The 72089-nt window shown below is 38.9% G+C and overlaps 1 protein-coding gene and 2 long non-coding RNA genes across 3 annotated transcripts in view; 2 read left to right on the top strand and 1 right to left on the bottom strand.

Moving 5' to 3' along the window:
* The window catches only part of LOC124163199, a 7382-nt gene extending 400 nt beyond the window's left edge, over window positions 1-6982 (top strand). The window contains exons 2-3 of the long non-coding RNA XR_006865730.1: window positions 4170-4434; window positions 6436-6982. This is a non-coding gene — a long non-coding RNA (uncharacterized LOC124163199). The remainder of the gene's footprint in view (window positions 1-4169; window positions 4435-6435) is intronic.
* Window positions 6983-34337: 27355 nt separating this feature from the next.
* Window positions 34338-34949, bottom strand: LOC124163762. Its single transcript, XM_046540846.1, has one exon. The coding sequence runs from the start codon at window positions 34947-34949 to the stop codon at window positions 34338-34340; it is 612 nt and encodes a 203-aa protein (XP_046396802.1).
* Window positions 34950-63514: 28565 nt separating this feature from the next.
* Window positions 63515-71347, top strand: LOC124164223. The gene is made up of 4 exons (XR_006865986.1): window positions 63515-63771; window positions 64507-64739; window positions 69369-69633; window positions 71209-71347. It is a non-coding gene; the product is annotated as an uncharacterized LOC124164223 (long non-coding RNA).
* The last annotated feature ends 742 nt before the right edge of the window (window positions 71348-72089 follow it).

Consider the following 72089-nt stretch of genomic DNA (forward strand, 5'->3'; position numbering starts at 1 on the left):
GCAAAAGCCAAGTTCATTAGTATTAGCATGGTCACCTCTACTAAAATGAAATATCAATTGATAAATACTTACTAATTGAGTTCGGCCATTTTAATAGACGCGTTTTTGAAAGGTAATATTTCTTTATGTGTAATTAAGACTTTGCAAGCGAGGTATGCTGATTATTATTGTGTAATTTAATAATTATGGTCGTAGTCATCACATAGTTGACTACGACCATAATTAGTGGAACACATAGTAATAAAACACATAGTAGTTTTTCTGGGGAGAGATCCTTCGTCTGCCTAATAACTTTGAGACATGAGATAAGCCGACAAAATATTCGGTCAATATACTTTAATTTTCTGGCGCAACTCACGAGTTATGGCAGTACAACAGGAAAGGTCTCGTGGTTTACTTCAGCTCTTAAAAGATTTCGATTTTTCGGTAAACTACATAACGAAGGAAAAATTTGGGGAGGAATTTATCTTTGATAAACAAGTAAAAGAAGCAAATGGGGAAAATATATAAAGTTAGCACTTATGGCTTCTGTTGTGTCTGAGGTTTAGACCCTCGGTATGCAAGGCTAAAATTGAAGGTATATACCCTGAAAAACGCGAAAGAATAGCGTTAGATTATTCCAAGTAAAATAGCTAGTTTAGTAAGTAATATGTCGATTAAAAAGATAGAGCCAAGAATATAACCATAATTTAGAAGATAAATTCGGGCAAGCGATAATGGTGCGTCTTTTTATGTCATGTTATATAGGTTAGAGATGGAAAAAAACAATCTTAAAACTGATAAAAGAATCCAGCCTTCACCATTAGGGGTGTCATTGGATAAGAATCGGTCAAATCCGCATTCCCTCCTTAAACGGTTTGTGCTTCACGCAGGTTTGAACGGTCACGCGTTAACAGTGCAGTGGGAAGTGGAAAAGTAGCTTATGTACTTCTCCCAAACAAACACCTATCTCCCTTTAACACACATTTCCAGAGAGGTGATTCAGTTACGTGAAATCTGACGCTTTCCCGGCGAAAATATTCGAAAAGGGATTTTCGAGCTTCCAGCCGGGTGGTCTCCGTCCATTCATGATGAGATGATTCAGTTGTTCTTTTTTATATTACCTTGATTTCAATGAACAAATACTGCTTGAGAACTTTGTCCTCACGACACTGCTAGAAATTTCAAACACTTTCATAGAGTGAAAACTGTTAGGAATGGCGTATCATTGTCTACGATTATCGGGTGCAAAATTAATGTATTAGAGTATTAAGAAGTTAATTATGCATTCCAAGGTATCGTACATTAACTTAGTCGAGCATGTGAAAATATGTGACCGGGTCACGCGATACCGTAAGAGCAATAATAGCATTTAATACCTATTGAACTAAGCTGAAAATCCTTTTTTATTTACCCCGCTGTACTAAAAAAACGATAGATCCAACATTCAAAGAGTATATTTCATTTACAAAGAGACCCCACGAATTGGGTCAAAGAATTTTCCTTCTCATCAGGAAAAAATGGAGCTAAATCAATTTTAAAAAATTATTTTCTGCAAAACTGTTTAACCTCCATGTTGAATCAAGCTGCAAGAGGAGAAGACTCCCTACCTTTTATTTGCTTCCGGGTCCATCGTCGACAGAGCTCAGCTTTACAACAGCGACTCTCCAAAATACTTATATTCACCTGCACTTCACAGTGAACACAACACTGACAATGAACCCTAGACACATTCACTTCACTCTTTCGCTGAATGAACACTCGCTCAATGGGATGAGTAACACATTCAGGTAACTTCACATAATTCCATTAGACATTCACACTGCGTCCATGATAATGAAGAACCAATGATAATAATCCAAGCGTTGAGGAAACGGCTTGAAGAGATAGTTGACACCTTGATTTGAGGATTGAAGTGTCATCTACTGGAATTATTGAATTGCGCACTCAACCTTTCGTAAACTGTAAATAAAAAAGATATATCTTTCAGCTATAGCACTAAAAATTCGGCACTGATGAAAGAAGAAGTTCTTAATTATTATATTAGGAAGGAACATGAAGTCTAAGCGAGCAATGTGGGCACAGAAACTCCTGTAATTGTACCCAATCATAATGCCAAAGAATGTATCATTCTTGAACAAAATTATCAACAAGTATGTTTAAATTTGTAGATTATCATGTATTGATAGGTCATATACGAGAATAGGACTTACCCGTTCACCTCAGCGAAGGAGGATTCACCTCCGACCGAACTGCTGCGAGACTAAAACTTAACTAGGCATGTTAGAATGAGGAGGAATACCAAAGTGATGCATTACTTCCTACAAACAGCCCTGAGAGGCAATGGAGGGCGGGGAATCACTAAGGATGTAAGGGGAGGTTGCCGTGCACATATAGTTCAAGGCAGAGTCAAAATTGTTGGCCCGATTTCGAGTCAAAGTGCATCGCGAAGGTGTTGGGGAGAGGGTCGGGTGGCCCGTCATAGGGTGGAGAGCTGGTTGTTAAGGGTAGGTATTGAAGGTGAAGGAGAGGGGATGGGGAAAGGGGAGTCAAGGCGCCACAAAAGAGACCCTCTGAATTACTCTCGTGACGTCACATACTTAGGTCACAAGGTCGCTTTACGGCGAATAGTCGCACAGTGAGCTCTTATTTTTATTTAATTGTGTCAAAGCAATGAATTTACGAGTAGGAGTTAAACGTGAATAAATGAACCAAAAAACATGAATATGGACGTATGTATATTATGCTGTTATGCGTAATATTACTATGGCCATGCGGTGGTCCTCTTATATACTGCAGGTTGGTGAATAATCACCCCCTGCCAAACACCCTAAAAGTGGCTCGCACAGAATTAGGTTGATGTAGAAGAATTAGAACATGCATTATTTTCTGTTCAATTGCCTTAACAATTAGGTCGGTTTGGCGGTGAATTCTTAAGTTAATACTTAACACATTTCCTTCCACGTTTAAATGCATCCTATTATCACAGACAAACAGCAAGGAGAAGTACTTAATCATTAGAGGTTATCGAAGGTCCACGAAAGAAATCACACGTAAGAAACATGTGATAAACATTTCCAATGATAAGTCCTAACTGGATTATTATAGTAAGTTTAAATGGCTCAACTCAACTATAAAATATCAAGTGATTAACTTCCATTCAAATTTCAATTAATTTTCGTAGTCACTGTCAACTGTGGTACCAAGAACTGGAATAAATTACTTATTATTATCACCGCTTAATATGTAATATTATAGCAAAATTTTTATACCTGGGTGGAGGTCGTGGGGATAGGTGACGATGTTTGTGGTATTCTGATCCCCCGGGAAACCAACCACCTCAAGTATAAATAGTTTTAAAAAATGGCTAATATTTTAAGCCTGAATATCCTTCATGCGTGTTCAGTATTTTATTTCTTTCTTTTTGATCTTCCTGACTTGAGTTAATATTCTGGGCCTGAGTATTTTTAATTATTTTTTGTATGTTCTTTTTCATTTCCTAGGGCCGTCTTTTTCAATCTCCAATGGATCATGAATAAAACACGAAGTCATTGATTAAAAATCATTACATTGCTTAATATAAGTATGCTTTTGCTTAACTTTCGGCGTTACCTCCCAGGCGATTGATGTTCTTCATAGATCGTTGCTGCGAATGCCGGCATCCTGAATCTAATCGTCCGCTTGACGGACGGGCGTTGTCATGTATCAGAACACTTACAGAATTCAGAAAGTCTCTCATTTTATTTCGAATGGATCTGCGCAATCAGCTTGTTTTTTTACACTTATCACTTGCATTTGTCGTTAAACCCGCCAGAATGAATTCAAAAAGTAACTCGCCATATAGGTTCCAAAACAGAGAAGAATAATATTTCGATTGTTTAAGGATCGCCTGAATTTCATTTGTTTGCTTGTTGACTTTTAATGCCTCCATTCCTTTGACTGTAACTTTGTTTCAGGTGCGTCTTATGGAATCCGTCTAATCAATAGACTCAGTTGATTTTTTTAAAAGTTCTCTTTTATCCGCATAAATGACAAGAAATTTCAATTCCTATTCAACAAGTTTCGTTGTTGTCACTCCATTGTTCTCACCAAGCGAGAGAATCAATGGCTGTAATCTTGGTAATGAGGCTTGCTACTCGCATTAAGCGGAGCAGAGCTACTTATCATTTTCTGCCTTCTCCCTTCCCCAGATCCTGCATCCGAGTCAGTGGTCGCCAAAGTGAACCTGCTATCTCCCCATGTCCAGCCGAGAGAATATCTGTGGCCCAAGTCCAGGACAGAACGGCTTATGATGGTGTTGGAGGAAGGAGATAAGTCGGTGTGTTCCTGGAATGAGCGGACGAATTGGGAAGGCGGACGAATGAGGAGAAATCTTTGTTTTCATCAAATTATAATCTCAAATAGTCTTCTATGATTCTCATACTACCTGAGCTCTACTTCATCCTAAAATTTAAGGTAACTTCCTTTCAGACGTTTGAATTAACATGTCATTAGTGATTCTTCAATGGACATCAGGCCATTATAGAATGTCATGTAAGGTATCTTGCTCGAGATAAAATTAATCCAACATTCACAATATCGTCGAAGTTAATATCTGCCCCGTTTCTGAAAGAAATTTCTTCCCGACCTAGGCAAATTACGATGGCATGAAATACTTAAAATTCCAATTTGAAATAGCGTAAAACCTACCTAATTAAATCATTCTAAATTTCATCTTACGCCCATTAGGCACCATGTATTTCCCTTCTACTTTTTTTCAGCTGCATATTGTCAATCTTTTATTCTGAAATTATCAAATCCTATAGTTGAGAGCATACATGATTCCATCGCCTAATAAATGTTCAATTACTTCATGAAAACGGACGTGTGACCATAAAACAATTTATTTGGCAATGATAACTTGTGGAAACTCTTCTCCACCATTGAATTCAAATATATATTGTAAATTATCTCAATGACCTGAGCCTTATTGGCTAGGCTATAACAAAAAGGACGAGTTTTTCAAACATGAAGAAGTGTTCATCTTTATCTACATTTTACCCCGCAAGCCACCTAAAAGGCATGTGGGTGGGGGTGTTAGGATTTAGTGTAGGGATTAGGATCCGTTTACAAATAAAAATGAAGTGCCCTAACGAAGATAGGACTAGCGTTTATTAAAGAGCTTTATGGTTCGGGGGAAAAATGAATTCCCATATCTATACGTTCGGAAAAAAATATCTCTTGATTTATCGCTTCTATTGGACCTGGAAATATAGTGTGGCTCTGATAATATATTCTCCGTGTCGCTCTTAAAGATTTTCAATTGTTCACGCAGTAGAAGCCTAGCGCGCAGCCTACGAGTCTCAAGCGGCTCCCAGCCTAATTCGCTTATCACCTGGGTAACGCTGTCTGTGCGCCCGTAGCAGTTTTTAACGAAACCGGCAGCCTTCCATTGTATTTTTTCAGTTCGCGGATTAAGTCTTTCTGCATCGGATCCCGAACGCATATTCAAGGTACCGTTAGACGAGTGCGAAATATCACCTTTCTTTTACTTTCTCATGCGAAAATCTTCCCACAGTAGGCTTAACGAATCCTAATTTCTTCATGGTGGTGCCGCAAATATTCCTTATATGTGTTCGCTACGAGAGGTTCGACGTAAATCCCAGGTACTTCACTTCGTCTAATGCCTTTATGTTGATACCATCCACAGCATAAACATGGTTATAGTTAGACGAATTCCGCCAGAAATGTACCGTCATGCATTTGCTCAGGTTACCTTCGAGAACCCACTCTTGGCTCCACAAATGACCGTTGTTTAGTCCGATGATAGAATTTCATAGTCAGAGTGATCACTAATTTCGCGATAGACGGAAGCGTCGTCAGCAGATAACCGTATTTATTATTAATGCGGGAGTAGAGATCATTAATGTATACAATGAAAAAAATGGGGCGGATTACGCTTCCTTGTGGAACAAATGTAACTTTTACTACGTCAGACCTAATTTCGTCATGAAATACCTTTTGAGTACGGTCACTGAGAAAGTCGTGAATCCAGTTCACCACTGTTTCGTTTAATCGGCATGACGGTAATTTTTATAAAAGTTTGTTGTGAGGTACCGTGTCGAAAGCTTTCATAAAATCTAGAAATAGTGCGTCAACTTGTCTTTTCGATTCACCAGATTTTAGAAGAACGTGAAGAAATAGCGCGAGCTGTGTTTCGCACAAACTTCCCTCTCGGAATCCGTGCTGACAGTCACGGAGGGAGTTACCTCTGTCCAAGAAAGTCATAATATTGCTCACGACGATATGCTCAAGTATCTAGCCTACATTTGAGGTTAATGACACTGGACGGTGGATGCCTGGGTCATGCCTGTTTCCCTTTTTGAATATCGTTGTAACGCATGCAATTTCACAGTCTAGCGGTAACTTTGTTATGTTATAATGTAGTGGACTAATTTCGATTAATTTAAATCACAGCACCTCACAAACAGCATCACCATGACATCCGCTGCACGAATAATGCGATGGACAACGAGAGCGCATCGCAAGACAACACAGCGAGCACTCTACGTCATCTATTCACCAGCCCTGATGAGGACACGGTGGTCTCTTTGGGGGTTTTATCGGCTTCCCTAAGTTTCGGACAAATACCAGATCACAAGGCATCACGGAAGAAAAGAGTTCCGGATGATTTTGATTTAACACTGTCTGCCACACGGTCATTTATAAATGTATCAATTAATAATAGCTTATTGGCAAGGCTTGACGACGAATGGACACTATAGCGAGGATCTTGTTGTAACTATCTATTATAACTTATTAAATGACGTTCATGGCTCAATTTTGGGGAAATGCCCAACTTTGATGTTAAATATTGTAATGCAATAATTTATGTCGATACCAAAATTTGTACCATTAGCATTTTGTAACCACCCATCCAAATTTCTTATTTGATTTAAACAGATTAAATGTATAACATTGATTTAGTAACAAATAAAGACAAAACATAAGCGTCGATGGAGCAGCAGCGGCAGAGATAATTAAGAGGTAAAGATCTGTTCTATCACGTTAGCGTTTATGGTAACTATTCATAGTAATGGAAGCTTGTAATGCCATCCGATGAACAGAGTGATGTGTTCCAAACGCCCTCCTTAAAAGTGCTACGGCAAGTAAGGTGCAATCTTTGAAAAATCTCCTCCTACCAGTACTTGTATCCGGTAGTATAACTGTTCATAACTAGTATTTATATTCGGTAACACAGAGTATGAAGCCACTATAGTTATCACTCAACCAGACCCCCAGAGTGTTACCTTAAAAACACATTATAAACATTCTCTTTGCACTTGTTAAAATTCATTGACTCAATTCATGTCGTACAATTGTTAAAGAACTCCGCCTTTAGTGTAGTAGGTTTCTAAATGTGATTATTAGTTTAAATAAGTAGCACTCGAAAAAGGAGTTTGTGTCTAGTTATAGATTTTATAACAATCGTTTGCTTCAATAGATTCACTTACCAACAACCGTTGAGTAGGGTAATCCCCGCAGCCAGCAGCCGAGGAAATTAGCTAGGAAATCCCGGGTTAGATCTTAGTAATAACAGGGTAAGAAATAAGTGCCACAAAGGGGCATCTAAGGCTGACAATATTTTTTTTCTGTCACTATAATTTTTATCAGCAACAAAGGCTTACGTGTTATGGATTTGACAACTAGGTGATACAATTTCATGATCGTCAATCATAATGACAAAGCATAAAAGCTGACACATTTTAAAATGTGATCGCATTTTAAATCAGAATTAAGGATGAAAACGACCTTCAAGAAGAAGCATGGATGAGATGATAAAACACGAGCAACATGTCTATCGTGAGTGCACATGAGAATAAACCATCGAATCAAAGGTATTTTCTTCAATTATGTTATTGAAATTACTTATCTTTTCCAGGAAAGCTATTATCGTATGAGAGTAAAATGCATTAACCGAGATAAGTAGGTTGCCAAGTTAAAGCTGTCTTTCGATGCAGTTTGAATTTGGATTTAAAAATGAAAATTGATCTTATTTAGTACCTATGACATTCTCCCCTTAGAATTAACAAAATCGGATAGGGTAAAAATTGAAAACTAAAGATTACTTTCATGCGTGACATAAACTTCCCTGAGTGGGCGAATGTCACAGCCCTGGGATGAACCTCGATTGGATTATTGATACCAAGGACAATGCGTAGAGGAGGCCCAATTCCATCACATAGGAGGCTGATTGCTGTTTCCACTTCGGTCGCATTTTAATCGGCTCCCAAAAATGTCCGCGGCAATGTGATGAGTGCAATGCGATCCAATTATATTCCAATGATTTTCAGTATAATGTTTTTAATTATGGGCAATAGCGTTGAAAAGTTATGAATTTGACACATCGTATCATCATTAACGTAAATATCCTAATTACACCTTATTTCCCCTGAAACTCGATTTGTTCGTTAGCGATGACTTTGGTAAACCCATTTAAATGCGAAATCTGTGACAACACATTGAGAGACCGAGTTGAGAAAATAACTCCTTATAGTATAAGTAATTGTGAATGAAAACGTATACATTATGCTGCACAAAACATATATAATATTAAAGATAATATTACAATTGACTATTTGCCATTAAATATCACTTGAGGTTTAAAAACTATATTGCGCCTCACGAATTTCTGCATGCTTTTACGGTGTCTTTGACACACAAGTGAACGTTTTTTTGTCGTCTAATTCAATTATTCTTACCTATCATCTACAAAATTCTTTTACTAAAACTGCGATTTCGGGGTTTAAGAGTGGACGACGACCCTACTCTTAAAATAAACTGAGGATTGACAGTTTTCGTTGCAAAGTTTCGCCTAAAAGTAAAGAACCAAAAATTTGGCTTCACATAAAGTGGTCACTGGATTGCTTGTTTGCTCCGAGATTAATTGCATGGTACATTGGAAGTTTTGGAAAGCATTTGGCCTGAGGAAAGTTGGCCAATTCCCTGTTCTACCTAACGTGAGCATCATATAAGGAACTTTCGATATATCTAGTCCGCCCCACTCACATTTAGCCGGTCGTGTTTTGTATGTCTCCATAGCAAAGTACTTGTAAATACCCTCGGTTTCATCGTGAAATTTTGATCACCGAGAAAGTTTGATCGTTATATTTCCATTTGGCTGCCCTTGAGTGAATACCTGCATATTTCCGCTTATCTCCTCCTCTCAATGATAAAGTTATTCAGAGCTAACCTGAAATTATGGAATGATGCCATTATTTACTATACGTAGCTTGGTTATAAAAATATTGATTCTTCGTCGACGATCCTTAATTAGAACCTGAATTACCCCTCAAGTGCAACTTAAGCGACTAGTCAAAAAAGAATTTCATTACCCACATAGCACAAAATATCTTCTAGATATCTAGAAAATATCTTCAATGTCTTGGATATTTTAAATATCTGCTAGATGTCTAGAAGATATCTTCAATGTCTTCGATACTTTAATAAATATCTTTAATAATAGGAAAGAAATGTGTTTTTATATATCTGGGGGGAGGGGATCCGGCCTCATTGGACCCCCCCGAAATATAAAAATTGATGATTTTAAAAATTATGCCTTTTATGAAGAAAAGTGAATGTGTTTTTATATTTCCGATTTCGGGCGGGGGGTAGAATGGGGTGCGGACCCACCCCCCTCCCAAGCGAAATATAAAAATTGATGATTTTTCATTTTTTTTCTTTTATGAAGCAAAATTAATGTGTTTTTACTTTTCAGGGGGGGTCCGGACTCTTGGAACCCCCCCACCCCCCAAATTTAAAAATTAATGATTTTTTTTCTTTTTTGAAGCAAAGTAAACGTGTTTCAATATTTAGAAGGGGGTAGGGGAGGTCCGAACTCCCTGGTCCCCATTGTGCAGCACAAGAATATTCCAGGCATGATAAAGTTTCTCTTCTATAGTTACTGCCTCCAAGCTTGAACGCCACGCGCTTCCCGTCAAGTTAGTGTTTGAAAAGGAATCAACGATTGTTCTCCGTAATTGAAGCTAATGTATGTAAATTAACAAAATAATTATTTAATTTTAGCTTTCTTATTTTTGTCAGACATGTTTTAATAGCGTCTATTTTTCACTGGGATCTATCTAGCAACTATCCTTCACTGGAATCCTTCTTCTCAAGGTGAGTTAATGCTATTTTAGTAAATATGCATCGCATATACACAGGGTGCTTTCCGGAAATTATCCCATTATTTTTTGTCGTTTTATACGCACCGCGCAATTGCTCAATCTGACGTGTGATCGAAAAGGAGCAGTAAAAACTGCATTAATTACACTGTACACTTTTATAAAATTGTTTATTGTTATCTACAAGTGATATAAATTATAGTTCTAATTTCGTTGGTACATTCGCGCAATTCCACGCCATAAAGAGAAATTAATGTAGTTCTAACCTGTGCCCCGCGAAAAACGGCCTTAATTGCACAAATACTTATAAGTCGTCAAAGTACTGTCCTTGGTCCTCTACACAATTTTTCCGGCGACTCTGCCATACCCGGAACGGCTACTTCGGAGACCTCTCGCAAGGTCTTCGTCACGGCTGATTAGATCTCTCCAATGGCCGAAAAAATGGGCCCTTTCTCATGGCTGCCTAAAAGCGAGGGAGCATAAAAATGTCTGATGGTACGACCTCAGGACTATAGGAGGGATGGGGCAGAGATTGAACCTAGTGTTCGGCCAGGATTAACTCGCGGTCTCGTAGCGCATTACGGTAGGGAGCGTTTACGAGATGGATTTGTCTTGAAGCGTAGATGTATTTTCTCGCCCTGATGATCGTTTTTAGACATCATTCTAGCACATCCATGTAATAGACATCGTTAACTTCCTGTTATTGATAAGAAAATGCCTTATGGACCACTTCTTTGCTGTCGAAAAAGTCAATGAGCTTTGATTTCATTTTTGATTTGCTTATTCTTGCCTATGCCGACGTGAGCGTCTTCTCGGACCTCATTGAAGGACTTTCATCACCTAAAAACTTGTTAATGTGACAAAGCAGAGACCCTGTAAGCCTCATGAGTCATAAACTTAAGCTTTCCTCGATATCGTGGATTACATTTTTTTCGTGACACTGTCGGTACGCAGTGCTTTACAATTACTGACATTTAGGGGCGCAGATAGGATCAATTAAGGCTGGGGGGGGGGGGAGTTTAGGCGCAACTAATACTGGGAGGTCTGGGGGATATGGAAAACCCGCTAGAGTAAGTGGGAGGTGTAGGGCCATCCTCCTGAAATTTTTATTAGATAAATGGTTCAAAATGATGTGTTTTACGGCTTTCACAGGGATATTTTATTAATCTTTAAACTATTCTGTGGGTAATATTATTAAGTACATCTAACTAAGAAAAAAGGATTAAACTTAAAAATTTCTCTAAGCTCTTGGGAGGGGGGCGTTATCCCCCAAAACCCCTCCTTTGCTGTGCCACTTCTGATGTTCTGCCTTTTCCACAATGCTTTAAGAGAACACCGAGACTGTTTTTGCTGTTAAGTTTACTGTCCACCCCACTAACTCCAAGAGATTTGATCCCACTCCAATAATTGCTCCAACAAATAGCAGCGTCGCGGAAAATTTAATTGCATAATTCTCAGAATGCACCCATTCCATTTCATCAAAATCACAATAGGGTAGTTTCCTTCATCAAAGAAAACGAAAGGCATTGATTGCGATTCGTTACCCACCATTAGTGTATTCATAATATACAAATTATTTCGCTTTAGAAATACCGGTTTAGACGAATGGCAATGGTCCATTTTTATCTTCATTTGCAAAGGGCCAGATTGGCGCCCATGCGATGCCACTCCAAGTGACGTCACAGGGACCTAGTTTCTATACGAGAAGATAGGAGTTATACATCGTCTGAGATTACCAATGTATGCATGAGGCGCAAAGCTCAGGGAAACATGTCTTAATAATCACCTATTAAAACTGGCTAATGTCGGAAAGTTTTCTTCGTTTGATAAGGTATTAATAATCCTTATTTAAGCCAAGCGCTACCAGGCAGCAGGGTACTCAGCTACCCGCTAGCAGCCTGCGTCGTATCAGCGCTCAAGCCTCCCTCAAGGTCACCTCACAGGGCGGCAGCGGGAACGAGAAATACGTCACACGGAGAGATTTCCCGGCATTCATACTTACCCGTCGAGTTTTCGCGCGCTTGAAAATTTTCACTTTTCATTTAATCGCGAAAAATAGATGTCGTCATTTAAAAATCTAAAAGCGTGAAATAGGTACTCCAGGAGTAATAATCTTTCGATTTAGGTAATAAAAAAAATAATAGGAAACCACCCTATTGAGAACCAAAATACAAATAAAGGTAATGTTTAGGCCTCTCTGAATTCCAGCATGCTGAAGCGGAAAGGAAATGTGGAAGTTAGTGGCATCAGGGGCGCAGCCAGGAATTAAAGCTGGGTGGTGGGGGTTTAGGTGGAACTAATACCGGGGTGTGTGGTGGTATGGAATACCCACAAGGATAAGCGGTTGGTGCGAGATGAATAAATTGCGGAATTTAAAGATAAACGGTTAAAATGTTGAGTTTTACGGATTTCTGAGGGATATTTTATTAATCCATACACTATTCTATTAGTAATATCAATCCAATTAAGTAAAATGGATTAAACTTAAATATTTCACTGAGCTCTGGAGGGGGGGGGTTTAACCCCCAAAAACCCCCCCCTCGCTGCGCCACTAAGTGGCAGACATTTGCGTAGGTTGACATCCATGGAAATTAAGGCCGATGCCTCTACAAAGCCCCAGGAAGTAATTGTCAGTGAAGGTGATCATGTTTCCACAATCGATGCTAAAGATTCAGAAAATTTTGATGAAGAGACAAAGTCATGGAGCCAATCAGAGAGAAGCGCCCATTCAGACAGCCAATCACAGTGCAGCTCCCATCCAGCCTACGGGATATAAGCGAGGCAGAAACCGACAGCCGACACCTTCGACCTGAAGACGCTGGCAGGATAGCCAGCGAAACTGTTGTCTACAAACAAGCTGACGCGAAAGGAAACCCTGAAGAAATACAGAGATCAAACCATCGCCGCGGAAACCTACGTTCTAACTTTATGTTAATTTATGGATTTTTAGTTTTTATAGTACTCCTTCCCTTCCTTTACCCTTCATTTCGGCTGGCCAAACCCTTCCCCTAAACTCCAGGAAGGAGAGGGCCTATCCACCAATGTTCTAAAATACCCTCGTGTACCCTTGCTGAAGGGTATAGGAAGGGTACACCTATCCTTCCTCTACCCTTAATTGAAGCTGGCAAAAACCCTTCCCCTACACTCCAGAAAGGAGAGAGCCTACCCACCAATGTTCTACAATACCCTTCGTGTACCCTTGCTTAAGGGTATAGGAAGGGTACACCTATATCCTTCCTTTACCCTTCATTGAGGCTGGCCCAACCCTTCCCCTACACTCCAGAAAGGAGAGGGCCTTTCACCAATGTTCTAAAATACCCTTCGTGTACCCTTGCTGAAGGGTATAGGAAGGGTACACCTATCCTTCCTTTACCCTTCATTGAGGCTGGCCCAACCCTTCCTCTACCCTTCACCTACACTCCAGGAAGGAGAGGGCCTACCCACCAATGTTCTAAAATACCTATCGTCTAAACTCCAGGAAGGAGAGGGCCTACCCCCCAATGTTCTAAAATACCCTTCGTGTACCCTTGCTGAAGGGTATAGGAAGGGTACACCAATCCTTCCCTTACCCTCATTGGAGGGTACACCTCTCCACAATGGAGGAGTTTATTTTTATCAAGGGTGTCATGATAAAAACTATTAATGCTGTGGATATCAGGAGATTTGAAATTTTGCTTACCCTCACGAAAAATTGAAGAGATGTCTCAGACATTAGAAAGTCTGAAGAAATATACTCCTAGTGAGTTTTCAAGGCAACTAAGATCACTTGGATATGTGAAATTATGGAAAGCAACTGAATTCAGACAGTTTTTGATGTACACATGCTATGTAGTTTTGTTCAATGTGGTTGATTCCAGAATCTTAAAAAATTTCCTTTGTCTTCAAGGTGTTATAAGAATCCTGTGGAGCAGTAGTATTGAACCTTCTCTACTAAAATATTCAAACTCCCTTTTAGAATATTTTGTGAAAACATTTAAAATAATATATGGCACCCATAATATGTCACATAATATTCATGGAACCTTACACCTTGCAGAAGATGTGCATAATCACGGCAATTTGGACAGTTTCAGTGGATTTAAATTTGAGAACCATTTACATATCTTTAAAAAAACTAGGAAAAGTGATAAACCTCTGCAGCAGCTAAGTAGAAGGTATGCTGAAAATATTGGAATGAAGCAAACAGGTTTAATCAGGTCAGTTAAAAGCAATGTCATTCAAAACTCTGAACATTCCAATGGGCCTATTCTTGATCTCTCAGTTTGTTATCAGTTTAGAAAAGAAACGTAAATGGGGAGTATAAACTGGGTGTCACGAAAAAGGGAGAGAGCATATTTGGTTTGCAGAGTGGTGAGATTATTAAAGTTGAGAATATAATCTCCAGCACTGACCAGATTGTCTATGTGATTGGAGGAGAGTTTTTGGGGAAGAGGGATGTATTTTCAAACCCATTTCTATCAAGCATCTCAGGGGTATATTTTGTAAGAAAAATGTCCAGCATGAAAACATGGCCACTAAGTGAAATGATCTCTAAGTATTACTGCATTCCACATTACTTGAAAGGGCACCATGGCCATAATGCTTATTCCTTGTTGCACTATGTATAATATTTACATGATAATTTATTGCCTTTTGCATTCCTTAATTCTATGGTCGATGGTTTATGCTTCCATCAGATCTTGCAATAAGACTTAAAAACTAATAAACAATATTTATAAGATTTAATGGCTTCAAATAATTATTTTAATAAAAATGAAATAATTATGATCCTAAATTATAAGTTGAGTTAAGAGTTTGTGGAAACTAAGAAATAGCTGATGGAACTTTTCTTCAAATTTGTTTCCTTAATGAAGGAAGATGTATCTGGTAGGTGAATTTGTAGGGACCCGAGAATCTGAGGTTGTACCATTAAAATGGATAGCAGATGAATCACCGGTGCTCAAAAGCACATGTGACTGCTGGTGGCCTCCTTACAAGTCGAGGGACAGGGTAAACAGGACCATTTATAAAAAGGAATACGTTAATGAGGATACCTGGAGTAGATATAAGTATCCTTGGAAAATGTGGTGAGTCACTACCTTAAATTATAGTAATCATTTTTGAGTGGATCGTACCCAGTCATTTAGATGTTTGGATAGCTGTATTTTTAGTTATTTCATATTTAAGAGCATTTATCTATTCATTGATAATGTTGCAGATTCCTTCGAGAAAGCCAAAAGGAAATTACCAACATCATTGGAATCATCAAATCTGGATTCAGACAAGGATGCCTCATACAGAAAAAAAAACCTGCAAGATACCAATCAACGGAAGATGAAGAATCCCAAAAGGATACCCTCCCCTCACCTCCTACTCCGCCGGCAGTGCCCAATAGGGTTACGAAGAGTCCAGCTAATGTTATGCTGGCTGATGATGGCCTCAAAGGTAAAGAATTATGTTCTGTTTCAAATTCACATTCTGATACAGGTATGAATGACTTTAAAGTGCTTAAAAAGGATATAGCATTTATGCAAACTAGCTACTCTTTCCTTTTTCTACAATGTAGCATATCATTCCCTGATGTTGTAATGAGCTTGACATTAAAAATCTTCCGTATGAATATTTATGTAGTGAAGCCAATAACTTTGCATTTTTTCAGATTTTACAGCATTCTTAAAAGAAGTCAAGAGGGGTTTATCAGAAATGAAGTACAAATTAAATATCCTGATAGAGGAAGTAAAAGAAATCAGCGCTAAAGTGAATAATAGAGAAGGAATTAGTACAGTAGAAGAGAGTAATGAAGATGAAACCTTATGGAATAGTTTCCCATTAGATGCCACAGGTGTGGCAGTATTGGAGTTGGATTGGAGAAGAAGACTGTCAAAGAATATCTGGTAAGAGGATGTTAAAACGCATGATGCAACTTAATGCTTAAAATAAATGAATAACATATTTTCTTTACTCTTTGTTAATACTATTGCTCCCTTGATTTGAAATAGATTGGATACTCAAAGTACTAAGCTGCAACTTTTACCTGTAAATAATCATCAACAGTTAATATTATTATTTGAATGCACAGTCCTGGTAAAGAAAAAAGTCAGTATGAGCTTATAGAGAAAATACGATCTAGGCCCATAACCTTACTATGTACATATAAGGCCCGAAGTACGGGCGATTGAGACGTAATCAGACTCTGAACACCGATGGTAATGCGCTGTGGGACACCAAAACGTGAGATCCACTCGCAAAAGAAGGCATCGGGCCACCGTCTCCGCCATTATGTCTGCTATGGGGATGGCTTCCGGCCAGTAAGTGTAACGGTCGATGACCGTGAGACAGAACTTACAGCCCCGGGAGTGCGGTAATAGCCCCACAATGTCCATGTGGACGTGCTCAAAGCAGTGGGAGGGTGTTGGGAATGTACCAATAGGGGACTGCACATGGCGTGTTATCTTCGCGCGCTGACAGGGGAGGCACTCTCTTGCCCAAGAAATGCAATCCTTCCTCATGAAGGGCCACACGTAAAGGACCTGACCAGGCCCGAGGACGCCCTTCCACCCAGATGGGACAGGCCGTGAAGGGAGGGGAAGACTCGTCAGCGTAACTGGGAAAGCACAAAGGGGCGGTCTTTCGAATTAGAAACATCACAGTATAGGGCCACTTCACTGTGCGGGAGTATTACTTGTCGCAGGACAAGCAAGGAGGAATTTGAGCAGAGCAGCTCGGCGAGTTCGCTGTCACCCTCCTGCGCTACAGCGAGTTCATTGCGACTGACGGCGGCGGCAGCCAATCTTTCATAATTAGTGCCTCAAGCCTGCACAAACTGATGGTGACTATTTTTGACCACGTCCTCACAATTCATATGTTTCAATATGTTTTCGAAACTTCGGTGGAACACTTTTTAATTGTATAACTATTTAAGCATTTAATTTAAAACTAAATTGCACTATGTGTTATGCAAGGAAAAAAGAATTTATTATAAACTTTTTGCATTATCTAATTCTTTTCAGTTTTTAAGAGGTACTGGTGGTTTTCCCTTTTTAATTATTACCTTCATTCTCTTGTTTTCAGCACAAACGACTGCAGAATTAGGGAGGACATGGAGTGAAAGGTGTCACATTAGTACTTGTGAGAAGAATTTTTACAGATGAGGCAGCAATGGAATTCTCATGGGTGGGAGGAAAGAAGAAAAGAGTATTTTCCAGCGTGAGAATATTATCCTTAATTCTGGGAAAACATTTCGTTTTACTATTAGAAATTGTATGTGACTGCCTAAAATACCTATATCTAGCAGGTGACATTTATGCAGGGAAGAAATGTCATGGAAAATTATCATCTATTAAAACCTTTAATACCTACATGATTATATTACATTATATTATAATACATTATTAAATTATTAGATTTTTTAGAGAACGCAGAGATGAGAAGAGAGAGATGTGGATAGATTAGATAGAACCAGAAAAAAATTTGCTTTCCACATCCTTTGCAATTGTTTCCCGATTGCCTGCCAATGGTGCACAAAGCAATTTGAAAGAAAATTCATGCTATATATTTGCTTTCCGAATTAACATTAATTCTGTATTTTTGTGAAATATGTAGAAGTGAGCACAGAAGTCTCACAAATTAATGTTCAGAGTTTTCAATCGATATGTTTTATTTCAATTGCTGATGGACATAATTTTTTGGAGATTACTGTTCCAACATTGTCTGTCAAAATAGGGCCATGTATATAACAAGATGAATCAAAAGAACTTTAAGTTCTGCTAATTAAAGTTATGATTCAGAGTGAAACCCAAGACTCCATCATGCCAACAAAATAGAGAAAAAATTTATCCAAGCAAAGTACAAATGGAAAACACTAATATAATATTCCCGTATGAAAGTGATATCATATGTCATCCACACATAAACAATACATTTCTTTCATGTAGACAGTAAAAATAAAAAAAAAACTTTTAAGGCTAATAAAATATCTTATAACATTCTATTACTTCAATTAAATGATAAGACAGCAAATTTAAGTATACCGGGACTAGCCACGGTGATAACTTTACGGGAGTCACCCGCAGTGCACAATTGTGCGAAAAATCCACAGAGAAAAAATCATTCGCCTTGACCGGGATTCGAACCCGGATCCCTCGATTTCCGGCCGAGTGCTTTAGCCAGTTAAGCTACCGAGGCATCATTCTTCCCTGTGGAAATTTGTGGACTGATTTCCACAGGGAAGAATGACGCCTCGGTAGCTTAACTGGCTAAAGCACTCGGCCGGAAATTGAGGGATCCGGGTTCGAATCCCGGTCAAGGCGAATGATTTTTTCTCTGTGGATTTTTCGATAAGACAGCAGTTTTTTACTGTCTCCTTTTTTGCCTTTCTCCTTCTCTGCCTTTAGCACCAGAAAAAATTCATGCAGGCCTGAATATCCACATAGGTGGATGTGTTAAAAACATACCTAGTTACTTATTTTACAGTGAAACATTGCATACATGGTCAACACAACAATTACGGCCACACTGTGGCCAAATAGGGTGGTTTCCTATTATTTTTTTATTGCTTTAATCGAAAGATTATTACTCCTGGAGTACGTATTTCACACTTTAAGATTTTTAAATGACAACATCTATTTTTCGCGATTAAATGAAAAGTGAAAATTTTCAAGCGCGCGAAAACGCGACGCTCAAGTATGAATGCCGGGAAATATCTCCGTACGTCGTATTTCTGGTTCCCCCTCCCGCCCGGTGAGGTGACCTTGAGGCGAGGCTTAGCGCTGATACGTCGCAGGATGCTAGCGGATAGCTGAGTACCTTGCTGGATGGTAGCGCTTGGCTTAAAAAAGGTTTATTAATACCTTATCAAACGAAGAAAACTTTCCGAACTTAGCCAGTTTTAATAGGTGATTATAAAGACATGTTTCCCTGAGCTCTGTGCCTCATGCATGCATTGGTAACCTCAGACGATGTATAACTCCTATCCTCTCGTGTAGAAACTAGGTCCCTGTGACGTCATGCGGAGTGGAATCGCATGGGCGCCAATCTGGCCTTTTTCAAATGAGGGTAAAATTGACCCTTGCCATTCGTCTAAACCGGTATTTCAAAAACCAAATAATTTGTGTATTATGAATACACTAATGGTGGGTAACGAATCGCAATCAATGCCTTTCGTTTTCTTTGATGAAGGAAACTACCCTATTGTGGTTTACCTGTGGTAACTATGGCTATGGCTAGCCATAGCTTGCCATATTATGGCGAGACTGTGATTGCCATGCGGCAAGCCATAGCTTGGCTTGCCAAACATGCGCAACTATGGCCACACTTTGGTTCGTCTCAGGAAGGCCACAGATTGGCAAACCAAACATTCGTAAACATAAGTATATTACGGTTGCTATTGATACAGGTTAGTTGGTAAGTTATGAAAATGGATGTTGGTTGATCCAATTGTTACATATAGAAAGTGTATTATCCACACTTAAACCGCATTATGGCGGGCCACACTATGACCAGGGGTCAAAACCATAATGGGGCCATAATGGCAACCCACTTGGTCCCCCATCAATCCTCCTATGTTGGATGGGATCATTAGCGAAACATTTACCCTGAATTCTCCCAATGGATCCAATTTGAATATGAAAGTCTAGAAAAAACCTCAAAGATATCTTGTAGATATCTAGAAAGAGGACATTCAGATATCTACTAATATCTAGAAGATATCTAGAAGATATAACAAGATATTTTCTAGACATAAGCTGAAGACATTCTAGATATCTTCTAGACATCTAGAAGATATCTTCAATATCTTGGATATTTTAAATATCTGCTATATGTTTAGAAAATATCTTCAATGTCTTGGATACTCTAAATAATACATCCTACTTTATCATGCCTAGAATATTCTTGTGTTGCACAGTGGGGACCAGGGAGTTCGGACCTTTCCTACCCCCCTCGAAATATTAAAACATTAATTTTTTTAAATCATTATTTAATTAAAATATCATTAATTTTTAAATTTTGCGGGGGTTCCAGGAGTCCAGACCCCCCCTGAAAAATAAAAACACATTTACTTGGCTTCATAAAAGAAAAAAATCATTAATTTTTAAATTTAGGGGGGGGTTTCAGGAGTCCGAACCCCTCTGTAATATGAAAATACATTTACTTTGTTTCATGAAAGAAAAAAAAATGAAAAATCAATTTTTATATTTCTTCGTGGGAGGGGGGAAGGTCCGGACCCCCTTCAACCCCCTCCCCTCCCGAAATCCGAAATATAAAAAAACATTCACTTTGCCTCCTAAAAGGAAAAATTGAAAAAAATCATCAATTTTTATATTTCGGGGGGGTCCTGTGAGTTCGGATCCCCCCCCCCCAACCCACCAAAATATAAAAACACATTTCCTGCCTTATAAAAGAAAATAAATTTGAAATTTGGTGGGGGGAATAAGGGGGAGAACTGGATCCCCCAGACCCACCTACTCGCTATTCCCCTGATTGAGGCTCTGTAATTCACAAAATAAAACGATCATAATGATAAACTGTGTTGAAATTCTTGCCTAATTTTAAACCATCTAGGGGGGGCACATGCCCCCTTGGTTCCCCATAAATCCTCCTATTTTAGCTGGGATCATTAGCGAATCATTTACCCCGAATTTTCCCAATAAATCCAATTTTGATATCAAAGTCTAGAAAATATAATCTCAAAGATATCTTGAAGATATCGGAAAAGCGGACAGATATCTACAAAATATCTAGAAGATATTGCAAGACATTTTCTAGACATCAGCTGAAGACATTCTAGATATTTTCTAGACATCTAGAAGACATTTTGTGCTATGTGGGTTGCAGTATGGGAAAGGCAACTCAACGAGAATATCTTGTTTTTGGTGAAAGTGATCATGATTATTAAATTATTATAAATGCAGTATTCCACAGGGTTATGCGTCCATAGATGACCGTTTTGCGAGTTAGTCCGACATCTTAAAAATGTACTTTTTCTTTTCAATTGACTGTAAGATCATTTATTTTACTGAATGAATTCTATTCCTTCCTCTTTACATTCACCCCTCCAACACCGTTTTAAACATCCCCTCCCCGCTATGTATCATCCATGACTTCTGTCTCCTCCATATTTCATCTAGAAACTTCCTCTCCACACCAACCTCGTCGTTCGTCTTCCTCTCCGTCCACTTCACCTTATCCATTCTTTTCTGGACCAATATTCCACATTTATATACAATGAAAGATCTTGTAATGAATTGATGAGGAATTTAAAATTTGTGAGCGGAACAGGTCAGGGTGATTGCTCCATGTAAACCTGCCTTCACCTGTAGAATATTTTACTTGTACTTCAATAGCTGCCCTTATAAATTTTGTAGCCATATCCGTTTCGATTCTATGTCTGCATCCATTCGCAGTGTGTGTGGTATCGCTAATACCCCAGTGAGAAATGGGTGGTGGAATCCACGTGGAACCCACGTGGGGAATTAACGTGGATACCACGTGTTTTTGGTCGTGGAATCAACGTGGAACCCACGTGGAAATTTGGTGGAAAAATTAAACCAGCAGTTGGTGCTGTCCTAAAACCATTAAAACCTCAACCACTCTATATCTAAACCTTCTATATATGTGTCTACGATTTTTCATGTGCTCTCATGGCTGCCTTTCCACGAATTATATAAAAATAGAATGTGCGATACATTTTCACATAACTAGCGTGGTTTCAGGATGATAAATGACGCAATGTCACCAGAGAGTTAAGTTCCACAAATTAGAAATTCTGTTTAACATTTTATGATAATCACCACAAATCCACTTGAAATCAACGTGGATTCCACTAGGGTCCAACCACTCAATATCCACCACCACCAAATATCCACCACTCAACGTGGATTCCACGTGGGTTCCACGTGGATTCCACCACCCATTTCTCACTGGGACGAGGCTAGGCAGGCATCATTGCGAGATATTCCAACATCCAAAGTCTTCAATCAAATACATGGTGAATTATTCCTGCTTTCAGCATTATTTGTTGCACCAAGCGACATTAAACTTCTATGATGGTGAAAAAATGGTAAATATGGTATGGAAATATTTCTGGTAGTTAGTATGAAGTATCTAAATAAAGTATTTATATAATAATATTTTTAGACAACAGGCTATGTAAGACATGAGCAACCAAGATTTCTGAATGATAGCTGAAGTATTGCATTGTCATGGTTTGGTGTCTAACAAAATTTTTTACTTTCCTCGGCAATTCAAAAACCTAGAATCACATTCCTTCCCAGCACCTGAATAACCTTCTCCCTCCATCATCACCAGACAAAAACTCTAATCATAGCATTTCATCACATTACATCAACTGAATCCCACCAACTTCCATTCCAAATCCCAGGAAATTTTAAATTCATCCAGAGTCATACATCAGCCATTGAAAATACAATTACCAGGCACATTGAAATGTAACCATGGCTTCAACCTTAAAAACGTTTTCAGCAGAAGAGAATCATTCCCCTGCAGCCCTTCCTTACCCAAATCCTGCAAGCAGGGGCACAGCTAGGAATTAAGGCTGGTGGGGGGTTTAGGTGGAACTAATACCGGGTTGTGTGGGGGTATGGAATACCCACCAGGGTAAGCGGTAGGTGCGAGATTAATTAATTGCGCAATACTAAGCTAACCGGTAAAAAATAGTGAGTTTTACATTTTATGAGGGAAATTTTATTAATTCTTGCACTATTCTATTAGTAGTATCAATCAAATTAAATAAAACGGATTAACTTAAATATTTCTCTGAGATTTTAGGGGGGTTATCCTCCTAACCACCACTTTGCTGCACAACAGCCTCCTAATGTCTTATCAAGGGTCAGAGAAATGAGCTGCTCTGCTCTCACCAAATATTGAGAAATACTAATTACAGATTTAGTAGGTACACAGGGGACAAAATATATCCCTCATTGCTCAGCTGCTGTTGCAATAGAAATATTGTCGTATTGCCTTACAACTCATGAACAACCTCTAGTTAATATTATTATTCTTGTATCAATACACAATCTAAGAATAATCCATGATTGAGGTATTAGAAAGTACATGATGTTATAACAATTTTTTAAGGTACTGGGGAGTAATACATAACTAAATGAATGTCTTCAGATAATTATAGAACAAGGCTATTATTTTTGCAGATGATTATTCCAATTATATTGGTATGGCATCAAAGGAAAGGGTAGACGACGGCAAGGCAAAGGTTATAGCCTTAATTAGTTTGGCATAGACTATGAAAGAAATATCAGAATATATTATAATGGCCTGCCAAGTATTATTGGATGCCAGAGCAAGTGTGGGATTTTAATTCAATATTGAATTTAATGCATCCAACTTTATGAAAAATGAAATTAAATCCCTCCAGCACATTTTATTCCCATCAAAATCTCCATTTTAAAGTATTCCAAGGTAAAGGATTATGCTGGGAGGAGGGTTCAATGTAGCATAACATTGAAATGTACATTCATCTTTTAATCATGGAAGGCTAAATATTTTATTTTTCGTCCCCAACATAGACAGAGGAGGGCCAACATGAATTCATATGTAAATACACATATCATTTGCTTCAATAAAATATTCTACACATATATGTAAATGTTGAGTTGTTGACAATATCAATCGTAATTTCTGAAAAAGGTATTCTCTTAATGACCTATTAATAATGATAACACCTTACCTTGGTATGACAATTTTGCTAGTTTTATGGCCTCATTAGCATACATGTAAAACACATGCATTTCTCAATAGTGTTTCTTTAAACCCTTTGGTAAGTTTTCAGTATCATATAATGGCATAGTTTAATGGCCAAAGAGACATTAGGCTCAATATTTTGCTAAATAAACCTTATATTAATTTTATTATTTTCTCATATGTGTCTATTTCCAAAAGTAAATGATGTAAATACAATGCATGAACGATTAATAAATATCCCTCATAAAATATATTTAAGTATGGTCTAACTAATAATTCGTAACATTATTCCCTCTCTCACCCATTGTGCCTCATTAATTAACACTCTTTCTTGGATAATTGGGGGGTTAGGAGCAGGGAGGGGTTCATCATCTTCCTGTACATATATGCTAAGGGAGAGGTGCACTTCCTCTCACACACATGTTATGCAGCATGCAACATACTGTTGTTATTCCACCAGCCTTAGTGTAGAGCATTCAAAAGGTGGTGTTTTAAAAGAAATTTAAAGTGATTTTGAATTACTCTAACACACCTCTCAACAGTGGATCGAGCCTTGCAGTGTGTATACATTGCCTCATTAGCATTATGGGGGTTTGCAACCAGGTCAAGTGAGGGTATCCTGAGTCATCTACATAATAAAGTATACAATATAATACGGTTGGAGTTATATAGAGCATTATGAATTGAAATTATCACAAAATTAACTTTATCCTTAACAAAAGGTTGTACTAAAAGCAACAATGTCTTAGTTGTCTGTCCATAGTTCACCTAGAACTATAGCATTCTGTTATATTTTATCCAAGAATTGGTTGAAACACCCTTCCCATTTCATTGTAAGCTTCACTATGGCCCCACACATAAGAATCATGAGAGCTTCAAGGGAATCTTAAGATACAATTTAGCGGCATGAGGTCACTATCACATATTTATGGAAAGGTGAACATTGATTTTATTCAAGATGGTGAAAAAAAATATCTACATGCCTACTTATCTACACTATGAAAATGGAGAGTGCGAAGTACCTACTTATTTAAAAAATTGATTTGGTTAAACTAAAAAATATAGTTGCATTATTATTACAGTATTCTACCGATTAAGGTAGGTTTCCATGGAGTACTAAAGAAGTGATCTGGGAGCCTCCCTTTCCTTCCAGCGCACTACAGGCAGATTAAGAAATTAAAAAGTTCCTCTGCCAATTATCGAAATACTAAGAAGAATCTTAATATTTTTTGGAAGTTCCGCCTCCTCCTGTGTGAAAAACTTTCTGAAACAGTTTTTGGCAACCAATGAGGGAGATGAGATTTTACAAATTTTTCTGTTTTCAAATGATTATTGAGTCGCAAACATAAGTAATGGGTTTATTTACATAAAAAATTTTTAAGAAAAATTTTGGATGTATTTAATGCCCTCTGGAAATCTCATTAAGAAAATCAGCTATTTGTTGTTGTTTGTGGTTTGGATAGATTTCATGATTGTTGCGTGCAGGTGGGTTAGGTCATTTTTTCTTAGTAATAATAATGATTTATTGGGAATAAATGATGAGAATGTTAATTATATCAGTTCGTTTGTCCTACAAAAGATGTATACTATACAAAGTATCTCGAAGCTACAAGACCTCAAGTGTCTATATATTTATGGTTTACTTTCCCGTGCATTTTCAGGAACGATCTTTATTGTGAAGTGATTATGGATGAAAGCTTCTCAGGTTTCCAACGGGTTCAGGGTCTGCATTGTGTAGGCCGACCTTTCGTTGGGAGACTTTCCCAACATCCTCAGAGCTGATGATGCCAATATCGCTGTGTTTTGATATATATACCCTCCTCCTTCACCTAGGTGGTCTCTGATTCGTCCGTGATTTTTCCTCCTTTCTCGTCCTATTTATTGCCAGGTTCCAAGCGCTACTTAGCTGCAGTACTCGATCTCTATCGATGTTGTTTGGGTGAAGACGGATCTGTACGGCTTCTTTAGCAATACGGTCCCAATAGCCTCTTGTTCTTCCAAGTTTCTTCCCTGTGGATGTTGTGATTTTCCTGGACACAGTGTTCAGCGATGGCCGATTTTTCAAATTGACCGAGTCGGAGGTGATGTCGATGCTCCTGGTCTCAACGGTCCTCTCCGTCTCTCCAATTTACACTTTACCACATTCGCATGGAATGCGGTAAATGCCGGCTGTCTTGAGACCAATAGGGTCCTTGGCTCGGACTAACTGATCCCAGAGTTTGCCAGGAGGAAGGTGAATGCTACTAATATTGTGTTTAGCAAGAATTCTCGCTATCTTTCCTGAGACCGTGGAGACGTATGGCAGGATGCAGGGGCGGATCCAGGATTTTTTTCTGGGAGGGGCACAAGCAAGGCCGTATCCAGGATTTTGTTCTGGGTGGGGCACAAGGATACCTCGTAATACAAAACAAATGCAATGATAATGGGAGCGTATTAAAAATCTTGCATATTTTTGAGGGTCTGGGGGGGGCACGTGCTCCTGTGCCCCCCCCCTGGATCCGCCTATGGCAGGATGGCTATTGATGCCTGAGGCCGGTGAAGTGATTAAGTTAAGAGACTTAAGTGTTACATAAATGCAGACCGTTGGATAGATGGATATTATTGTGTTATAATTAGTGACAAAATTTTAACGATTCCGATTCTGACATTTCGATTCCGATTCTACTGATACCGATTCCAAGGATTCTGATGCCATACGCTCCAAGAAAAATATCACCTAATTCCAGGCAACAAGATCACCACTTAAAAATTATTACATCTGTGAAAGAATCAGTTGACAAAAGCATCTTTCATATCATCACCATGTAATTATAATATAATGTCTGGCAATGTAATATAATGTATGGCAAGATACTTTTTCGCTACTACATTCAGCCTTGGGTAGGAGATGCAGGTCTCGCAGTATTTCACAGGGAAGGAATTTGGTGGTGCATTCATCTCTAGTAAATAAGATTTCACTTCAGCTTCAACAGTTTTTGCTAAGGTGACTTTGGGTACTTTTCCAAGTGCATCACTGTATCTTGGCCATATACCTGTCACAGGCTCCCTAGTCTGCATTTGCTCCTCCGGAAGTGGTGTGCCACTTAGAATCTACACAGTGGAACCTCGATCTATCGCTTTTCAGGGGGATGGACGAATGCGGGAAAACGATCAATGCGGGTATGTTTGGCTAGGTGGCCTATTTCCCAGGAAACACAGCATTTTCGCGAGTAATTATGATATTCGTTAAAGGATTCAAACAAGATTTAAGCTGATTACGGGAATACTAGTACTTTATCGAGATAGTTACCGTATTTCCCGGCCTATAAGACGCACCGGCGCATAAGACGCACCTGGATTTTTCAGGTTAGAATTTACGAAAAAAACTAAAATACTTGGATAATACAAAAAAGAATTTTAATGATAAAATTTTACATAAAAACGGAACTTTAATATTAAAAAACTTTAAAATTATTAATGAGCAAATATATCAGAGTTTATTCATCATAGAACCCCAGAAATTCCTCATCACTGCTGCTAAAATCATTCGCGTACATATTTTCTCGGGAGTCGTCACTTTCCTCATACAAAATGTCATCTTCACTTCCATCCAGCGCATTGCTGATTCCACACTTTTTGAAAGACTTTATGATAGTCTCAGTTTTTACTTTCTGCCAGGACTTTTTCACCCACTCACAAACGGTAGAAATTGACGGCCGTTTCATTCTTCCGGTCGGTGTGAAATCGTGAGTTGGTGCCTCAATCCACTTTATCCATTCTTCACGCATAAATCCCTTGAATGGTTTATTGATTGAAACATCCAAAGGCTGCAGTTGAGAAGTCAATCCACCAGGAATCACAGCAAGATGCGTCTTCAGTTCTGTAGCAAGGATTTTTGCGGACTCTGTTATATGGGCCTTAAACTGATCGCACACTAACAAAGACGATTTCTTCAGAAGTCCACCTGGACGCGGGGCCACACCCTCTGCAACCACAGTTTCATACCCTCTCCATCCATCCATCCCTTAGGATGAACATGGATATAAATTCCATGTGGAATTGTACACTTAGGCAGCGTTTTTCGTTTAAAGATCAACAAAGGAGGGAGTTTTGAACCATCAGCACAACACGCAAGGACAACAGTATATAGCGTGTTTTTTCGTTGCCGGAAGTCTTTATCGTAACTGTCTTTGCACCTTTAACGTCCACAGTTCTATTTGATGGCACATCAAATGTCAAGGGAACCTCATCCATATTTCCTATCTGTCCTATTTCAAAACACTTCATTTTTCTCAGGTTAAGTACGTATTTATGGAATTCGATGATTTTTCTTTCGTATTCGGGTGGCAGTTTTTGTGCTATTGTGGTTTTAGTACGCATGCACAGACCATTTCTCTTCATAAATCTTTCACACCACGACGTTGTCCCAGAAAAATCGGCAATAGACATATCTATCGCCAACTTTCTCGCTTCCATTAAAATCATTTTTGTTGAAACAGTGATCCCGTTCTTCCTGTGATTTATTATCCAGGTCTTAACGTGCTCCTCAAGCTTCGGCCATTTCGGAGAACATGAACGTAAAGTTTTCTTACTCTTATTGGCATTCATTAAATCTACCTTCTGCTTCCGCCATTCTCGTATCATCTTCTCGGTTGGAGGTGGGCCTAAACGCCTTGCAGCTGCCCGGTTGCCGTGTTCCGAAGCATATTTCACGACTTCAAGTTTAAACGCAATACTGTACGACAATCTTCTCTCTTTAGATCCCATTAGGTTATTCCAATTTTGACTTTTTATACAGAAATTACCAAGTTTCTGTGTTTAGAAGCACATGTGCAGACTAAATAGAAAGATACGTATTACGGCTGAACTGACGGAACACCGAGCTCATACTTTGTTACCTAAGGTTGAGTGCCGGTGGTGCCGGTAGACTCGTGAGTTTATCGTGAGAGATACAATGTATTAGCATGTAGATGACATCTCCTTTAGCTAAATGTATGTAAGTTTTGCAGCAGCACCCATTGCAAGATTAAACTAAACATGCTACATTGTATGCATTTCTGACTTATCCGGGAATTTTTTTAAAGGAGTTAGACATCGACGTATTAAAACTTTGTTTCTAACAACCTGCTCAAAAGAGTGCTATTATCAAAATTTTTAATGAATTGAACTATTTTCAATGCCTGATACACTAAAAAATACTTAATGGTAATTATTTATCCTGTCAAAACGGTTGCTTATTATAGGACGAAGTTATACCCGTGATATCCGTATACCATCGGCGCATAAGACGCAGGCAAATTTTACAGCACATTTAGGAGAAAAAAAAGTGCGTCTTATCGGCCGGGAAATACGGTAGGTCATATTGTGCATTCAGCTAGTATCGCTTTCAAATATCCTAAAGGAACACGCAAGCTCGCCAAATAAGGTTAGCTCTCCTCTCGGCATTCACAATGGTCATTGCAGGAAAAATGAAGGCTCGACAAGGACTGGAGAATGTATACACATTGCATGAACACGATTCTATATATTCGAGTAACCCGCGTAAAGTTTCAGTCATTTGCTGGGGTGCCCAAGCGTCGCAAGACCATCGTCCGCTCGTTTGTGCAGCCCAGCCCAAGAAAATGTACAAGGTGAAAGGACAGTGTCTTCAGAAGCCAAGCTGACTGCGTATGCTTCACTATGCAAGAACCTGCAAGTACTGTGCAACAGTATTTACTGCAATGCTTGTGAAAAAACCGTGAGTATCAATACAACTTATGAATCTGACGATTTTTATAATTATAATTAATATCTTAAGAATTTTGTAAATAAGTGGGTATCTACCATTAAGAAGGTAGGTACTTGCCGTTAATAAAACTAAAAATAAATTTTCAAATATATAACTGCAGAACTATAATAATTAATATTTTCGAAGGTATTTTTGAAAGCACCATGGCGCTTGGAATTATACAAAAAATTTTGCTATAATCTGCCATTGCCTCCGGATCCAGTCCTCGAGAGATTAGGAACATGGCTGGAAGCATGCGTGTTCAATGCACAACACTTCGAGAAAATTAAGAATGTAAGTAATTTTTTGTGGATATGATTGTGATTGATGAATCAATTTTGCCTGCAATTTTGCTCAGTTAAAAATAACTACATCTGCACGTTCTAAATGAAAGAAGAAAATTGTATTTTAATTTTTTTACTTACATTCTTAAACGTTCCATCCCTTATTCCCTCTCTGTCCGGGGACATAGTATTTGTAATAATCCTGAAGACCTTCAAAAGTTCCTCTCCAAACTTCACACCTCTCTTTTTCACCGCGGCTACCCAAAAAACTTTTGATAAATAAAATTAGAAAAAAGCCGAAAAGTATTTCCAATAAACCCCGCTCGCACAAATATTGATCTCATTCTCTGCTCACTACCTACTTTCCTGGTGCTCACGTTCTACAGAACATATTGAAGGACTTGTACCTCATCCTTTCTAAACACAAGTCTACCTCTCAGATTTTCCCCTCCACTCCTCGTTTCACATTTAAGAGACCACCGAATTTAAATACCATATTTAAAGCCACCCGCCCTCTTCAAAAGTCACAGTCAGTCACCATCTCCACACCCTCACCTTGCAATCGTCCCAGGTGTAAAACCTGCAAGATATTCTCTCCATCCCCTGCCTCTTTTCTCCCCAAGCTTAAATGGCTAACGGGTTTGAACGTCCATCGTCCCCCCACTCCTCTCTACCAGTTCCTACACATTGTCTGTCACCCGACTCCGTCTTCAATCAATGCTACAAAGTATCCATTATTGCCTCCCTCCCTCCCACTGACTCCGCCATCAAATCTCCACACCCTCGAATTGGCGTGCATTTGGCACTTTCAAGCCAATAGCTTTCCGGGTTTGAACGTCGCATCCTAACGTCTATTCCTAACCTCCCCCCCCCCCCCCCCATACACCTCTCCCCTCCTTTCCCTTGTCCAACACACTCCTTTCCTCCCCATTCTTACTCAAGCAATAATTTTAGGCTCACGATATACTTCAAACGATTATTTACACAAAATTCTACAGTCGTGCCATTCTCCCGACGGTTAAATTATTATTTAAATGGTTTATAAATCAGTATTAAATGCCAACAGCCAACATTGCAGTATTGCAAGCGAGGGTGATTCATTAGAACATGACCATCATAATGATAAACCAACCTACGCTGTTCCTTCTCTCAATATTAAAGTCATTTACTACCATTGTTTTTTTTTAATTACTTCCTCCGTGGACTTTGGGAATATTTACAGCTCTACTTTAAAAATTCTAAACAAATACACAGATCCGACACAGGAATTTTGTTCGGGGGGGTCCAAAACCAGAGGGAAAATTTTTGAAAAACAGGGTATTAAGTAATGGGGGTTAAACTAATTTTAACACTTTTCATAATCGAAAACACTTAATTTGTCAAAAAAATATTTTGTTAATTCATGATTTTTCAAAATTTGTTTTCTTTTACGAAGGGGAATAATTGTGTTTTTATGTTTCGGGGGGCGGAGGTCCGGACCACCTTACAATGTCCGCTGTCCGCTGATTCCTTATAGGAAAAAGAATTTCCTATAGGAATCACAATGGTTCCTATGGGAGCAATAAGGTGGTTTCTTATTATTTTTTATTGCCTTAATCGAAATATTATTACTCCTGGAGTACGCATTTGATGCTCTTAGGTTTTCAAATGACGATATCTATTTTTTGCGATTTAACGAAAAGTGAAAATTTTCAAGCGCGCGAAAACGCGACGGCTAAGTAGGAATGCTGGGAAAAGTCCGTGTGACGTATTTCTGGTTCCGGCTGTAGGCGTGTGAGGTGACCTTGGGGCGAGGAAATATGCGATGATACGACGGAGGCTGCTAGCAGGTAGCGCTTGGCTTAAATAAGGATCATTTATACCTTATCAAACGAAGAAAACTTTCCGACCTTAGCCAGTTTTAATAGGTGATTATTAAGAGATGTTTCCCTGAGCTCTCTGCCTCATGCATGCATTGGTAATCTCCGGCGATGCAAAACTCCTATCTACTCGTATAGAAACTAGGTCCCTGTGTCGTCACGTGGAGTGGCATCGCATGGGCGCCAATCTGGCATTTTTCAAATCAGGTTAAAATTGACCATTGCCATTCGTCTAGCTGGGATTTCTAAAACCAAATAATTTGTATATTATGAATACACTAATCGTGGGTAACGAAGCATAATCAATGCATTTCGTTTTCTTTGATGAAGGAAACTACCCTGTTAAGGTTCCTATAGGAACCATTGTGATTCCAATAGGAAATTCTATTTCCTGTAGGGTTTTAAGAAATACTTGAGGAATCATGTAAATTCCTATGAGAAATTGAATTTCCAATAGGAATCACAATGGTTCCAATAAATTAAGGTCCCTATAGGATCCTATATAGGTCCTATATGAATAATAAATTACCTTTCGGTACAAGAAAGTTTACAATAGGAATGAGAAATTTTCCCGATTCTCGTACGGACCTCGGAGCAGGGGCGGATCCAGGATTTTGTTCTGGGTGGGGCACAAGGATACCTCGTAATACAAGACGAACGCAATGATAATGGGACCGTATTAAAAATCTTGCATATTTTTGAGGGTCTGGGGGGGGCACGTGCCCCCGTGCCCCCCCCCCCCCTGGATCCGCCTATGCCTCGGAGGGAGCGATCCCGCGCGCCGTCATTTATGGTGGACAAATACGAAATGCAGACGGCGAGTATAAGATCGGAAGAAATGATTCGCCCGAGGTCGAATGGGCGCACCGCATGTGTCTCATAGGGAGCGAAATCAATTGGCATTTCAACTCAAAGCAGTATAGGATACACGACCAAGTGATTCGAAAAAGTGACTCCGCCCACTGTTGATAGGAAATGGGATCAGATACGATCATATACATGAGATCTAGAGGTGTGAGAATTCATTGTATGTACAATGTACATGCTTGGCAGAATTCCGGTAGAAACTACTCGCATTTGCTGGTAGCTTTCTAGTCGGATGGCTTTCGACTAACTAGCATCGCGTCTTGAATACAACTAATAATGCAAAACCTCAGTTAATCACCAAAATAAGAGATAGAAGTGTATGTAATAAATGCAATAAGTAATTATTATATTTAACCTTGAAATGGAAACCAGTTATGGAATACTAGTGGTATCAAGTCCTGGTAGCTAGTTCGAAGCTACCAGAGGGGAAGTCATAGTTAGAGAATAGACCCCCAGGAAATCGATTCACGATGAAAAAAGTAATTTATAGTTCACATGGTATCACAAGATATAGATCTTCGCTTTTTCGAATTCAATGTTATGGCCGGCCTCACTCCAAACATGCTCTGCAATGGAAGCGAAGATAGTGGCAAAAGAGAGTCGCTACTACCCAAGGCAAATCAGGGAAGCAATTGAAATTTACAAAAGACAAAATATTAACAGGGACAATGGCTACCCAATCAGCAACGTTTGGAAGAGAGTTCTGACCAATCAGCGCACAGGAGGAGATCGGCCAGTACTATATAAGACGGCAAAAAATGAAAACTTCTCACCTTCGACCTGAAGACGGAAGCAGGATGGCTTCCGAAACTGTTGTCAACCAAAAACGACAGACGCGGCTGAAGAACCCGGAAATTAGCAGTCATCGTGAACAACGCCGCGGAAACCTACGCACGAAGAAGTATACATGCACCAACCAGAGGGTTTTGTTGCTAGAGGTAATGAGAACAAAGTTTGCCTTCTGAAAAGGGCAGTGTACGGGCTGAAATAATCCTCAAGGAACTGGAACGATAAAGTTCACGTTTCACTAATTGAAATGGGATACAGTAAATCTGGTTACGAGTCTGGCATGTATTTCAAAATTATTGGTGAAAAAATTGTCATTAATGCGGTGTATGTTGATGATTTTTTTGTATTTTTCAACGACTCGACTGAGGTGACACACCTTAAAGAGAAGTTGATGATGAAATTTAAAATGAAGGACTTGGGGGAAGTAAGTCATTTCCTGGGCATGAGAGTTACCAGGGATAGATGCAAAAACACCATAAAAATTGACCAGAGGCAGTACATTGTAGAGTTACTGAAAAGGTTTGGTATGGAAGATGCAAAGGCTGGTTCGACCCCTATTGAACCCAATTTGAAATTAGAGGCTTCCTCAAATGACATGACTAATTTCCCTTATCAGAACCTCATTGGTTCACTCTTGTATATATCTGTGTGCTCAAGGCCCGACATAATGTTTGCTGTGTGTTGTTGCCGTAAAAATAAGTAAACTCCGTTTCGGGTTTCGGCCTCTTTATTCAGTAGCCACCAAGCAACTTTACACTGTCTGGTTTTACAGCAAAATAACCCCCATCTGCCGCAAGACACGGCCTTTTATATCCGTCGCTCCCGCAGCTCCGCGACCTCGGCGCCCGCTGTCTATCCGGGGTTGTCATTAAATGGGGCCTCCGCGACGAACCCGCCACATCTCTCCTTCTGAAAAAACACTGAATAAAACAGGGAAAGGAACAGGGAAACGGGTCTAAGGAGTGTATCGTTGAGGGGGACGCACAAGTCGTCCGTATCTCGTCCTGAATACTCCCGTCTCTGGTGGGCTGTGGCTCTTCGCTGTAGACTCGAGGTCTGGAAAAAATGCTTCATAATCACTCGAAATACTCGGCTGCCGTTCAGCTAATGTCAGCGACACCCGATTCCTCCTGATGACTCCACTACCCGTCTCAATGAGATAGGACCGGGGATGGCCCGACTCTCCGACAACCGTTCCATACTCCCGACGATCTCTCACCCAAACGGTGGCTCCCGCAGGCAATAGGGGTAGTTCTTTCGTCCGGTGTCGTCGGTCGTAGTTCCTCTTCTGTCTCTCCGCGATGACCTTATTCTTATCCCGTAGGACCGTGAGGCTGGGCCATTTGGGATTCAACTTCGTAGGATGAAATCGCAAAGTCGTTCTCAGCTTACGTCCCATTAGTAGTTCCGCTGGGGAATACCCCGACTCCATGGGTGATGCACGGTATGCAAGAAACCCCAACCACGGGTCTCTTTCTTTCGCCAGTATGTTTTTTACCGTTTTCACCGCTGCTTCCGCTAGTCCATTACTCTTTGGGTAGTATGGACTGCTAGTTACGACATCCATTCCGTATTTGTTCGCGAATTCCTGGAACTCTCTTCCTCCAAACGGTGGCCCATTGTCCGTTCGGACTACTTGTGGGATTCCGTGACGTGCGAATATTGATTTTATTTTCGCTATCACGTTCGTGGCCCGCGTATTTTCCAAATACGCGACTTCAGGGTATTTTGAAAAGTAGTCTACGATGACTAAGTACTCACGCCCTCTGCTATGAAAAATATCCATTCCCACCATCTGCCAGGGCCGTGCCGGTGTCTCCGTAGGTCTCAACGGCTCTACTCGCGATGGACGACGTTCGAGACATTCCGGGCACTTGCTTATCATTTCCAGTATTTGATGGGATGCTTCTGGCCACCACACCGACTGCTGCATCCGCCTCCGGCACTTTGAAATACCTAGATGACCTTCGTGGATACGGCTCAATATCTCTTTCCTCCATGATTCCGGGATGTAAACCCTGGTCCCCTTGACTAGTAGCCCGTCAAGGAGGGAAAGATTTGCTCGTTCGTGGTAGAAGCTGGTATCCTCCAACAGCAGTTTCTCTTTACGTGGCCAGCCTTCTTTCACATACTTAGTTATTCGTCGAGTTCTTTCATCTTCTCGTTGCGCTTTCAACACTTCCTTCATGAGTTTGTCGCTCATTGGTAAATCCGCTTTCACAGCTTCGACGTACAATTCCACGTCTTCATCGGTGAGAATATCGCCTTCTTTTGGGGTTTTGGAGATCGTGAGAGAGCATCTGGCGTATACAATTTCTTTCCGGGAACATAAATTACCTCATAGTCGAAACGCATGAGGCGCATACGGAAACGCTGCACTCTGGCGGACAATTCGGTGAGGGGTTTTGTTCCCAATAGTGCCACGAGTGGTTTATGATCCGTACATAGAAGAAATTTCTTGCCTACTAAATAATTTGCTAATTTTTCACACGCCCAGGTAAGCGCTAATACCTCCTTTTCCAATTGGGCGTAGCGTCTTTCGGTATCTGTCAACGTCCGTGACGCAAAACATACCGCTCTCCAATCACCATCTGACTGCCGCTGCTCTAGTGTAGCTCCCAATCCATATGACGATGAGTCGGCTAATACTCTTGTCGGTCGATTTGTCTCGTACATGGCTAATGATGGGGCACTAGTTAATCTTTGCTTGATTTCTTGGAAAGTTTTGTTTGCGTAGCAGCCCATGGCAAAGGCTCTTTTTCCCTCATCAGCTCTCTCAACGGTTGGGTAACATCCGCCAAGTGAGGGAGAAATTTCAGATGATAATGCACAATTCCAAGAAATCGACGTATCTCTGCTACCGTTTCGGGCTGCGGCAGTTTCTCTATTGCCGTAATTTTTTCAGGATCTGGCTTGATTCCATCCTCGGCCGATATGACATGACCTAAGAATTTTGTCTCTGCGACCCGAAATCGGCATTTCTCGCGATTCAACGTGATCCCATTTTCTCTAAGACGCTGGAGGACGGCGTTCAATCTCACGTCGTGCTCCGGCTGCGTCGCTGCAAATACGAGTATGTCATCCATAACGTTGACTACTCCCTTTAACCCCGTCAATGCTTCAGACATTCGTCTTTGAAAATGCTCTCCAGCTGAAGATAATCCCATCGGTATCCGGTTAAAACAATACCTTCCAAAAGGGGTAATGAAAGTAGTCAGCGGACGGCATTCCCTCTCTAGTGGTATTTGGTAGTATCCTCTGCAAGCATCCAATTTTGTGAAAATTTTCGCTTCTGAAGCCTTCATCAGTGTTAGGCATTCATCCACGGTTGGCAGTTCGTGCTGTTCTTTCCGAATGCATTTATTTAATTTAGTGAAATCTACACATATTCGAACTCCTCCGTCTGCTTTAGGCACTACTACCATGGGCGCGCACCACTCCGTCGGCTCTTCTACCGCCGTTATTATTCCTTCCCCCACCATTTTCTTGATTTCTTTCTCAACCTTATCTCTCAATGGCAAGGGCACTCTTCTCGGCGTAGATACCGCATAGGGCACGGCTTCATCCTTGATGCGAATGACGTAAGGTTTCGGCATTCTTCCTAGCCCACGAAAAAGTTCCTGGTAATTTTCTTCCGGATGGCCAGTTGTTATTTCTCGCAGCCAAGTCAAAATTCCCAGGGATGATATAGCTGGACGTCCCAAGAGCGCATCTTCAACTCCATTCACCACGAAAATGTCGTCCTCGTACACGCGATCCTTCCAACGTAGAAGTGACCGGAATTTTCCTTTGGCCTGCAATCTGCTTCGATTTGGGCCGCGGAGGAATGTTGTGGTGTTTTCGAGTTGTATTCCCTTCAACGTTTTAAATAATTCGGCGCCGATGACAGTGACATCCGCGCCTGTGTCGACTTTGAAGGGGATTTCTTGGTTACCGATGACGAGTGAGACCCTCCATGGTTCTTCTCCCGTCGAAATGCTTCCCAAAAAGAAATGGTCGTCTTCACCCGGTAGCCGCTTGTCAATTTCAGCAACCGCCTTCGTTCTGCAAACTGCTGCCCAATGTCCTTTCTTTTTACAAAGGGCGCACGCAGATTGACGCGCCGGACATCGTGCGAAAGCGTGCTGCGGCGTTTTCCCGCACCGTGGACATTTGCGACCACTCACCTTCATTTGGTCGGGTAGGGCGGCTGTTGACGTCGATGCCTTCTGGTGCCGTGGAGCCTTCTTCCGCACCACGTCCACCTCAGATCCTCGTGCCTGCGAGTGGACTGTTTTATCTTCCCCTGAGTTACTCCTTATCAGCGTCTGTTGCCTGTGCACGTCTTCTGCTTGCCTCGCCTTTGTAACGGCTCTCTCCAGCGTAAGCTCCGGATCCAATTGTAGGGCTTCGGACAACTTGACGTTCCGTAAACCAACTACCAGACGGTCCCTCACCAATTCTTCACGCAGGGTGCCAAATTTACAGTTTTTAGCGATAATATGCAGATTACGAACGAATTCTTCCACCGTTTCGGTCTCTCCTTGCAGTCGCTTGTTGAAACGGGCACGTTCGTAAATTATATTTACCTTCGGGACAAAATGCTCTTCAAACTTTCCAAACACGATACTGTACTTCTTTTCTTCTTCCGCCGATAGGTTGAAGGATGATAGTATATCGTCCGCGTCGTCACCCATTGCATAAATCAATGCGTCGACTTGCTCATCTTCTGGCTTTTTGGCGAGTCCAGAAGCTCGTCTGTACCTCTCGAACCGTCGACTCCATCTTGGCCAATCTTCCGCCACGAAGGAAAACTGCTGGGGTATGGACCAGGTAGGACCTCCTATCCCTTCGACTTGCTTATTCGACATAATAACACACCTGACACCATGTGTTGTTGCCGTAAAAATAAGTAAACTCCTTTTCGGGTTTCGGCCTCTTTATTCAGTAGCCACCAAGCAACTTTACACTGTCTGGTTTTACAGCAAAATAACCCCCGTCTGCCGCAAGACACGGCCTTTTATATCCGTCGCTCCCGCAGCTCCGCGACCTCGGCGCCCGCTGTCTATCCGGGGTTGTCATTAAATGGGGCCTCCGCGACGAACCCGCCACATGCTGTGAATTACTTGAGCAGATTCAATGTTTCGCATGGTAAAGAACACTGGGAGTACGCCAAGAGAGTGTTGCGCTACGTAAAAGGGACTATTGATTTTGGACTTGTGTACAGACAAAACAGAAGTGACATAAGTGGGTATGTTGATGCAGACTGGGCAGGTGATGTGAGTGACAGAAAATCTTATACCGGGTATGTGTTTATGTACGCTGGTGCTGCTGTGTCGTGGGAGTGTAGGAAGCAGCGGACTGTTGCTCTCTCGAGCACCGAGGCTGAGTATATGGCCATATCAGATGCTGCAAAAGAAGCAGTGTACTTAAAGGGATTGGTTGGAGAACTGCTAGGGAACTGTGGGGTCATAAATGTATATTATGACAACCAAAGTGCCCAAAAGATTGCCTCAAATCCTGTGTTCCACAATAGAACAAAGCATATAGATGTGAGGCATCATTTTGTGAGGGAGGTGGTATCAAGTGAAGTGATAAATTTACTGTATCTTCCCACGAATGAGATGTTAGCTGATGTTATGACAAAGGGACTTCACAGTCCAAAACACATTTTTTGTGTTGAAGGTCTTGGTTTGAATTAATCAATATTGTTGTGCTTGGACAAATTGAACATACTCTTGGTTGTAGTACAATTAAGCTGGTACAATTATTAGATTATAGGGGTGTGTTATTTGTAATCTTATAATTGTAATATCTACGCAGAGACACCAAGTGTTATGAAGGTGAACTATCTTCCTCTTTGTATGCTTTTTGTTTTGCTTGTTTTTGTTTGTCGTTGTTCATCCGAGATCGCGATTAGACGTGTGAAATTAATATCCGTCTTATTTATTTCCAATCCTGATCCGTTCCTACATTTTATAGACACAGAAATAAGTTTCAAGCACTATTTACGCTTTATTTACACAAGTTCCTGTTTTTGATCCGAAATCCACCGCAGAAACGAGTCGAAATTTGAGGTTTTGCGTTGACATGCTGCGAACTTTTTAACATGACAGTGGTAAATATTGAGTTTACCCAGAGAGTTAACCTTGTCAAAAGTCTCATATTTCTCGTATATTCCGTATTTTTCTCCGTGGTTTAATCGTAATCAGAATTTATTCTCGTGAAAAGCCACCTTCCTTTATATTTAATCCTACAATGAGTAGACTATTAGGTACATTCCTAGGGTTGCTTACAAAGTGAAGTGAGTGATACATCCTAAATTTGGTGGCTACCCGAGAAAAACAGTGGCAATTCGATGGAACCCTACTGCAACCCTGATTCAAGAGTGTACTTACGTTGAAAAATATTCCGTTGACAATGTAGACAAAGTATACAACTCCATTCTGCAGGTCGTCAACCACTTTCTTCTATTATTTTTGTCCTTTGGAACACAAGCAGAAACCTTCTCCGGCAAGAAAATAGAGGAAATTGAGCGCCGTGGCACTATAAATGATTTCACACGTTTTTCTATTGGATATCCATGCTGCAATACTCTTATTCCACTAAGCAAATGATGTAGGTGTGCAGCGTAGATCATAATATGCAATCAACTTATTTTCATTTAATCTTTCCATTTCTCCGCAAACAATCCCCTTTATTTATTTCAACGACGCTTTGGCAACCCAATATATTCATTATCTGCATTTTGACGATATAACAACAATCATTTTCGCCAAATTTGCGTTTTTGCCCCTGTATAGACCGGTTTTCTATCCACTGCCTCAGCATGCCATCAGTGGATACTGTGCCGTGACGTCACGCTCCGAAGACGTCTCATAACTCGGCTAAAAACATTATTCATCCGCGAAATTTTCGGTGAGTACATTTGAGGTAGGGACCTTCTTATTAAAGCACTTTTAAAAAAATATGCATGTTCCCCATTGATAAGTCGGTCAAAACTACAAATTAAATTATTTGTTTTGCTTTTACCAATTTAATAACTGGACTTCGTGGCATTATAACATTTTAATTACTAATTACTGTATTTCTTCCTTCTATTCAAGAGCGCAGCTAGGAATTAAGGATAGGCGCAGCTAATACTACGGGTCTGCAGGGTATAGAAAACTCGCTAAGGTAAGCGAGAGGCGTGGGGGCCCTCCCCGCGACATTTTTTAAGACAAATGGTTCAAAATAGTGGGTTTTGCGGCTGTGTGAATAGTTAAATATGTTTTGTTAGTGACTCATCCGTACCCCTAATATTATTAACAAAAGTTTTTATAAAAAATTCTCTGAGCTCTTGGGGGGGTTTTAACGCCCAAAAACCCCCCTCGCTGCGTCACTGCTTCGCTTCGCTGCATTTATTTAGCTTCATCCGCATTATCTTGCGCCTGATATCAAAACAAAAACTGTTATTTATCAGAAGGTGCTTGACTCGAGTCATTAAACCCGAATGTGTAGGGCACACCGTGGTGCGTTTACGTATGCAGCACGTTTACGCAGTGCGTTTTTTCCAAACAGAGATACTATAACTGGCGCGCCTTAAGTCATTTGATACGACTGCTGCTTCATACGGGCTTTTCTTACACGATTTTGAGAATCAGTCAAGCGTCGGTCTGGCGTTGTTTTAACCTTCCCCGTGAACGGGCCAAGTTTACGCAACGAATTTGGGCCGAAAAACATTTTTTTACGGTTAATAACACAAATAGCCAACAACTGAATTCGTATAATTTTAATTTCATTTACTGCTTTACAAAACCACAATGCCCAATACTTCTTAAACAAAATGTAGGAATATTTATTGAAAAGGCTCCGCGTAAACGTGGTCCGATCCACCCTACGTAGATTAAATAAAGAAAATGTCTATCTGACAAGCAATATTGATACTCATTAACGTATTTTTATTGAAATAGTATCCTTATTTTATTATAATTAATCAAATATGATTAAAAACGATGAAGCCACTCTTGATTTATAAATGGTGAATTTAACTTTAAGTTCAATGACTGGTAGGCGGTAAGAAGTTCGCCGAGTCAGTTGGTCATATTTTAAAATTATACAATTCTCTGAGCTTATCATTATCGTACTTATTATCGTAATTATTATCGTATTCTTATACGTATCATTATCCCTATTTTGTCTTCTTAAATATATGTATAAAGACCGTGATATGCACCGTCCTACGTACGTCAGCATTTGAGCTATGACCTTCTAAATATGACAGCTGCAGTTGTACTCCTTATACGTCACCGCGTCGACATTGGCGAGGATTCGGAAAAATTGAGGTTTTCGTGAATAATTCCCCATAAACAAAGTAGATAATAATCCGCTTAAGAGCTTAAGTCAGGCACATTCTGCTAAAAAGATTTTGAAAACGCATTTTGCTAGTCTTTGCTGCGAGTTGTACTTGACCTTTGAATGTTTAAATATGTGAAAAAGAGAGGTCGGCTGTGCCCAGAGCCGATCACCTAAGAGTTCGCGTGTGTGGCATCTAAAGAGATGCATCGGCGCTGTTTTCCTTACGACCTACCTATAAAGCTCGACTGAATTGTGTTTGGGACATAGCACGTGGCCCACTTGGTCACCCCGACCTCTTAATTACAAGAAAAGAAAATCCATCCGCTTATATCGCTTAAAATTCATCTAGAGGGTCACCAAGTTGAACGCTAACCATTGAGGGTATCACCTCAAAATCCTGTTCCTTTAATTAAAACCTGAATTTTAGTGAAATTATTGAACTATAACGCAAGAATACTACTATGTCTTTCCTTCAATCAAATTTAGAGACAAATTCAGGTACACTCTGCTAAAAAGATTTTGAAAAGCGATTTAAGAACCTCTCTATCGAAAAATATATGCTTTGTTTACAGTCCTCGCATTACCTTAGATTACTCCGCCTGTAATAGTAGATTATTCTGAAATAGAACAACAAGCCCTTTCGAAGATTAAATTTAAGTAAAGTATCTTTATTCCGTCAAACGGTGATTTTTAGTTAAATATACCTCAAATAAAAATGCGAATACATGAGCACATAAAAAACATACGCATCGAATCCTATGCTTATTTTCTTGTCTTGGGTCATGTATAGATAGACGTAGTACTATAAGAGTATGTATATACCTCCCACCATGCAAAATATAAAGCACTAAGAACAAGAGGAATGGTGATAAATTAAAAAAAATCATATAGCCCCCAAAGAAATACGCGTGGCGTTAAGTGCCTTTATTACAAAAAGAAAATCACTCTGCAGTTGCACTTTTTGTAAATCGAGGATCAACAAGACTCGAAATCAATGTCGAGGCCTATATTATGCTATTACCACAGGCGTCCATGCAGAGTAATGCCTCGATTATAGCCTGAATTGGAAAATCAGGGGTTTAAGGGGGTCAAAAAAAAGAACTTTCACTAAAGTTAATCAAAAATTATTTCATTGGCTCATACTTCCAAGACTAGGGTTGACAACTTGCTTGTCCAGATACTACACCTCATGCGTCAATAACAAATGACCTCCGTATAGCCGTTGCTGGTGAACTGGGTGATCTGCAGACCTTGTCAATAACTTTTCCAAGTAAAAACGCAATGGTAAGTCAGTTCGGCTGCCCAGGTAGTGTAAAATAAACATCATAAACATTTACCTAACGCATGAACCCTGGCGATCACAAGTTGACAATATCGGTATGTTGACTTGAGCATAATTGGAAACTTGGACATCTTACCAACCATGCTGCTTATGCCATCCCTTTGACATCGGTGCTTACCACCCCTGTGTCTTCATTAGGGCCACGGTATATTACAAAGTAGTGTTTTTATTTTCTCAAGACCTTTAACCGCGGTTGTGTCATTTTCACCTAGGTATTCAGAAGTTTTTCAATCTCGAAATTTCTTAGCATGCAAAACCCATGCAAAATTTTACTTATGGATCCACATTGTGAGGTCAACAATATTCTAATTTCTACTGTTGTGTATTAGTGTAACTAAAATGAAAACTAGGAGCAAAAATATAATTATAAATTTTTCACCAGTAAACGAGACAAAAATAATATTACAATATTGATACTCTCAGCGGAAGCCATCAACGTGGCTGGCAGGTTAGAAACTCTGACTGGGCACATAATAACAGCATTGAAGAAAAGCCTACCAAAAAAGGGATTAAAAAATCGCAGTACTTCAAATTTTTATTAATTCAAGCTAATTCTACATATACTTACTAAAAATAATATGCACAAAGGTAATATAAAAATTACTGCCATATTTTAGCATGTAGAGAAAGTTGAATCATGCATTTTACAAAAAATCCCGAATACAAACGAAAAGGAGGAACTAAAATGTATTTTACAACGAAAATGCTTAAATGGGAATATAACTTAATATTTAATTTTACAGAGTATACCATTACACAGCAAAACATTATCAAGAGCAGTGAAAATAAATAAAGATAGTTAATAAATTTTAAATTACTTTAATTCCTTAAAAAAACACAGTAATACTTATTTACCATATCATTGTAATGAGAAAATATAGAAAACAATACCAAAATTGGTACCAAACAGTAAAAAAGGGGAATGAAAAATAAATCAGTGATGTTACCATGAAGCACATTTCACCCAAAAGAATAAAAATAACAAAAAATGAAAACATTATAAACAGAACAAAATTAGATAACATTCTACCACTTCAAACCTCCTAAATACATGGCACAAATACAGAATTTGAAATTGCACTAGGATACCATACTGCTTTAGCCAAAGGAAAGTCCAACGCTATAATTGAAGCAGGAGATAAAATAAATGATTCATTAAAATCAATAATTGATTGGTATAGACTTTCCTCTGTTTATCCCCCTCCCCACGTAGAGGGAGCAGTTTGGATTTTGAGGGGGAGGGAGGGTGGGGAGGGATTTTTAGTGAAAGGAAAGGACAGTTAGTGTCAGTATTCCTACTAACACTACCATTAGTACTACTGCTACAAGCACACACTCATTCATAAAATCACATTCCATTCATTCATTCATAAAATCACATTCCATTCACTCATTAATAAAATCACATTCATCCATTCATACAGCCCTGCCTACCTAAATACTACTTTATACGCCTGAATTAATTAAACGCCTAAATACGGAATCGTGGCCACGATACACGAAGACCTGCCTAATTTGAGTTATTTCTACTCGACGGTAGGACGCAATATAAAATCCCTACTCTCCTGCCGCAAATCCTAACTATACCTGGAAAAAATACATGCATTAATAAAAAAATATACAAACACCCTGTACAATAATTGCAACAAAAAAAGGCAACAAAAAAACAACTATCTTCAGGCTTGGTGTCTTCTTTCTTCATATCTTCATTCTTCCTTTCTTCACGATAAAATCCTCAATTCTCTAGTTGTCGGCGCAGTAACCTTCAGATGTCCATTTCATGGACCTGAAGAGTTGTCTCCAAAAGCAATCGCTGTCGCTGTCCACAAGCTTGACCTGTGGTAATATAACAAGAAAAAATTCTCATAATCCAACAAAGGGGAGACCTAAAAAGTTAACTGTCAGCTCAGAAATATCATTTCGAGGATGAAGTATAGCAAATATAAACTTTTTAAGTGTCTGGAAATTTTTAAAATTAAAAAATGCAAGAGTGGGTAATTCCAAATTATTTGACGATTATCTAATCGGCGACATTCCAATGTATTTTCATTATTCTTTAAAACTTTCATAGTTATGATTTGGCAATATTAAACATTTTCCCGGAAATAATTACAGTGAGCTGAGTGTGTTATTAATGTATCTTTTTTTACGACTTACTTGGACTTCATGGGTGTTACTAAAAATTGATAGAATAAATACCCATTCTACATTTAATGTATGTACTATTTTATGAATGGAAAACAATAATGAAATTATAAAAATCAATACGATGAAATTATTTAAAAAGACGAAAGCAGAAGTTACAAATATGAAATCCATATCAAGGACACTACACCTATCCAGGAGGATGTATTTTAATACATTTTTGTAGGTTGTAATTTAATAATTAAGTCTTCTGATACGAAAGGAATAATATAAGTTAATGCTCAAGATCATGCAAAGAGCCAGAGGTCAAAGTATTACGTCAAAAACAGCCATCACGAAAAATTCAGAAAAGTAGAAAATATTATGGAATCCAATGTTTCCCTCAGGTAGGGTCTCCGAGGAAGTTATTACTTGAGCGCGCACGACGGATGCTGAGTTACCAAAAGCAAGGCCAATATGGAAATCCTCGACCACCACATTACAATGAGAAAATTAAAGAGCAAAGTAAATACTTATGATAGATTCACGAAAATCCCCATAACTGTCCTTCATTCGAATTATTTAATTTATTAGAAATGAAGTTTCAAATCGAAAATATTTGAAAATATTTATTTATTTTCTCACACAATCATTACTTTTATCATCGAGGTTCCGAAATGTAAAAATTATAGTGTACCTATGTGATCACTAAATAATGGTTCTGAACTGAATTCAAACCTTGTAAGAGGAATGAATGAAATCTTACCGTCTGCCTGCGGCAACGAGCGGTATTCTTTCGATCTCTTTGCACGTGGTCTCATCGAGGCCTCGAGTATTCAACTCACACATTACCATCCAACGAACTCTGCAATTGAAAAAAAACAACATTCATAAAGACACAAAGCATGTCCTCGAAAACCGGCTTCATGGCCGAATCAATCAATAAATTTTCTTATGGCACATGGACGTTACAGAGTGAATAGGCTCACCATTAAATTGGATTTAAAAACTTCCAGTGCGAAATAAAATTTCCCGTACTGCAGAGGATATCAAATAATATTCAATTAATAAATAATACTTTTTATCATAAAAAATTCCAATTAAATGGAACTATATCTTTGATTAAATAGGAAAAATTAAGGATTGATTTTGAAGTGGGTAACCTTTCACAGGGCAAAAAAAGTGAAATAATTCTGATTCAGAATGAAAACTCATGACGGAAAATAAAATTTGTAATGAATAAACAGATAAATTAGATACGAATTATAAATAGAAGTTATTCGGACTGCTTTATAATGTGAAAATATTTTAGCGGAGACTGTTAATGGAGGTGATACTTTTGCTCGAAAACATTTGTAAAGAAAATACGCTGATGTGTTATTATAATTCATCCAGAAAAAAGTAGGCACAAAATAATATTTAGCCCATTGCAAATATTTTTATATTCAATTCAAAGTTAGTATAGGTCAATGAAATTAAATCACTTCCAGTTATTAAGTACCAAGTACAATTTTCAAACTGAGTAGTCAATGACTAAATTGAGGAGGATATTAAGTTTATTTGTTAATTTAAATGGCATTATGGGGATATTATAAGTTCAATGTAAGCACAATTCAGCTCCGTTTATGAAAAAAAACATTGAACATTCTCAAGAAACTCGTTAAATTTTAAAATGTATACAGGAAAAATGAACCACATTTGAATGAATATTATGAGATCATACCGCTCCTTATCTGCTGCAACTCATGTAGAGCCGACAGAAGCCGGCTCGGTAAAGTGCACCATCCCATCTTCTTCCAAGTGTCTTCATTTTCCTTTTCTCAGCATGTCCAGCGATGGCTTGCGGACCTAAGGAGAGAGCGGGTTAGTGCATACACAAATAAATAACCCTTCCGAGGATTTGCACCACTCCAAAGCAGCATACAGGAACATGACAATGGCACCGATAGGAAATCTTAAATTTCCTACTTAGCCACAGCCCCATTCCTGCATGACGCCTTGGAATTCTCAATGCAAAACCACGGCACAAAAAAACTAAAACTAACGCACGGAAAAAACGCCTAGCCTTACGCAAATTTATGTTCATTGGCCAGAAGGGCCCAAGGCTAAGATGTCGTGTTCTTCTGGTTCCACGATGCCATCCTCTTCTGTCTTCTCTTCTTCCGATGAATATTCATTCTTCTCTTCACATCCAGTGATGGCATGCGGACCTAAGGAGAGAGCGGGTTAGTGCATACACAAATAAATAACCCTTCCGAGGATTTGCACCTCTCCAAAGCAGCATACAAGAACGTGACAATGGCACCGATAGGAAATTTCCTACCTAGCCACAGCCACATTCCTGCATGATGCAATGGATTTCATAATGCAAAACCACGGCACAAAAAACTAAAACTAACGCACGGAAATAAACCCCTAGCCTTACGCAAATTTATATTCATTGGCCATAAGGGCCCAAAGCTAAGATGTCGTCTTCTTCTGGTCCCGCGATGCCATCCTCTTCTGTCTTCTCTTCTTCCGATGAATCTTCATTCTTCTCTTCTCATCCAGCGATGGCTTGCGGACCTAGGGAGAGAGCGGGTTAGTGCATACACAAATAAATAACCCTTCCGAGGATTTGCACCACTCCAAAGGAGCATACAAGAACGTGACAATGGCATCGATAGCAAATCATAAATTTCCTACCTAGCCACAGCCACATTCCTGCATGACGCAATGGAATCCGTAATGCAAAACCACGGCACAAAAAAAACTAAAACTAACGCACGGAAGAAACGCCTAGCCTTACGCAAATTTTTACTCATTTGGCCAGAAGGGCCCAAAACAAAGCCGCAAATATCGCACACGTCTTCTTGCGATGCACCTCTTCTTTCTTCTGTGAATACTTGCGTCTTCAATATCCTCTTCTTTGTGAAGTCTTCACTCTTCCTTCCTTGAAGTCCAGCGATGGCTTGAATCTGTGAAGAGGTAAGATTAGTGCATGCGCAAACAAACAAATAAATAAATTACACTAACATGCAAGCCCTAACGCGACGCAACGGAAAAATACTCGCAGCACACGCAAATATAAAAAAATCACACGCAGAAAAATATCACACGAAATCACACGATGGATAAAAAAACACACGCAATCGGATTCTTGCCGTTCTTCGAGCTCAATTTGATGTCTTCAATCTTCATGGCTGGAAGGGAAAGAGTTACAGACATGTTACATTTAAGTACAAAAAAGCACTCAGTTCAGGCGAGGGATTATCAAAGTCCATTCACTCCCTATACACACACAGATTATCTTCCCTCTTCATTCTTCGAGGCCCCCTGCGATTTCTTCAATCTTCGGGGCCTCAGGTACGTCTTCTTTCTTCATTCTTCAATCCTGGAATAAATGGTGTTAGTACAAAACCCACCCAAATACCTTTAAAAAACAACCCACACAAAAATACCCACGTGGATTTCCTGCCTAAGAATGCATTCTTTGTCTCCTGGGAGCGGTCTCATTCGTAGAAAATAACTTTAAAGTGCACTTTCTGGTACCTTTGTTTCAGCGCTGTTTCGAAACCTCTTTAAACCTGCTCCTTCGAGCCGTTACCTTTCGTGTACTTTTGTTACCTAGAGCTCGAGCTTTGATAATCGAGGGTGAATTCACTCTCCACCAGGAGTCTCTCATAACTCCAGTTGTGTGGTCCAGGACGGCCCTATTTACCATTTCACGTTCAAGATTACCTCATGTAAACCTGATGAAAATATACGGCAATGCACAGCGTCCGAGGAAAACTGCACTCTTAACAGCCTTCAACTCAAGTCGATGATTGGTGTTCTAATTCTTCAATATTCATTCTGAAATTGAAAAAGCAAAAATGTGGATTAAAATTCGAGTCAAATCTCTCCGAATAACACAAAAGGAATAAGCATTGGAGGTCCCGCGAGGCCATCGTCTTCTTCTCATCTGCATTCTTCCTGCTACACCTTTCATTCTTCCCCTCACGTCCAGGGATGGCTTGCACCTAGAAGAGAGCAAAAAATTAAAATAAATTCGGTGGTTAGATTATTAAACATGGCTCACTCCACCTTAATTCAACAAACGTTTGTCCCTAAAAGACTCAGATTTTGATACCTGTATGGGTCTACATCAACCTCAAACTAAATACACTCAGATCATTTTTTCATATGTGGTTTTAATACGTTATCGATTTTTTTCAAAAAAATTTGCCATATATCATATGAATCCCACAATTTAACTATCAGATTGTCATAGAGCCATTATTTATTGCACATTTTGCAGCTAAGTCCTTTCGGAAGTCACTCTGAGTAAAATATTTATAAAGTGCACTTCCCTATTATTGTTATATATAAATGTTTAAAACGTTGTAAATCAACTTCTCTAAAATAATCCATCTCAGAATTTGCCCAAGCATTTACTTTTTAGAATGTAGGCTCATTCATTGCCTTAGAATTACAAGAATTAAATTTAAATCAACCCCTGAATGATATTTTTTGAAAATATGTAAACGTTTACTTTTTCTCCCGTACGGATTTCCGATTACTTTTAATACCAGTCTATGGACGTGTGTACATAGACTGGTAGTCTATATCATACTAGTATGACCTACAGCGTCAACTATAAACTATCAACCATGAATTCATCAAAATCTGAGACCCTACGGGACAAGCTTTTTTGGAATTGAGGTGGAATGTCTGAAACTATTATACACGTCTGTCTTTAAAAATCATGAAAATGGATGCTTAAACAATGGCTGTTTATTTAAAGAGAAGGACATCCAGAAAATTCTCTAGAAATTCACATTTTTCTTCAATGACTGTTAAACAACGGGCTACTTTTTAGGGAGCTTGCCAAAGTGATATTGAATAGGGTAGGTATATTAAAATCCCTCGTAAACAGATTTAATTGTTGCACTTTAATTTGGAATTCTTTATATCCACTTGATTTAAGCAGTAAAATATTTGTATAAATATGTAAACTAACTTGGAAATATATAACTTCAATTATTATTATAGCACCACAAGAGAATTCGTAGAATAAGCAGTACCAAAGAAGTACATAGCAAACAAACATTTTGGGAAATATTACACCGTATCAACCTTTTTGTTTTAAAAAATAGGCAGACAGCAAAATTTAAAAATGTAACTCAAAAAATTGAAGTTATTGACCACACGATGTTAGTATATTACAAGTTGAACAAGGTTTTTAATACTGAAGCTTATTTTTCGTCAATAATCATACGCCCGAAGCTGGTTTATTACGAATCGTGCAGCTTTCCTTTGCATTTTATTAATTTCACGAATTAAGTCTTTCCGCACCCGATCCCATACGCTCGCTGCATATTCAAGGTGTGGCCTGGCGAGTGCGAAATAGCACCTCTCTTTCACTTTCTCGTCCGAAAATCCACCCACTAAACGCTTGACGAATCCCAGCTTCTTCAGGGCTCTGACAAAAATATTTAAGGCCTGTTTACACGGTACATTAACACGTACGAGTATAAATGTATGAACGCGAGAGTAAACGACAAAATGCACCGCGTAACCATCCAACTTATGCGAATGGATGCACAGAAAATAGAACATGTTCTAATTAGGGTCATGCATTCATACGTGTTCCGTTCAGATCCACAAAAATCATTCATTCACGATATTCAACTCGTACGTGTCACTCTGCCGCCATAATGTTAAAAACATCCACAGAAAATACATGGGCGACCCGAGCAAAAAATTCACCGTCGTGCATTTGATCAGATTAAGTTCGAGTCCCTACTCTTGGCTTCACTAATGAACGTTGTTTAAATTCGATTATAGTATTTCATTGTCAGAGTGATCACTAATTTCGCCATGGATGACGGCGTCGTTAGCAAATAAGCGTATTTAAATGCTAATTCTAGGGCATAAGTCATTTATGTATATGCCTAATGAACAAAACGGGGCCCATTACGCCTCCTTGTGGGGCACCTTATGTCACTTCAACTACATCAGAGATAATTCCGTATTGAACTACTTGTTACTTACGATTACTCAGAAAGAAGCGTATCCCGTTTACCACTGTTTCATCTAATCCGCATGACTGTAAATTGTATATGAGTTAATTGCTAGGTACCGTGTCAAATGCTTTCTTAAAATATAAGAATTAAGTGTAATCATGTCTTTTCGATTCGACAGATTGAAGGACATCGTAAAAAAAGAGCGCGAGCTGGGTTTCCGGAAGCCGTGTGTATATAAAACATTTTCTCAATAATAAGGTAGAAGGATAGATTAAATCGAAATCCCTCCGTGAAGGGATTCCGGGCAAATTTTTGTCAGGTGGCTAATGACATTAATTCACTGTGTTTTTTGCAATTTTTATGATATTATAACGGTGGATTCATCGAGAGCCTTGCGGAGTAATCATCGAGAGCGTAGGCAACGGAGGTTATTGACGTGGAGAGGAGAGTGAACAAGAAGGGATTGGGAAAAATTGTGTGTTTAGAGTGCCTTTAAGAGATCTGTGTTTTTTTATACTCGCATTGAGTGCATTTCTCAAGCGTTATGCTGTGGAATTTTTCCGTAGGTAATAAGGACATTCAAAATAGGAAATTTTTAAGTTCATACGGATGCAAATAAAAACTAAAAAACTGCCAACATTCTAAAACGAAAAGAAATTGCAATGAACGCCAGAATCTATTAGAGGAAAACGGGCACAGTAGTAAATCATCAGGAAGGGAATAGCATTAGGAAAGAAGGCGTTCATGTACGGACAGGACCTTCTGAGAGGAAGGTTATGTAAGAGTGTAAGGAAAAGGTTGCTGAAGAGTCTGATCTGTAGCGTAGTTCTTTACAGTGGGGAAACGAGGACACTTAGGAAGGAGGACGAGAGAAGATCGGAGGCATTCGAGATGTGGGTGAGGCGAAAACTGGAGAAGAAGAAGTGTTCGACGCATTCCTACGCTGTTGGAAACGCGAGTTACAAACTTGAACGGTCTGTTGGCCAGGCATTACTCGTCCCCGGTGAACGCACCACCGATGGTAGAGATGGGTGTGGTTCCCCAAAACCTTGAAAGATAGCTTCCTATTTCTATAGAGCTCCAGGTGCATACATAGGATGTGAAAGTACATCACAGTCTCTTTTGGCAAGATGGATTAGAGCAGACACAAAGTTAATTACCAAGAAGATTTAATGATAATTCTCAGTCATTCTGAGATTAACAAAACTGTTCACCATTCAAAATATTCCCTTCATTCACGTTGTTTCCCCTAGCTCAGCACACACACATGGGCCACACTATCCGACAACATTAACTCACAACACTTTGTAAGACGAAAAAAATAAATAAAATATGACTCCTGTCGTTTTCCTAAGAAAATACTGCTGCTGGTACCACATACTTGGGAGAGGAAGAAAACCCTCTCTACTGCCATATGACGGAGTATATCTTACGGAAGAAAAGTAACTCTCGGCCCGAAAAAGAACCCTAGACGGGTGAATCGGGAGACACGGCGGGGAGGACCTGCTGATTCCGTGGTTAGAACGCGAACGTCGCATGTTTCGGGAGGAGTGGCGGGAAAGGAGGGGAGGGGTGAGGGTAGTTGAACGCCGAAACCTGTTTTCGTGCGCGATCTGTAAATCGCGGAAGTACCCCGGAATTAAAAATATTCCGTCAGCTGATCGGCTAGGTAAGGAGGTCGCGGTGGAAACCGTGACAGGTGGACGGAGAGGAGGAACGACGAAGTGCTGGATATGGTGGTTGAGGAGAGGCAGCTTTTATATTAGATTCGGAGGAGACATAATGTATGGATGGAGCGAGTACTTAGCGGGGAGGGTATGTTGAAAACAGTGTTAGATGGTACAATGTTAGGTATACGATGGAGAGGAAGGAAAAGGATATAATAATAAGTAGATAGAATGAAAGGGAGTAGGCCTTATTGTGAATTGAAGAGCAGTACTTGAAGTAAGGGGAAGAACCCAGAATGCTTCTTAAGTACTCCATGGAAACCTACCCCAATCGGCAGAATACTTTAATAATGTTTAAAAGGCATGGTTTATCGATGCGTTTGAATTAACAGTAAAATATATGTGATTGCCACCCGCGTATTGAGGCCGTTTTACACGGTACACGGAATTGCGCAGGTTAGAGCTGCATTAATTTCTAAAATGGCGTGGAATTGCGCGAATGCATGAACGAAATTAGAACAGGGGCTATTTTGCCGTCTCGCATCCACGCATTCTCGCATGTGTTCTAGCAATTCACCGCTTTACAAGACGGATTTTTGATTTTGATCACGAACGTCAGACTGCGCAATTCCGTGTACCGTGTAAAACGGCCTTTAAGCTAACTTCGGACTGTGTGCCTTCGTCTGATATATAATGTCTCCTGAATAACTACACAACTTTACACCTATCGCTGACCTCCTATGACGTCAGTCAGCCGGCAACAGTCGCATGAGGTCGCAATGTCATCCAATGGTAGAGAAATGATGCCTCCTGTAAACGACGCTCAACCAAGCTGAGTGTTGTCATACTTTCACAAGAAGTAATGAAAAACTGTTAGAAGGAAACTAACTACAGTTTAGAAATCAGCATGTCTATTCTAATCTAAAATAGCTAAAATATTGAAGTCAACAAAAAATAAGTTAAAAATTGTTCCCCAGTGCAATCAATCGAATTACATTTATTTTTGTTACTCCTTTAATGTCATTAAAATGATTTTAAGTATAAGTGTTTCTGGTTATTTAGTGAGAATTGTAGTTAATACGAGTAGGAATTTTTCCCAACTGATACTGGACAGAATTAGCCGAAATGACACGAAGATACAAACACAGTTTATTTCATCTCACAAGCAGTCAATGAATCTGCTTAAAAATAAATGCATTAATGTAGATAGTAATATTTTATTAAATTCGGCCGTTTTTAATAATTCGGTGTTAATTATTTTTTGAGTCACCTGTGTCGAGGGTTGCACCAGTTTTGAGTTGGGAAACACGCCAACTGCGAACGTTTGCTCACAATTTGTTTTCATGGAGGCAAGCAAGCTTTTTTAGGATGAGACTCTTAGAATAATTCGTCGACGGAACTAAAGGGTTCATTGGCTCAATTATCAGCCAATCAGAACGCTCGGCCGCTCACAGAGATTTGATTTAATTTACCTAATGCCAATCTTTGATCTTAATTGAATGAGAGTTATAGATACGGAAAGTGACGCAATAAGCGATGGAAAAAGGGACGGTGGGAATGACCGCGAGATTCATAATAAATGATGGATCAGTGAGCGATGACTATTTTGGTCCCTGAAAATCCATCGTTTGACCTGTCAATATAAGGGATGGAAAAATGATGGTGTGATTCCGGATTCATGAATCAGACTCAACTTTACAAATTAGAGATATCTTTGGCTACAGTTTCGGTTAGATTTTATTTCAGATAAGTGAACGAATAAGATGATGTACAATTGATGGTGAAATGCATCATAATATGATACTATGTGACGATGAAGTTTAGGTTATTAATTGCAACCTATGTGAGTACATGATGGAGATAACAAGCATATGTGGGGTGAGTTTAAGCTAACGAGCCGGTGATAGCAGTGAACCCAATCAATTAGCGGGGTCACTACCATCAAATCTATTAAGCTTCACAAATTCAAGTCCAACTAATGAGATCTACAAAGAAACTAATTAGTCAGAAGTTGTTACTACTCATTAGATGGTAAATTTCTACAACCAATCAGGCCGCGAGTAAGGCAACCATAGCAAATGTAAGGCTACACTGGATGAGTACTTGCAAAAGGTAATATTATTGATGAATTTCTTATTCTGCATATGACGTAATAAAGCTTTTGGGACAAGGACTAATGCATTATAAAGGCCACCGAGTAGTCCATTTAATTCAAATAATCCGTAGGCAAAACGAGGGGTGGTGAAGACATGATATCGGAAAATGGAATATTGTAAAGCCGTGGTTTGCTTCGCGCCCACCATGCATCATTATGGAGCTAGAGAGTCACTATCGTAAGACTCGGTATCTATCAATTTACATCTTAAATAAATTCAGAGAAAATAGAAAGGAGGTTCTGATTTGTTGCGTGGTAATGTGTAACCAAGAAACTACTTCGTCTTCTAAGTCGGCAGCACTGCGTGGTTGTTGTTCTCTCGTGTGTCCGGGTCATTCAGTCTGTTCCCTAATCTGCTCCGGAGTAGTTGTTTTTGAATTGTTTTCATTGAATTTCTCAGCAGTCAACAGCGCTGTTGTGATGTGGTTACGTGTTCTCTTTCTCTTAGTGATGGAGCTCTGAAATTTCCTCCCTCAGAGAGAGATCTTTGGCCACTGATAAAATCAATCAGTAAAATTACCATTTACCGTAAATTAGGCGTAATTATAAGTTACCGCTCATGTGAAATAATGGGATCTGTGGGTGAAATAAAAGATTAATACCGTTTTAGGTTAGTTAAAGAATACGCTAGAGAGAATTGATATTTATAGAAAGGTACCAAAAAGGCCATTGAAAATGTTCAGTTCAATAGCTTCTCCCTACACATAATCACACCGTATTAATTTGTTTCCTTCAGGTATAACTAGGCTACCGCAATTACGGTTATCAGAAAAAAGGGTAAGCAAATGGAAAATTATATACTTGGTAACAAGGCATACGGCTAACGATTGACATTTGTAATCCCAACAGGTTCCAGGCAACATACCTATAGTGAAGCTGTAAATAGATTTTCATAAGTATCATCATTTTGGAGATAGTCTGGAGACTTTCAATGTCTGTGGGATGTGCGATTGAAAGGGTGAAATGTAAGTAATGTGCTGGAACAAATTTTTCCTTGGCGAGAACTCTAAATTGAAAAGCGTGCAAGACATTACAAGGATGGAAATTCCTAGTAAAGAATTATCACAAGAACAAGAACTTATAGAAAGCAGTGGATCCCAAAACCGATAACGACGGTAATGAATTGCCGATAAATGGAGATAAAGACTAGCTCGTACAACCGTTTGCACACTGTTAGAACCTGTGTTCCTCACCGAAGCACGAAACGCGATCTCTTTGAGGACAACTGTTGAGGCAGATATCAGAGACACTGCAATTCGGAAGCATCCCGATCGATGGCCGATTATTTGTCGAAAGTAATGCATCTTGTTCATCGGCTTAAAGATATAGACACCAATGTTTCGTATATTGTGTCATATCGATAATTAAATGCGGATATTCATCTATCCTAACTGATCATTACGCACCGTTGACCATGCCCATTTATAATAGTAATTAAGTGGTTAAAATTGAAGAACTAATGAATAATATGTTATCTGAGAGTGACCGGTGGCAATCCAGTGGAGTACAGAACCGTGAAAATATGGCCCTGCGGCCCATCGCAGCGAAGAAAAAAGGTAAAAAAAATGGGCAAAGGGCGCGTAGGTAAATGCAGTGCTCTTGAGCAAATTAATTGTAAGAAGTTTTTATATTTTTGCGACTTTTTTTTGCAAATGTTAAGAACTCAGCGTTGAAGGAACTAATTGATCTATCAGCTCACTTTGGCTGGCATATGGGCCACTGGGACATTAAGACGGCATTTCCAAATGGAGCACTGAAAGAAGATGCAACCAGCGGGTAAGAAAATTGCAGGAGAATAGAATGTATGCACGTTAAAAAAAAGGCTTTGTGTGTTCTAAAAATAAACGTCTAACGAATAGAATGAGGAATGATATTCTGTTCTACGTCAATTGAATGAGAACCATGTGATTATAGAAGGGTGAGAGGGAAATGTATTCCTGTTGTTGCGATATTTGTATTTCCGTTTTTTGCAATGATTGCGTTAAAAAGGCTTGTTGTGCTCAAAAGAAAACTTCTGATGATGTTTGAATTGAAAGACCTCGATGCAGGGAAAACTGCTCTTCATATGAGAGTAACAAATAAAAGTTATGGCATATTGGTAGATCAAAGCAAATGATTTAATGAAGTGTTGACCAAATCTCTAGTGGGCAACGAGAGTGCTGCGCTATTAAAAGGGGACTTGTGATTACGGATTATTTTTTTAAATGAGATAATAATCATGGGCGTCTCATGCTAATGATATTTTAAATCGTAAATAATATACAAGGATCGATATTATCGTCGAAAATAGAAGAGTATTTTTTAATGAAACAGCAGAAAGAAATACAATGCAGCGATTTCCAGCACAGAAGCAGAATACTTCTAAAGTTCTCACTAAAAGTAAGTACCAAAGGATCTACTTTACTAATCTTCTGCATAAATTAACTGGAAAGATGAATTGTGTACTCATGGTAACTTCTATAGTAACCAGCCTGCTCAGAAAATGCGATGAATACAACTAGAACTAAACATATCGATGTAAAATTATTTGAACGGAATGAACGACCACATGAAGTTCACAACGGAGGTGGAGGAAGACGGAGAACTTCCTTTTTTACACGATTACGTGGAAAGGGAGGAGAGTGGAACATGGGCATATACTCATCACTCCGCACAAATAAATGGAGTGGTAAACACCCTGAGTCACCGCTCCAACAAAAAATCGACCAAAACAACTTTGCCGAAGAAAGGCGGAAACTAGAGGCCTTTCTGCGGGGAAATGAATTAGACGAAAGAATTACCTCACGAGCACTGAATAAGGTCATGAAAAAGAATGATGTGGACAAAGGAGACACCGCAGAAACAGCGAACTCCTCAACAAATAACGTAAGCGACCGAAATAAAGTCTACTGCAAATAAAGGGGACCACGGACAGATTTGTAAATATCCTAAGAACATGTCAGATAATGACAATCTTCTCTCCTCACGTGCAGATAAAAAATCACTTTAAACCCTCAAGAACAGAGCTTCACAACAAGTCAAAGGAGTCTACCGGATCCCTTGTGAAACCCGTGGGAAGAACTACATTCGCAGATCAGTTAGAACATGCCAGGAGGAACACGAGAGAGCAATTCAACTGGGGTAGTCAACTAAGTCCACGGCAGCCGAACACGCAGCGCTGGGCCACGCAATTGACCCTGAAGGAACAGAAATGGTCCTCTATGTGAAAGGCTTTCAATAAAGACTCGTCAGAGAAGCCATTGAAATAAAAATGAGGAGAAGAACAATCTTAACAGAGACATCGGCCTTCAAATAATTCGTACTTGTCAAACCGTAATTCGGAAAAACACTCAACAACCTACTCCTCTAACCTCCAACTCCCATTCCCCCCTGAAACGAATACCAATAAATATATAAGAACAAAAATTCCTACTTTATTTGATTCACTTGAAAGGCGACCATCATTCGTCGGGAAATGTTAGGGCCACCCGAAAATTGAGGCAGTGACATAGCCTTTTTTTTTCATTGGCATAGTGATTATCGCTATCACATTGTTAGTGGGGCTGTTAAGTATTATTAGGTTGAACTTCGCAACACACTAACGGAAGAAATGATAGTAAGCAATTTAACGAAACATCCGAGAGCATTATCAAAAAAATCGATACTTTTCTCACTACAGGCGCCGTAATATCAGTTAAATGGCTAAAATACTGTGACGTAGAAGGGAAGGGTCGACCACCACGTCTATCCATTTATGTCATAGCTACGAATCGGCGAAATACAGTTGCCCGAAGTGGGAGACTTGTGGAGTGTAAGCCACAGACTAATACACGAGGGATCGCTACATATTAATGCTGGAATAAGTATAATGCTTATCAAAAGCGCCAATTAAAAAGCCACCAAATGTATGATGAAAGGTAGGTAATGGTTAAGATATAAAGCAAAGCCCATTACTACTGCATCTCCGAATGTTTCTAAACCTAAAAAATTGCTAAGAAATGCAGAAGTGGAGTAAGTGAATCAAGATACCGCGGGAATAATCATGCAGATTAGAGGTGAAGAAAATGTAATTATTCTCGGTGAATTTAATACCATCACTGACGATGTTTAAGATGGTTGGAAAGCCGAGAAACAGGGATGATGTATCCAAAATGAAAGACTGACAAAGCTAGTTGTTGCGAATACAAAATAAAAATGATCACAGTCGAAGAAGATAAGGAAAGTGATAGTAGACTTCATAGATTCTAAGTTGATTAAATTCTTCAAAGATGAAACGATTCAGCGACTATAAAAGGGACGGCAAAAGTTACCCTAAGGCTTAAAACGACCGAGACTAGAGTCTCATTAGAGATGTCATGTCACCCAAAATAATAAAATAAAAACTTAAGAAAGCTGTGAAAAGTATTTGGTAAGCAGAAAATTCAGAAAAATCGGTATCAAGTGTAATTTCAGGAGGTAGAGGAGAACAAAATAGCATCGGAAATGACTGAGAAATTAGAGGAAGAGAGTCAGAAACATTATCACCATAAAATATTACAGCGTAGTAAAAAACAGGGAGTCAAGAATAGCAGAAAACCAGGGAAACAAACATTGGAATAGGTCGGCCAGTTTAAATATTTCGGAAGCAGAAAAACCAGGTGTAGAAACAAGAGAGAAATAATCTGTAGAACAGCCCAGGCGAAGCGATTCTAAGGAAAAAACGGAAAAAACGATTCAGGGATGATACGATAGCGAAAAGAAAACAATTGAGGAACTAGAAAATTGACGGTAAAAGTTACCCTAAGACTCTCATCAGCGACAATGCTATTTCACCCGAAATAAAAAAATTAAAAACTGAACAAAGCGGTGAAAAGCATTTGGCAAGTAGAAATTTAAGAAAACTCGGTATCAAGTGTAATTTCAGGACGCAGAGTAGACCAAAGTAGCATCGGATGTGACCGAGAAATCAGAAGAAGATAGTCAGAAACACGTTATCAGTGGGCTATTGGAAGCAGCTGAAGTTGTTCTTGGCAGAAGGAAAATCATCTGAATGGATCACGCAAAAAGTCTCGAATCTAACTGAAAGCACCACTTAAATACAAGAATACTTAAGCTGTGGAGTATCAAAGGAGAATAAGGAAGGATTTTGACATAAAGCCAGGGAGGCCAGAGAAACATGGTCGAGGAATATAAAAACATCGTTTGAATGGAAAAGTAGAGGCTGGCTAGGCGAACCTCTTCAAATTAATGAACGTTAGATGAATACCGTAAGTGAAAAAAACAAAGAACTTATGACTGGTGACTAATAAAACTGAAGACATGTATTGAATATCTGGATGAGACGTGTATAGGAGAGCGACTACGTACGAAATCAATTTACATGGATATCGATTATTAAATACTAGTGTAGCAAAAGAATAGCATTAAAATAGGGAAACATACATTGGAAGAGGTCGAACAGTTTCTCACCAAATTCCTTTAGTCTTCTTCTTCCTTAAATAATTTGACGTATCAGTAGTGTGGATTGAAATTCAATGCTTATAATATTGAATGAAGTTAATTAGCAAAGCTGAACAAATGTGTGAATGATCCACAATTCATTTAAAAAAAGTAGGAGTGATACTTTATAGGGCCCAGCTATGAGGAATCAAGAATTAGGAACAAGGTCAAGTCATCTGAGGCTGTGTTAATCCTCCCAGAATTTTCAAAGTTTAATACTTAAAGGGCACCGATTACAGAAACAAATTGGGAGTTTACATTTATGATTATCACCGAGGAGAAATCAGCACACGCTTGAAACGTTTACAAAATTGAAAAAGAGTCGAATAAAGATGGGTAGAACAAAGACCTATGCCATCTGAAAATCACCATCAAATATTAGAGTGTAGCAAACGACAGGAGGTTAAGAATAGTATAAAACTAGGGAAAGAAACATTGAAAGAGGTCGACCAGTTTAAATATTTCGGAGGCAGAATAAGGAAGTGTAGAAACAAAAGAGAAATAATCAGTAGAACAGCCCAGGGCAAAGATACTTTTCAGAAAAAATAAAGTATCAATTTGCTTATAAAAGCAGGAAATTTTATTATGAAATTTGGAAACTTTTTATAAGAACATACAATTCGAGTATGCTTCTCTATATGGCAAGGACTGATGGGCAATGACAGCAGTGAAGAAACTTATGGATATTCGGCTGTATGAAAATGAAAGGGATCGTTCGAGTGAGGACTGCGGGATTCCTCAGAAAAGTGGGAAAAAATAGAAAGCCTAGTCAATACTTAAAGTAGAATACACACCATTGTAATAGAACATATCTTTAAAAACTGATGTTGATGGTCTAATGAAGTCAATCCTAGAATGACAAGTGGTTACTAAGAGCGGAAAAGTAAGACGACTGATTTCGTATTTAAGAAACCAAAAATGAAGGAAATGAAAGAGCATTTGAGAGACCGTGACATGTTTAAATGTTATAATGAACCTCTCAAAATTCACCCGAACTACGTAAAATTATAACAGCTTTAAATCCTCCTAGTTGCCTTCATAGTCACGGATATTCATACCAGTAAACAGCTGAGAATTCGTAGCATAAAACACTACTATAAAATAGGAAATGATGAAATATCGTCCTAAAAATTATCACAAAATAAGTTACATCTTGCGCACCACGCTGGATTTAGATCTTAACGAGCTTCTGGTACTAATAGAGACAAAGACCTGCATAAGATCTGTGTATGGGAACATTCAAAGGCCTATCAAATGAAGTGAATGATATTGACTCACCATATTTCTTCAGTCTTCCTCTTCCTTGAAACCTCATCCTAATGCCCCATTCAACCCCAACCGTTCCACGGAACTGATCCGCTACCCCTAATTCAATCGAGGACCTGAAAAGAAAAAGTTCGCATTAAAAGCTAGCATTATTCACGCAATAAAGGTTCACGCTTTTTATGGAGCATAACTTAAGGATTATGGTAAAATTAAAGGCTTAAACAAAGTAACATACCAACGACCACAAAGGTTAAATAGGTGGAAAAAAGATATCTCCAAGTGAAGTGCCTGAAAATCCAATTATGATCGCCAATATTATATTACTTTTCCTCATCATAAAATTATATGACCAATTATTGCAGAGCGGTTTCGGAGTGTCAGATGCATTTCTTAACGAACTAAGTTGGTTGCAATTTCCTAGGTTCAAATATCAAGCACTTTTTGAAATGCCTCGTTTCAACTTTAATTATGCGGAGTAACTCGCCATTGAGATAAACCAATTATGGTAAAAATTTTGAAGGGTGAATAAGGGATTCTGGCTAACAACTGAGGAACTCGCGGTTAGGAGCTTCAATTTGAAATTTCAATTTCTCTCACAATCAATAATGACGCAGCGTGGTTGGCATGAAATACACTGTTCCACGTCTAATGTTAATACCTAATATTTACAGTCACTGAGTTAAAGTCATCACTTTAACCTTCGTCAAAAAGTAACTTATCTGCTGAAGTACTAGAAGCAAGCTACCGGATTGCCGTGAGGATCGTAATTCCTGCAATCTAGCCGTTATCTTTGATGTTCTAATAAACACGATAAATGTAAAGATAAAACTACTCACAGGTTACTTACTCATTTCAAAAGTCGGCACTTCATGATGGAATGCAAACATCACAATTTAAACTTATTACACTCGGAAACAAATATTACGTACCGAGTCTTATGATCGAATTTTCACTCTTGCAACAAACCAAGTGCGGGATTTATTCCATTGCCGATATAATTTCCACGAATACTGCAAAATTTCAATTCTTAGGTCACAAGATAATGAGTAAAAACAGGACGGTATTAATCGGCCAGGGTATTTCCCAATCACTAGCGTTCTTTAAAAAAACTACTTTGACACTGATATTAACTTTTAGGCACATTTCACACGTGGTAATAAAAGGTGGAATGTGAAGACAGCTGGCGTAATAAATACTGTCACTCAAAATATACACCACTAATATCACGATAACGGAATGAGGTCTAACACATTGTATTTGCGAAGTATCCTACACTTCAGAGAATAAATTGAAAGTGCATTGAAAATAATATGAAAAGGATTCACCAAAGAAGAAGTTATGGTACTCACCTCTTTACCCCAAGAGAACTTGCCGCGAACTGAAGTCCAGAAAAAGTGGGAGGGGATGTTCCGACACTCCGTAAGCCATGTCACGTGTGCCTGTGACGTCACGATAAATTCGAACCGATCTCTTTATTTAGGCAACGATAAATCTTTAAAAAAACGCTGGATATCGTATAGGTCATTTGAAATTTTATCCTATAAAATAAATCAATAAATACGGTCTTGTTAAACATTATAAATAATAAAATATATCGCGCGGAAAATCAATAATACGATTAGCCAATGAGATTCGTTCATTAGTTGCCGCAATTATAGAAAAATAGCGCGGAAATTCTCAAGCGCCCAACGGTCGAGACACACGTGATCAATGTTCCAGAATATTCTATTCATCTGCGAAGGTCATTAGCTACGTTTGCAAAACACGTCATCGCATTACGAAAAACAGTATAGCAGGGTGTCAACGGTCCGCATTCAACTGTGGCCCGCAAAGCAGCACCTCCCCTTCCCCCTGCTTACGAAGAAAGCACAACCCATTCCCTCACCATCCGTCCTTTCGGCGAGTCACTCTTCTGAATGTTTTAAATTTGTTAAATTAATTTCCTGGACTGCTTCAGCCATTCCTCCGTTCGTTGAAGTCGCCGTCTCATTAAGCGGAAACGAGGATGGAGAGCGATTACTACAAGCTACATATATACAGAAATACTAAAAAGAAATACAGCGGTATTGACTGAGGTAAGTGAGGTCATGTAATTTTTATGAAATACTTAGTGAACAGAGAAAGTAATTTTAATCATGATTATCCTTACCCATAAACATGTCACTCATATAGCTCATCATGTAAAATGTTTGCATACGGCAGTGAATAGCGGAGATATGTAGTGAGTTCACAAACGATAAGAGCATTGCTAATCACACTATGCGATTAGTACATTAGGGATAAGTATTTGTGTGTTCTCTTTAGTACATAAAAATTCTCTACTTTACGATCCAATTATTGTCATCGAGTTTTCATATTTAGCGACGATTTAAATATAAAAACCACACTGAACATTAATAGCTTCGACTCAATCAAGGTCGTATGCATTGCTTAGATTTAGACGTAGTATTTCGGTGGAAAAGATTCCATGAAACGGAAATGTTCTATTGACGTACGCCACCTGCGAATGTGTTATTCGATATTCTCATAATTGGTGCCATAATATTAATCGCAGAAATACTTTCAAATTACCCCCAAAATATATTTATCATCTTTTTAAATGGTCGATGGTAAACAATGAAATCAATACAGAGCCAAATAAGGAGCTTTCAATTGCTTCGAAGATCTTCAGTCTTCGATATGATCTGTGATATTCAATTAAGTCATCAATGTGATCGATCATCTTGCATGTGCACGCCGATTAAATTAATAGCTCTTGATTGAATTATAAAAATAATATAGTAGTATTTATTTTTTCTGGTCATTCGCAGGTTCGTTTCCATGTTAGCCAAGCTCAACTTGAGCCATATCCGGGTGGAGAAACCTGATGCCGTCAACTTTATACAAAGACATTGCTAAATGGTTCATTGCGAACCAACTGAAGATAAAAGTCACCTGCGAAAGTATCTACTTCAAGGAGAGCATAAGAACGAACAGATAAATTTCATTTCTTTCCGTGAAGACAGTCAACATTCTTGGTCTTCATCGTCGAGTCTTACTCAAGGTAAGTCTTTATGATTTAATCATTAGAACTAATCCGTTGGTAACGACTAAATTTAATTATCTTTGATATGACAAATTTTATTCTTCAGTGAAGGCATAAAAACTGGCATCTTGAGTTGCTTTAAACATATTTAAAATTAATACACATTTTTGGTTTTATTTTCCCCGAAATAAAACCAAGGTCAATTAGAATTAATGCGGATTTTAGGCGCCACTTCTTGGCGCCACCAGGCGTGCCTATAAGATGTTCTCTGTTTAGAGAGGTTAAGTGATGGAGATTTCGCAGCAGCAGTGATTCAACACTAACATTCTTGCAAATTTCAAGAAAAAGCTGTACGGAAATAATCAATGAATTTCCGCTTCAGCAAAAGCCAAATTCATTGGTATTAGCATGGTCACCTCTACTACAATGAAATGTCAATTGATAAATACTTACTAATTGAGTTCGGTCATTTTAATAGACGCGTTTTTGAAAGGTAATATTTCTTTATGTGTAATTAAGACTTTGCAAGCGAGGTATGCTGATTATTATTGTTTAATTTAATAATTATGGTCGTAGTCATCACATAGTTGACTACGACCATAATTAGTAGAACACATAGTAATAAAACACATAGTAGTTTTTCTGGGGAGAGATCCTTCGTCTGCCTAATAACTTTGAGACATGAGATAAGCCGACAAAATATTCGGTCAATATACTTGAATTTTCTGGCGCAACTCACGAGTTATGGCAGTACAACAGGAAAGGTCTCGTGGTTTACTTCAGCTCTTAAAAGATTTCGATTTTTCTGTTATTCCTATATTTCCTATCTAACTTTGTGCTTAACCCTAGGAAAACAAAATCTATGTTATTTGGTACCTCAAAACTACTCAAACATATCGACTTTGATGTTCTGCCCAAGATTTTTGTTGGTGATGCCGAAATATCATATGCAAACTCCGTTAAAAATCTTGGAGTCTTATTGATGCCTAATTTGTCTTGGCAAAACCATGTTAAAGCCATCAGCAATAAGATCAACATGATCTTGTTTCAGCTAAAAATTCATAAAAACCTTATGCCCTCTCATACACGCAAGCAACTTGTATCCTCGTTAATATTCCCCCATATTGATTACTGTTGCCTTGTATATAATGACCTAACCGAAAAGATTAACACCCTGATTCAACGGCAATTAAATATGTGTGTTAGGTTCATTTATGATCTTAAAAAAATGAACATATATCCCCTTATTTCTCTAAATTAGAATGGCTTAAAGCAAAAACAAGGAGGCAATACATGCTTGCCTCTTTTTTATACAAACTTTTTAATTGCAAACAGCCAGAATACATTATGCAATTTTTTCAGAGTAAAGAGAAATATCGCAATGTTGTAACTAGATTATCAGCTGATTTTTTAATTGTTCCTCAACATCGAACCACTGCATTTGATAATTCATTTTCAGTTGTTGGGTCAAGGCTATGGAATGGTATTCCTAAACCAATCAAAACCGCAAAATCACTGATGTCTTTTAAAAATCTAATGTTCACTAAAATGCTATTACAAGAAAAAATGTAATTGTACCAATATGCCACTATATTCTGTTACAATTTATTTTCTATTTTTTTGCATGTATCTTATTCTTCTGTGCACTGAGCTCTAATATGAATGTAAGCCCTTGTATGTTCTTAGTGGACCATAAAGGTCCAAGAACAATAAATATTTCTTTATTCTTTATTCTTTATGCATTCCAAGGTATCGTACATTAACTTAGTCGAGCATGTGAAAATATGTGACCGGGTCAGGCGATACCGAAAGAGCAATAATAGCATTTAATACCTATTGAACTAAGCTGAAAATCCTTTTTTATTTACCCCGCTGTACTAAAAAAACGATAGATCCAACATTCAAAGAGTATATTTCATTTACAAAGAGACCCCACGAATTGGGTCAAAGAATTTTCCTTCTCATCAGGAAAAAATGGAGCTAAATCAATTTTTTAAAATTATTTTCTGCAAAACTGTTTAACCTCCATGTTGAATCAAGCTGCAAGAGGAGAAGACTCCCTACCTTTTATTTGCTTCCGGGTCCATCGTCGACAGAGCTCAGCTTTACAACAGCGACTCTCCAAAATACTTATATTCACCTGCACTTCAAGTGAACACAACACTGACAATGAACCCTACACACATTCACTTCACTCTTTCGCTGAATGAACACTCGCTCAATGGGATGAGTAACACATTCAGGTAACTTCACATAATTCCATTAGACATTCACACTGCGTCCATGATAATGAAGAACCAATGATAATAATCCAAGCGTTGAGGAAACGGCTTGAAGAGATAGTTGACACCTTGATTTGAGGATTGAAGTGTCATCTACTGGAATTATTGAATTGTGCACTCAACCTTTCGTAAACTGTAAATAAAAAAGATATATCTTTAAGCTATAGCACTAAAAATTCGGAACTGATGAAAGAAGAAGTTCTTAATTATTATATTAGGAAGGAACATGAAGTCTAAGCGAACAATGTGGGCACAGAAACTCCTATAATTGTACCCAATCATAATGCCAAAGAATGTATCATTCTTGAACAAAATTATCAACAAGTATGTTTAAATTTGTAGATTATCATGTATTGATAGGTCATATACGAGAATAGGACTTACCCGTTCACCTCAGCGAAGGAGGATTCACCTCCGACCGAACTGCTGCGAGACTAAAACTTAACTAGGCATGTTAGAATGAGGAGGAATACCAAAGTGATGCATTACTTCCTACAAACAGCCCTGAGAGGCAATGGAGGGCGGGGAATCACTAAGGATGTAAGGGGAGGTTGCCGTGCACATATAGTTCAAGGCAGAGTCAAAATTGTTGGCCCGATTTCGAGTCAAAGTGCATCGCGAAGGCGTTGGGGAGAGGGTCGGGTGGCCCGTCATAGGGTGGAGAGCTGGTTGTTAAGGGTAGGTATTGAAGGTGAAGGAGAGGGGATGGGGAAAGGGGAGTCAAGGCGCCACAAAAGAGACCCTCTGAATTACTCTCGTGACGTCACATACTTAGGTCACAAGGTCGCTTTACGGCGAATAGTCGCACAGTGAGCTCTTATTTTTATTTAATTGTGTCAAAGCAATGAATTTACGAGTAGGAGTTAAACGTGAATAAATGAACCAAAAAACATGAATATGGACGTATATATATAATGCTGTTATGCGTAATATTACTATGGCCATGCGGTGGTCCTCTTATATACTGCAGGTTGGTGAATAATCACCCCCTGCCATCACCCTAAAAGTGGCTCGCACAGAATTAGGTTGATGTAGAAGAATTAGAACATGCATTATTTTCTGTTCAATTGCCTTAACAATTAGGTCGGTTTGGCGGTGAATTCTTAATTAATACTTAACACATTTCCTTCCACGTTTAAATGCATCCTATTATCACAGACAAACAGCAAGGAGAAGTACTTAATCATTAGAGGTTATCGAAGGTCCACGAAAGAAATCACACGTAAGAAACATGTGATAAATATTTCCAATGATAAGTCCTAACTGGATTATTATAGTAAGTTTAAATGGCTCAACTCAACTATAAAATATCAAGTGATTAACTTCCATTCAAATTTCAATTAATTTTCGTAGTCACTGTCAACTGTGGTACCAAGAACTGGAATAAATTACTTATTATTATCACCGCTTAATATGTAATATTATAGCAAAATTTTTATACCTGGGTGGAGGTCGTGGGGATGGCGGTAGGTGACGATGTTTGTGGTATTTTGATCCCCCGGGAAACCAACCACCTCAAGTATAAATAGTTTTAAAAAATGGCTAATATTTTAAGCCTGAATATCCTTCATGCGTGTTCAGTATTTTATTTCTTTCTTTTTGATCTTCCTGACTTGAGTTAATATTCTGGGCCTGAGTATTTTTAATTATTTTTTGTATGTTCTTTTTCATTTCCTAGGGCCGTCTTTTTCAATCTCCAATGGGTCATGAATAAAACACGAAGTCATTGATTAAAAATCATTACATTGCTTAATATAAGTATGCTTTTGCTTAACTTTCGGCGTTACCTCCCAGGCGATTGATGTTCTTCATAGATCGTTGCTGCGAATGCCGGCATCCTGAATCTAATCGTCCGCTTGACGGACGGGCGTTGTCATGTATCAGAACACTTACAGAATTCAGAACGTCTCTCATTTTATTTCGAATGGATCTGCGCAATCAGCTTGTTTTTTCACACCAATCACTTGCATTTGTCGTTAAACCCGCCAGAATGAATTCAAAAAGTAACTCGCCATATAGGTTCCAAAACAGAGAAGAATAATATTTCGATTGTTTAAGGATCGCCTGAATTTCATTTGTTTGCTTGTTGACTTTTAATGCCTCCATTCCTTTGACTGTAACTTTGTTTCAGGTGCGTCTTATGGAATCCGTCTAATCAATAGACTCAGTTGATTTTTTAAAAAGTTCTCTTTTATCCGCATAAATGACAAGAAATTTCAATTCCTATTCAACAAGTTTCGTTGTTGTCACTCCATTGTTCTCACCAAGCGAGAGAATCAATGGCTGTAATCTTGGTAATGAGGCTTGCTACTCGCATTAAGCGGAGCAGAGCTACCTATCATTTTCTGCCTTCTCCCTTCCCCAGATCCTGCATCCGAGTCAGTGGTCGCCAAAGTGAACCTGCTATCTCCCCATGTCCAGCCGAGAGAATATCTGTGGCCCAAGTCCAGGACAGAACGGCTTATGATGGTGTTGGAGGAAGGAGATAAGTCGGTGTGTTCCTGGAATGAGCGGACGAATTGGGAAGGCGGACGAATGAGGAGAAATCTTTGTTTTCATCAAATTATAATCTCAAATAGTCTTCTATGATTCTCATACTACCTGAGCTCTACTTCATCCTAAAATTTAAGGTAACTTCCTTTCAGACGTTTGAATTAACATTTAATTAGTAATTCTTCAATGGACATCAGGCCATTATAGAATGTCATGTAAGGTATCTTGCTCGAGATAAAATTAATCCAAGATTCACAATATCGAAGTTAATATCTGCCACATGTTTCTGAAAGAAACTTCTTCGCGACCTAGGCAAATTACGATGGCATGAAATACTTAAAATTCCAATTTGAAATAGCGTAAAACCTACCTAATTAAATCATTCTAAATTTCATCTTACGCCCATTAGGCACCATGTATTTCCCTTCTACTTTTTTTCAGCTGCATATTGTCAATCTTTTATTCTGAAATTATCAAATCCTATAGTTGAGAGCATACATGATTCCATCGCCTAATAAATGTTCAATTACTTCATGAAAACGGACGTGTGACCATAAAACAATTGATTTGGCAATGATAACTTGTGGAAACTCTTCTCCACCATTGAATTCAAATATATATTGTAAATTATCTCATTGACCTGAGCCTTATTGGCTAGGCTATAACAAAAAGGACGAGTTTTTCAAACATGAAGAAGTGTTCATCTTTATCTACATTTTACCCCGCAAGCCGCCTAAAAGGCATGTGGGTGGGGGTGTTAGGATTTAGTATTTAGTGTAGGGATTAGGATCCGTTTACAAATAAAAATGAAGTGCCCTAACGAAGATGGGACTAGCGTTTATTAAAGAGCTTTATGGTTCGGGGGAAAAATGAATTCCCATATCTATACGTTCGGAAAAAAATATCTCTTAATTTATCGCTTCTATTGGACCTGGAAATATAGTGTGGCTCTGATAATATATTCTCCGTGTCGCTCTTGCGTTTGCATTTGCTCAGGTTACCTTCGAGTTCACACTCTTGGCTCCACAAATGACCGTTGTTTAGTCCGATGATAGAATTTCATAGTCAGAGTGATCACTAATTTCGCGATAGACGGAAGCGTCGTCAGCAGATAACCGTATTTATTTAATGCGGGAGTAGAGATCATTAATGTATACAATGAAAAAAATGGGGCGGATTACGCTTCCTTGTGGAACAAATTATGTAACTTTTACTACGTCAGACCTAATTTCGTCATGAAATACCTTTTGAGTACGGTCACTGAGAAAGTCGTGAATCCAGTTCACCACTGTTTCGTTTAATCGGCATGACGGTAATTTTTATAAAAGTTTGTTGTGAGGTACCGTGTCGAAAGCTTTCATAAAATCTAGAAATAGTGCGTCAACTTGTCTTTTCGATTCACCAGATTTTAGAAGAACGTGAAGAAATAGCGCGAGCTGTGTTTCGCACAAACTTCCCTCTCGGAATCCGTGCTGACAGTCACGGAGGGAGTTACCTCTGTCCAAGAAAGTCATAATATTGCTCACGACGATATGCTCAAGTATCTAGCCTACATTTGAGGTTAATGACACTGGACGGTGGATGCCTGTCATGCCTGGGTCATGCCTGTTTCCCTTTTTGAATATCGTTGTAACGCATGCAATTTCACAGTCTAGCGGTAACTTTGTTATGTTATAATGTAGTGGACTAATTTCGATTAATTTAAATCACAGCACCTCACAAACGGCATCACCATGACATCCGCTGCACGAATAATGCGATGGACAACGAGAGCGCATCGCAAGACAACACAGCGAGCACTCTACGTCATCTATTCACCAGCCCTGATGAGGACACGGTGGTCTCTTTGGGGGTTTTATCGGCTTCCCTAAGTTTCGGACGAATACCAGATCACAAGACATCACGGAAGAAGAGAGTTCCGGATGATTTTGATTTAACACTGTCTGCCACACGGTCATTTATAAATGTATCAATTAATAATAGCTTATTGGCAAGGCTTGACGACGAATGGACACTATAGCGAGGATCTTGTTGTAACTATCTATTATAACTTATTAAATGACGTTCATGGCTCAATTTTGGGGAAATGCCCAACTTTGATGTTAAATATTGTAATGCAATAATTTATGTCGATACCAAAATTTGTACCATTAGCATTTTGTAACCACCCATCCAAATTTCTTATTTGATTTAAACAGATTAAATGTATAACATTGATTTAGTAACAAATAAAGACAAAACATAAGCGTCGATGGAGCAGCAGCGGCAGAGATAATTAAGAGGTAAAGATCTGTTCTATCACGTTAGCGTTTATGGTAACTATTCATAGTAATGGAAGCTTGTAATGCCATCCGATGAACAGGAGTGATGTGTTCCAAACGCCCTCCTTAAAAGTGCTACGGCAAGTAAGGTGCAATCTTTGAAAAATCTCCTCCTACCAGTACTTGTATCCGGTAGTATAACTGTTCATAACTAGTATTTATATTCGGTAACACAGAGTATGAAGCCACTATAGTTATCACTCAACCAGACCCCAGAGTGTTACCTTAAAAACACATTATAAACATTCTCTTTGCACTTGTTAAAATTCATT

The sequence above is a fragment of the Ischnura elegans genome, chromosome 8 (genome assembly GCF_921293095.1).
Source record: "Ischnura elegans chromosome 8, ioIscEleg1.1, whole genome shotgun sequence".
In the NCBI taxonomy this organism is placed as follows: Eukaryota; Metazoa; Arthropoda; class Insecta; order Odonata; family Coenagrionidae; genus Ischnura; species Ischnura elegans.

Bases quoted from the DNA above. Each gene is read 5' to 3' on its own strand.
- LOC124163762 (XM_046540846.1), bottom strand. From the start codon at position 34,949: ATGGATGTCGTAACTAGCAGTCCATACTACCCAAAGAGTAATGGACTA.